This window comes from Macadamia integrifolia, chromosome 5 (genome assembly GCF_013358625.1).
Source record: "Macadamia integrifolia cultivar HAES 741 chromosome 5, SCU_Mint_v3, whole genome shotgun sequence".
Classification (NCBI taxonomy): Eukaryota; Viridiplantae; Streptophyta; class Magnoliopsida; order Proteales; family Proteaceae; genus Macadamia; species Macadamia integrifolia.
The window spans coordinates 15239362-15300309 of NC_056561.1; the positions used below are offsets into that span (position 1 = coordinate 15239362).

The 60948-nt window shown below is 37.6% G+C and overlaps 3 protein-coding genes across 10 annotated transcripts; 2 read left to right on the forward strand and 1 right to left on the reverse strand.

The window, feature by feature from the left end:
- The first annotated feature begins 21184 nt into the window (after positions 1 to 21184).
- LOC122079611 (protein INVOLVED IN DE NOVO 2-like) lies at positions 21185 to 39059 on the forward strand. Of its 5 annotated transcripts, none has more exons than XR_006140473.1 (10): positions 21185 to 21350; positions 21656 to 21702; positions 33814 to 34734; positions 34902 to 35083; positions 35545 to 35634; positions 35741 to 36028; positions 36421 to 36630; positions 37817 to 38062; positions 38360 to 38457; positions 38656 to 39059. XR_006140473.1 is itself a non-coding variant. In XM_042646223.1 (10 exons), the coding sequence occupies exons 4-9, from the start codon at positions 33834 to 33836 to the stop codon at positions 38042 to 38044; spliced, it is 1899 nt and encodes a 632-aa protein (XP_042502157.1). In that variant the 5' UTR covers positions 21185 to 21350; positions 21656 to 21702; positions 33086 to 33142; positions 33814 to 33833; the 3' UTR covers positions 38045 to 38062; positions 38656 to 39059. The 5 variants fall into 5 exon arrangements, 4 of the variants coding, with proteins under 4 accessions (XP_042502157.1, XP_042502158.1, XP_042502156.1 ...); XM_042646223.1 differs by lacking the exon at positions 38360 to 38457 and adding an exon at positions 33086 to 33142; XM_042646224.1 differs by lacking the exon at positions 38360 to 38457 and adding an exon at positions 33093 to 33142.
- Positions 39060 to 41114: 2055 nt separating this feature from the next.
- Positions 41115 to 50116, forward strand: LOC122077958 (violaxanthin de-epoxidase, chloroplastic). 3 transcript variants are annotated; one of them, XM_042643844.1, is made up of 6 exons: positions 41115 to 41511; positions 43017 to 43516; positions 43595 to 43764; positions 46111 to 46207; positions 46307 to 46698; positions 49362 to 50116. In XM_042643844.1, the coding sequence occupies exons 2-6, from the start codon at positions 43226 to 43228 to the stop codon at positions 49852 to 49854; spliced, it is 1443 nt and encodes a 480-aa protein (XP_042499778.1). In that variant the 5' UTR covers positions 41115 to 41511; positions 43017 to 43225; the 3' UTR covers positions 49855 to 50116. The 3 variants fall into 3 exon arrangements, with proteins under 3 accessions (XP_042499778.1, XP_042499777.1, XP_042499776.1); XM_042643843.1 differs by having other exon boundaries at positions 43180 to 43516; XM_042643842.1 differs by having other exon boundaries at positions 41115 to 43516.
- Positions 50117 to 51268: 1152 nt separating this feature from the next.
- Positions 51269 to 57256, reverse strand: LOC122078251 (RPM1-interacting protein 4-like). 2 transcript variants are annotated; one of them, XM_042644156.1, is made up of 5 exons: positions 57090 to 57256; positions 56909 to 57011; positions 52199 to 52723; positions 51698 to 51886; positions 51269 to 51601 (listed from the first exon to the last, which is right to left on the reverse strand). In XM_042644156.1, the coding sequence occupies exons 2-5, from the start codon at positions 56912 to 56914 to the stop codon at positions 51569 to 51571; spliced, it is 753 nt and encodes a 250-aa protein (XP_042500090.1). In that variant the 5' UTR covers positions 56915 to 57011; positions 57090 to 57256; the 3' UTR covers positions 51269 to 51568. The 2 variants fall into 2 exon arrangements, with proteins under 2 accessions (XP_042500090.1, XP_042500091.1); XM_042644157.1 differs by lacking the exon at positions 57090 to 57256 and having other exon boundaries at positions 56909 to 57070.
- Between the last annotated feature and the right edge of the window lie 3692 nt (positions 57257 to 60948).

Below are 60948 nucleotides of genomic sequence, written 5' to 3' on the forward strand. Positions count from 1 at the left end.
TTTGGTCCGGCCGGTTTTATCAGTTCGATTTAGGAATTGACACCCCTACTTCAGCCCATGACAGGTTTCCATCGGTATTGGATTGGCAAGATCGTTTCGGATGCCGATACCGGTTCTTAGGTCTTCTTCTTGTGGATTCCCAACTAACATAACGGAAGATTTCATATTGGAGATTGAATCTGAAACTGGGGCTTTTCGAAATGGGAGAAAAAGAGAATGAAAACGCAGATTCAGGATTTCCAGCGCCCTTTTCTACTTTTCCACTCCTCAAATCTGCAAAAAAAGCAAGGAAGGAAGCATCGTTTTTGAGCTAGAATCATATCTGAGAGGGTTCAATTTGTGAATTCAAATGTCAAAATCCTGCATCCAAGCTTCTTACCAAACCCGCCCAAGTTATGAACACCATTTTTACCTTGTGAAGGTGATTGTAACAGAGAGCGATGGGAACTGGAAAGAGTGTTATATGAATAAATTGTGGTGGCGCTTCCATTTTCCCATGTCCACTCCTCAGCCTTTTCAGTTCCCACCATAATACCTACTTATAAATTCCATTAATACCATATTTAAATGATCAAGATCATTGTTACGGAGAGCAATGGGAACTGGGAAGAGTGTTAAATGAATTAAAAATTAAAAAAATAATAAATTATATATATATATAATAAAAGGGAGAGGGATAGGTATGCCGCCGATATCAAGTATGCTAGCGGATAGCACCAATAGGAACACATGATGGAGTATCATTCAGGAAGGATATGAGGGTCATTTCAGGAAAAGGAAAGAGAAAGATAGACACAATGGGTGCTAGCATACTTGATATCGGCGGCATACCCAACCTTTTCCCATAATAAAAATAAAAACCACCAGTGAAGGGCTTATAAATTCCATTAATAAGCAAGACAGGATCATTTTTTTTTTTTCTTCTGTATTTGAGTCTTCAATTTTATTGGAGGGCTTCTACGACGAGTGTTTTAGAGTGCTGATTCATTTTGGGTATTTCCTTTTCATCGAGTGTAAGAAATTGTGGAATCTTATGTCACCCCTCCAAGGTACGCATCTTTTCATATTTTTCAATCTTAAGTTTACTTCTATTTTCATGGGTTGGTAATGCTGAATGTTTGTTCGTATGTTTTCAATTGTTTATTATTTTGATCGGTTCCTTGTACTTTTGTTGATGATTGTGGAAACATACCAACCTCTCGGTAACCTCAATGGTTTGTCATGTGTTTAACCTTGAGTTCAATTCCTGTAGGGAGTCCGTTGAAAGACTTTTTTGATGAAATAAATACTTTATCGTCTCACAGAATGAAGTTGCATTGATATTCTGTAATCTTAATCCAAGAGGTCCTGCTGCCCAAATGTGCCTTGAGAATTTATAATTAATAAATAAAGGGTAATTTACAGCGCCATCCCCTGGAGAATGCTAGTATTGTAGGAACACCCCCTCTCTTTCACCAAATAAGACTCAAACCCCTTGCCGTCAGTCACTGTTACAGAATATACTAAGAATGTTGACATCAATAGTTCTTTTTTTTTCTAAATACTATTTTACCCTTAAAGATAGTGAAGTATCGAAATTGCCCTCATTACTTGTAGAAATAGGTTATTCAAAGCCCCTTTTTCCCAAAGCATCCTGATTTGATCCGATTAGAGGAGCTCCATCGTCTCTTGTCTCCCAACCTGAAATGAAGAAGGGAGAAGAGATCAGGGGAGAAGGAGCTAGATTCAAATTGAAACACAAATTTCTGTTTATGCTCATCTTGGAGCTCTTGATTTTGGAAGATATAGAAGTATAAAAGTTTATGTAATGCAAAATTAGTTGAGTCTTGAGTTTATATTGGGCCTATGCATTGATTGAGATGTATGTATGCAAAATCTGGGAACATGGATCTCTATGCCTGTTCTGCTGGAATTTACACGAAGAATCCTGGAGTTTGAAGTTTTCATCTGCAAACTTCAATCCATTTCTTTTGCACTGGAAACAGTGAAATCTTCACCCGCTTCAACCATGGCTTCACCTAGAGGTCATCAACCAAGAGTGCATTCCTCTTACAGCGGGTTCCAAGCCCTTCCCCTAAAAGATCAAGCTCAAGCCAAGAGAATGGGTGTAACTAGCTGAGCCAACAGTAGGGAACTTGACATGCTTGTTCTCCAGCTACGTCTTTGCCCATGCCTTCATCACAAAGGGGTCGTTTACTGCAATTCGGAAAAATTAGGATAAAAAAATAATCGTTAAAACCCTCCACCCCTCACAAAAAACTTGGTTTTAGGGGACATGAACTAGAGAAAATTCTGCTTTTTGATCGACATTAGCCTCGTAGTGTCTTTGGAAGTGTCTATGAAAGAGAAAATGCATATCACTCAAGATGAACGTGATTATACCATATGAGGTTGTTTAGGTCTTTAGGCTTTTGAAAAGTGAGATAATCAAGACGGTCATGATTAGATCAGATGAAATTGTTTAGGGCTTCAAGCTTTTGAAAGTGAGATGTTCATTATCGAAACAAGCTCATACTAATAATCCTGAAAGAGAATTGATTGAGGGTTCAAGATCGCATAAAAAAGAAGAAAGTATTCTGTCTTAAAGAATCTAAAAATGAGGAAGAGAAATTGCCATTAATAAGCAGAATTAACCAACGAAAGAACAAAATTCAACTCCATTTTTACAAAATAAAGTAAACAAGACAGAACATAAATGGGAAGAAGCCCCATCGATAGATCGTATATAGGTTCTTTCATCCAATTAGGTTGAGAAATTTGACAAATTGGAGCGTTCGGTGGTCGATAGTCCATAGAATTATGTTCATCAAAGAAATTACCAATACCCAAAGAAGGAAGAGATAAAGAGAGGCAAAGACAGAGAACCATATGCTATTGCAATAATCTCTTCTCATTTCGATTTTCATTTCAAGTTTTTTTCCTCCTCTTTCTTCTCTCCCTCCTTGGTTTCAGGTTGGGAGACGGGATCTAAGAGACGATGGGAACTTCTATCGGGTCAGATCTGGATGGATCCAAATAGTTGTTTGAGTGACAAAAGGGCTCGAATAATCCAAGCATTATAAGGGCTAAAGTGTCATTTCATAGCATCACTTAATAGAGATTGACGGTAGGGGGTCTGAGTCTAATTTGGTGAAAAAGAGGGGGTGTTTCTATAATACTGGCATTTTTCAGGGGATGGCACTGTAAATTACCCATAAATAAATGTAAGGAGGATTCAGTACTCTTATTGCAAAAAACACAAGAACTATTAATTGTTAGCCATTGTCCCAGGATTTCTTTAACTGGTATTCCATTCTATAAGGTTCGCCAAAAAAATATTTTGAATTTGGGGTGGATTTGTAGTTTTCATAAAAACTTCCACCATCTGCTTGATATACCTCTTAGACTCACATGTTGTCCTTGATTTTTTTGGATAAAAACAGCGCCTGCTCGTGTAGAGAAGGAGCCATGGGAGAGAATTTCCATGATTGTAATAAACATATATGGGTTAAGAGGACAACCTTGTCTGATTCCTCTAGAAGGTTTAAAGTAGTCAAAAGAGGATTCTTCCAGTTTAATGGAGTAAGTAACTGTTGAGAGAAGGTAAGAAATTAGATAATTCCAATGCTCCCCGAAGCCTAGAAATTCAAATATGGCTCGTATTATACCCCACTACACTTTGTCATATGCTTTAGACATATCCAATTTGATGGCCACATATCCCAATTTACCTTTGTTTTCTGTTTTTAAATAGTGGAATATTTCATGGGCAATGGTGAGATTTGACGACCTGGAATAAGAGCTGCTTAGAATGGGAATATAAATTTTGGCAAGTACTGTCTGAGTCTGTTGGCCATAATTTTTGCAATGATTTTGTAAGAGACATTGCATAGGCTAATAGGCCTAAAATCTTCCATCTAACAGCATTGTCTTTCTTTGGAATGAGACACAACAGTGTATGGTTCACCTCGAAGGGGAGGTTGCAGTAATAAAAAAAAAAAATGTCTCACCATCTGCCTAACATCCTTTTTGATTAAATCCCATAATTTCTGGTAAAAGCATGCTTGAAAACCATCTGCACCTAGAGCTTTGTATGGACCAATAGAACAAATCACATTATATTTCCACATCCTCAAGGATTGTATGTAGTGATGAACCATCAATTCCCGTGAGGACCTTTGGAAGTAAACATTCTACAAAAGATGGATCAAGAGGATTAGAGGTTGTATGGATCAAGAGGATTAGAGGACCTTTGGAAATCACATTTCTTCTTCTTTCTGCTAGGCTTGTACTAATATGGGGTAGTGGTACATAGTCATGAATTTCTTCAAGGTGCTCATTCCACCAATTTTCACACAACTCCCTAAAATTTTCATTTGCAATTTCTTCCTCCCAAATGAAGTTGTGAAGTGCACACCAAGCATTGATGATGCATGTTTGAATGTTCAATGGAAAACATAGCATTTTGTTGAGAATTGAAAAACGCTTCTTCAAAGAACCAAAGTTGTGATCTATGAATTTCTAACAAAAGAGTGTCTATTATTAAATAGCTCTATTGTTGTCCTGGGGCATCTATTCCTGTAATCATTTAGATGGTATCTTTGTCCTTTGAACGACATCAAGAACCCATCAGTAGATGGATAACTAGAATCAAGTACGTAATATTTACCTAGTATGTATAGTGAAAACTTTGGTCTTTTGCCTTTACAATACATCAAGATCAAGCAACCAAGTAACCAATGGTACTGGGTTGGGTTGGAATCGCTGGATTGGGTTTAGCCTAGCCTAATCAGGGTCCATCAGGGTTGGACTGGGTTGCGCTAAACCCAACAGGGTTTGGCATGGGGTTGATATATCCTAGCCCGACCTAGGGTTGTGCAAGGCTTTGGTTGAGTTAAGAGACCTTAGGGTTTGGGTAGGGTTTTAAAAACCTAGCCCAACCCTGCCCATTGACCCCCTTAACTAGTACTGCATGGACCCTTCTCCCCTTTACCTAAAGTCCTTTGCCCCCTCTTCATCTCCATTAAAACCACTGCGCCTAGTCTTTAGTCTTCCAATCTAATCTTACAAAATTAAAGAGTCACTGGAGAAGATCGCTCTTTAAAACCCAATGGACACTCGTCGGAAGGACAAATTGATCCTATTCGTCCTCACATAGATCTACCAAAGAAAAGAAGAAGAATGAGAGTCACTGAAGAGAAGATTACAAGCTCGTTAAATCCTAACAGGTACTCATCGAAAGGATACTCAATTTGCACGTCCTGGTCACCTTGAAGCCCACTCGTTCCGACATCCACCTACCCTCATCTCTCTAATTTTGTAAGTTCAGGCTCAAGAACTTCCCCTGCAGTCCTTGATCATCCTTTTGATCCCTCTTGAGACTCATAACTTAGTTCTCTGATGCTCAAGCTCAAACCCTAGCTGCCAGTTTCCACCTGAGTGAAGTTGATCTGGAGATTTCATAGCAAGTCCATATTAATCTTCTGTTTAAAAAAAATGTAGTCCTATTTTAAATGTGCTTAATCATCAAAGTCATGCCGAACGAGTTTTTTGCCATTCGTTTGTCAATAGTTTGGGAGTTTGCGTTTAAAACGAGCTTGGAGAGTTCACAGTCCAGGCAAAGAGTATATTACGATCTCATTGGGTTGATCCCACATCGATTTATATTGATATAGTCTTGGGTAGGGGGGTATGAAAAATTTGGCCCTGACAATTTGAATCCGCCCTAACCCGCTTTGATCCGGGTTAGGGTTGGTTCAAGCCCAATTGAGGCCTAGGTCCAGTCCAACCCAACCCTGACTTTTATATATATATATATATATATATAGGAAAATAATTAGGCTGCATTTGGTAACGTTCCATAAAAACATTTCTAGAGTTTATCATTCTGTGGGAACAAAAAAATGAAATAAATTGTTTGGTGCATTTATGGTGTTTTTTTTTTTTCTTAAGTAAAAAAAAGAACGTAGAAACGATAATTGACGGAAAAACAAAAGGTAGTTCTGTCGTTCTAGTTTTGTTAAAAAAAAAAAAAAGGTATTTTGACACAAACTGAAATTTCTGTTTTTGATACAAAACGTCATTTCTGGTCCAAAAATGTTACCAAACACAGCCTTACCCATTTATGATTTATCCAATTAAATTTGATGATTAAAAATTGCATCTCAGTGTATGTATTTTTGTAATTTCACTACCCTTCCAATATATTTACATTAATGAAAGTCATCATAATAACATCACTTGCATGTGAGGCTCATGAGTAATGATCTTCGAAATCCAATCACAAGTGCGGAGAAGGGAGTCTAGGTTTCGAGGAGTCGTATTTTTTATTTTTTACTCCTTTTTAAACCGGATGTAAATTTGAAATCGAAACCATTTACCAAAATTGAACCGAACCATTTACACCAAAACCTTGAAACCATTTATTAAATGGTTCAGTTTTGGAGGAGGCGTGCAGGAGCATCTTCAGCTCGAGGGTATGGAAAAATGGCCTTTTCGCACTTGCTCAGTTTGGGTGTTATCTGTGGTAAACTGGCAAGGATCTTTTTCCCTTAGTTATATTATATTTAGATACATTCATTTAAAACTCAAAAAGTCAACATACTAAGTAGTCAAGTATCCAAGTGTCATTTATATATCTTTAATAAAGGAGAAAAGAACGATTCCTATTCACACAATCCCTATGCCCAGATATAGAGGGGGGAGTGAACTGATGCCCCCTCTCCCTATTGATGCCCATATGCACCTCCTCATTGGTCCCTCATTGGAGTAAAAGCTACAGGACCATTGGAGCATTCTCTTGCCCTTTAAAAGTTGACAAGACTCACCTAGTTCATAGTGGCTTGGGAAAAAGACTAAGTCTTATTTGATTATGACGATTCATAACCAAGTATTTTCATTATTCACCTAATCAAGCCTACATGATTTTTTATCAGGTTTGCCAAAATGTTGATTTGACTTGGGTGACTCACCCAAATCATAACTTGATTTTCCAATTATACCTTAAACGTAATATATGAAACATGATATGCTAAAACATAATTTTTTTCTAACATCCCATAACTCAGTTGTAATTTACCATTTTTGTTTTAAGGTTACAAACATGGTCTTAAGAATTGAGATTGGATTAGCTGTGTTGGGCGATTTGTATCAGTATTAGCCGACATCAATCTTGATACTTGATTGATTCCATATTGATGAAACGATACAGACCATGAGATTAAAAAAAAAAAAAAAAAAAAAAACAACAATAGAGGGCAAAACCATCCGATACATGCTGATATGTATTGCTATCATATGGACTTAGATACTTGATTCCATACTGTGCATTAAATCCATGAATATAAAAAATTAAAAAATATATAAATTTATATATATATATATATATACATATACACTAGCAAACTTGCAAGTGGGGGCATTCGTTAAGTGGCAGATTGAAATTACTTTTAACCCACGAGTTTTATATATTTCTACTATTAGAAAGTACTACTAAGTTTTAACCCATAAATATTTTTTTTCTAATTTTACACAAAGAGAATAATTAGAGTGAGTAGATTGGTGGTTGATAACCTGGTGGAAAACGTGATTCCAAAAAAAAAAAAAAAAAAGAATGTTGTATGGAAGAAACTTTCACGGAATTACTCCCAAAATCACTTATATTTTACTAAAATGCAATTTTTACTTAAATATTTACAAATCAAGTTTTTCAATAAAATTTTAATGAATTTTCCAATGCAAGTTCCTTAACAAAATTTCCATTTGAGTTTGGTGGTAACATTTTAGTGGCTTATGGCAAAACTATAGCGTTGGGGAGCCCTTGATGGGAAATTAATATCCAAAAGCTAGATTTTGACGTTTTCCTTCTTTCAAATAGGTACTGATGTAACCTAATTTTTATAACGAGAGGAATGCACAAACAACTAGCCATCATACCAATTTCTGTTGCCTCAAAATACTATCATAAATTAAAAATCAACAAATCAATAATAAAGAAGAGAAAAAAAAAAAAAAAAAAGATACAAAATGTTATTAAAAAAACTGAAAAAAAAATTCCTCAATCAAATACCCCAATTAAGATGAACCATCACTATCACCTTATTGTCCATTCCCACCATTTAGAGCAGACGAGGGTCAATTCAACTTATACAACTATGAATTAAAGACATGTCCACAGGCAAAAACTCTAGTTCTGATTTCTGATATTCAAGATTCTTATATTGTTTTATAGCTCTGAAATCATACTATATTCAACTAGAAAATAGAGTCAATTCTAAGAATGATGAGAGAAAATGAATAAGAGCATGGTTCTCATGACTCTAATACACATATAACTTGCATTAGAGACAATCATTCCCTGACATATCAGAAGATTTAATGTAAATAATTTTCTCCAGTTAATTGCACCAAACAAATAACATTACAGATTTAGATAAAGCTATGAGCATAGCAAGGGTTCTCGCTAAATCAAATTCCAACATAACTACAAACACACTTATTTCTCAATTAAAAAAATAATAATAATAAATTATAGTTTGGCAACCGTACCTTGTGGATGTGAAGTATCTGAAATTGAGCAGAAAAGGGAAGAACACAGGGAGAGGAATGAGGCCGCTAGGGGTGTCAATTCGTGGCCCGACCCGACTAAATCGACTGGGACTGACCGTTTATAGATCGGCCCGGCCCGGACCATTTATTAAACGTGTTGGGCTTGAGCCCAGCCCATTTATAAAAGGTCGGTCTCGGTTTTGCTACTTGGACCATCGGGCGCCCAATCGAGACAGACCGAATAACGCCCGACCGAGACCGGCCTATTGTGTACCGACTTTTTCCGACCCTTTAATGATTGTAGAATACCTATTTTACCCCCCAAATTAAAGAATAAAAACTAAAAAGTAAAGACATGTTCACATTTAAATAATGGTTATATTTGGTATCATTTATTGATTTATTTTCATTTTTTTGGGCTTGCATGAGTGGGCCGGAATATAAGAGCACATTTTAAAGAGGGTCCGTTTAAAAATCGGTTAAAGCCCGTTTAACATTAAACATGTCCGTAGCCCAGTTAAGGCCCGACTAAAGCCCGATTAAGGCAGCTCGATTATAGCCCGAGGCCGACTGACCGAATATAAAGTGTACCATGCCCTCAATAACTAAGCCCGATTAGTTAAATGAGCGGACACGATGTAGCCTTCGAAAGTCTTCAAGCCAGATTAAGCCCGATCGAAATCGAACCGGCCCGACCGGTTGACACCCCTAGAGACCGCCATGGTGGGGGAGAAATCTGAAATTGAGAAATTATGGGATATTGTAGTTGTTTTTTTATCTTCTTTGTGGTATATATAAGGAAGGATAGTGTATTATAGAGATACTTTAAGAAAAGTAATGATATTATTAGTGAAAGATTTCATGCAGTAAAAATTTTTAAAATCAATGAAAGAGAATTTAGGGAAACCGTGTTTATGCATTAAATCTCAACATAATTATTCACTCCCTCCCCACTCTCCATAATCCTCTCTCTCTCTCTCTCTCTCTCTCTCTCTCTCTCTCTCTCTCTCTCTCCATATTTGTCTTTGTAAATCTCCCTATTTTTATCCCCCACGATTAGGGAAATGAAGTCCATGCCTATTGTGGATTATTATATGCCTATTTTTTTTTTTTATCCTTTTTAATACTTCATAATAATAATTATAATTAGTGATTACTCCCCCCTTTCTCCTTCATGTTTAGAGAGTGAGAAAATTAAAGAGAGTTAATTATTATTATTATTATTTTCATCTTCCATTTTGAGGGGTGAGAGGATGAGTGAGATTTTATTTTTAAAATAATTATAGAGATTTAAAAATGGAGAGAGAGAGAGAGAGAGAGAGAGAGAATTTAAAGAGGAGTAATAGCAAAATTACTAATTATAATTAATGATTACTCACCCTTTCTCCTCCATGTTGAGAGAAAGATAGAGAGTTATAGAGAGTTTATTATTATTTTTTTTCATCTTCCAATTTGAGGGGTGAGAGGATGAGTGGGATGTTTTTTAAAATAATTATAGAGATTTAAATATGGGGAGAGAAAGAGAGAGATTTAAGGAGGAGTAATAGCAAGAATTACTTTCTCATTTCTCCTCCACGTTTTAAATATGGACGGAGAGATTTTATGAGCTATTTTTTTTAGTATATCTCTCTCCATAGATTTAATTCTCTCTCCCCCCCCCCCCCTTTTGTGCTCCACTTTTTTTATATCCCTCTTTTGTTATTTTTTTTTATTAAATAATTATAGAGATTTATATGGGAAAGGGAGAGGGAGAGAGAGAAAGAGATTTAAGGAGTAATAACAAGAATTACTTCCCCCTTTCTCCTCCACGTTTAAAGAGAGAGAGAGAGAGAGAAAGAAATAATTTTTATTTTTTTTATCTTCCATTTTGATGGATTTTTTGGTCATTTGGAATTTTTTTTTGGTAAATGTCACTAGTTTTTTGTCTTTTTGAAAAAGTATACCAAAGACAGAGAGTACATACTTTTTAATACCCCCTTATGCTCCATGTGTTTTTTATATCCCTCTTTTGTTCTTTTTTTATTAAATAATTATAGAGATTTATACAGAGAGAGAGAGAGAGAGAGAGAGAGAGAGAGAAAGTTGTTATTTTTTTTCATCTTCCATTTTGAGGGGTTTTTTGGTCATTTGAAATTTTTTTTGGTTTTTTTGGTCATTTGAATTTTATTTTATTATTATTTTTTTTTTTTTTTGTCTTTTTGAAAAATTTTACCCAAGCCAGTACATATTTTTTTATTATAATATTTAACAAGAAGTAATAGCAAGAATTACTAATTATAATTAATGATTACTCTCCCCTTTCTCCTCCACATTTAGAGAGAGAGAGAGATAGAGAGTTATAGAGAGTTTATTATTGTTATTTTTTTTTTTTCATCTTCCATTTTGAGGGGTGAAAGAATGAGTGAGATTTTTCTAAAAATAATTATAAAGATTTAAATATGTGGAGAGAGGGAGAGAGAGAGAGAGGAGAGAGAGAGATTTAAGGAGAAGTAATAGCAAGAATTACATTATCATTTCTCTTGTATGTTTTAAATATGGAGGGAGAGATTTTAGGAGCTATATTTTTTTTAGGTATATCTCTCTCCGTAGATTTAATTCTCTCCCCCCCCCCTTTGTGCTCCATGTTTTTTTATATCCCTCTTTTGTTATTTTTTATTAAATAATTATAGAGATTTAGATGGGAGAGGGAGAGAGAGAGAGATTTAAGGATGAGTAATAGCAAGAATTACTTCCTCCTTTCTCTTCCATGTTTAAATAGAAAGAAAGAGAGAGAAATAATTTTTTTTTTTTTTATCTTTCATTTTGAGGTGTTTTTTGGTCATTTGAATTTATTTATTTTTTTTAATTTTTTTTTTGTGTTTTTTGGTCATTTGAATTTTTTTTTTTTTTTTGGTAGATGCTAATGGTTTTTTTATCTTTTTGAAAAAGTTTACCAAAGATAGGGAGTGCGTACTTTTTGATAGTAGTATTTAAAGAGGAGTAATAGCAATAATTACTAATTATAATTAATGATTATTCCTCCCATTCTCCTCCATGTTTAGAGAGAGTTATAGAGAGTTTTTTATTATTATTATTATTATTATTATTATTATTATTATTATTATTATTATTATTATTATTATTATTATTATTTTCATCTTCCATTCTGAGGGGTGAGAGGATGAGTGGGATTTTTTTTAAAAATAATTATAGAGATTTAAATATGGAGATGGAGAGAGGGAAAGGGAGAGGGAGAGATTTAAGGAGGAGTAATAACAAGAATTACTTTCTCATTTCTCCTCCACGTTTTAAATATGGAGAGAGAGATTTTAGGAGCTTTTTTGTATATCTCTCTCCATAGATTTAATTCTCTCTCTCCCCCCCCCTTTGTGCTCCACTTTTTTTTATATCCCTCTTTTGTTATTTTTTTATTAAATAATTTTAGAGATTTATATGGGAGAGAGAGAGAGAGAGAGAGAGAGAGAGAGAAAGATTTAAGGAGTAATAGCAAGAATTACTTTCCCCTCTCTTCTCCACGTTTAGAAAGAGAGAGAGATAGAGAAATAATATTTTTTTTTTCATCTTCCATTTTGAGGGGTTTTTTTGTCATTTGAAATTGTTTTTAGTAGATGTCAATGATTTTTTTGTCCTTTTGAAAAAGTATACCAAAGACAGGGAGTACGTATTTTTTGATAGTAGTATGATATATATATATATATATTAGTAAAAGGACACGTGCAAATGCATGTGGTTGAGAGAGAGAAAGATATATTTCTATCATATATGATATCCATTGAAGCAATTAATAATTTAAGATGATTATTAAATTTCAAATAATGATAAACAATTACAACATATTTTTAGATAATCAATGGTAAGAGAGAGGCCTCTCTTTAGTAAAATGTCTCTCTGTCTCTCTCTCTAAGAGATTTAGTTATAAGCTATCGAGGATGGGTTCTTTAGTTTAGGAACCTAGAATGTGGATGAAAACAATCTTGGAGTCTCTGAAGAGGGAACGACATTGACACACTTTCTTTTTAAGCTCTTTCTATAGCCTTGGTTACAACCAGAGAAATCTGGAATTCAGAAGCTTGTTAACGATAATGCAATCACAATCACCAATTTCATCATTGTGTAATCAAAAATGATTTTCTTATAAGGTTCATAAAAACAACAATGTAATGCTTTCATGTAAGAGAGCATATCACAAAAATATAAAATCAATTGAACATGATTGAAAGACTTGTAGAACATATTAATTCTTGGTATTAATGGTTTGCTTGATAGTCTCAACTTTTTCTTTTATAGATTCTTTTACTTTGCAATCACAATCACAATTTCATCATTGTGTAATCAAAAATGATTTTCTTTTTTCAAACAGATCTAGAGGCAATCACATGCATCCAGTATAAAAAGTTTGTCCATTAGAAATTATTAGATCATCTAATATAAGTTCTACGTGCTCAATTGAATCTCCAATTAAGCGGTGGTTGTTGGGAACTTAAGATTCAAAGAGAAGTAAGAGTTGGTCGGATTGCATGAAAATAAAATAAGGGATAGAATTAGAGATATCTCTGAATCTGAGATCCAACCAACTCTAAAGTGAAACCTTAGTAATTGCAACCCTCAAATACTCAAAATATATAATTTAACAGCATCCATAAACCAAATTAATATCGTAGTCACTATTACTTTTTTAAAACCAAAACCCCGCCAATCCCATATAAGAAATAGAACTCACAAGGATCACATTATTGAAGGAATTTCTCAACATCTGCAAAAGAAAAACAACATAAACATCAAAACCTATGAAGCAACAAATCATCAAAATAAGAATGAGAGAAGCAATGAAACAAAACCCAACTAGTGGTGAAAGCCTTGATTGTCCCAGCGTGCCTTCATCTGAAATCCTTAAAGACTTCTTCAACCGATCGAGGATTATGAAGCCCTGAGGTCCTTTCATACCTAAGACAAGTTAGAGGGTTAACCCAACATTAGATACGATAAACCCATAAATGAACGAAGAAAATCGAACATTTAAAAAGTATGGATTAAAAAAAAAATTTTGAGATTTAAAAAAAAAAAAAAAATTTAAAAGATAAGAAGTGCATTATAGGATCAATGAGCGAAGATGAATACCTTAAATTAAACCATTGGATAGGAAAAGAAAAATCTAAAGAACTGTATAAGAAACCTTACAATAGCTTACTTGGAGCCAAAGAAATAACAGAGAAAGGGAGCTCTTGGAGCTCTCTTAAAGTAGATTGTGGGCTTTGGGAGAGAAGACCAAAGAGGAGACAACTCTTTGATTTTGTTACCTAATTAAGGGGAGAGAAGAGGGAAGATTTTATTTACTAATAAATAAGATGAGAGAGGTAATAAATACTTGGGGGGGGGGGAGAGATTCTATTTTCTAATAAAGGAGAGAGAAGAGGGAAGAGTTTCTTTACTAATAAATAGGATAAGAGAAAGATTAGGAACATGTATGTGTGTGTGTGAAAGAGAGAGAGAGAGAGAGAGAGAGAGAAATAACGGATGTTGGGTAGAGATAGGAACGTGTGTGAGAGAGAAAAAAATATTTCTAGTTTTGCTTTCTGATGGGTAGAGATAGGAACATGTGTGAGAGAGAGAAAAAAAGATTTTTGATTTTACTTTCTAATAAAGGGGAGAGAAGAGGGAAGATTTTATTTATTAATAAATAAAATAAGAAACGTATCAAAAAATTAATAAATACATGGGGGAGAGAGATTCTATTTCCTAATGAAGGAGAGTGAAGCGTTTCTTTACTAATAAATAAGATAAGAGAAAGATTGAGTGCAAATATTCTGAGCTATTGTTGTAAGAGACAAAAAATTGAAAAATCATGAGATATTGTAGTTGATTTTTTTGTCTTCTCTGTATATATATAAGAAAGAATTTCATGCAGTAAAAACCTTTAAAGTCGATGAAAGATCATTGAAATATACCGTTTTTATGCAATAAATCTCTCCATAATTTTGTGCCTATTTTTTTTTTATCCCTTTAATATGTAATAATTATAATTAATGACACCTATTTCTCCTCCATGTTTAGAGAGTGAGTGAGAGAAAGAGAATTATAGAGAGAAAATATCCCTTTCTTCCATGCAGTAAAATTTTTAAATAGATGAAAGATTTGAAAGATACCGTTTTTATGCAATAAATCTCTCTATATTTACTTTTTTAATATTTTCATAATTATTTATAATTCTCTCTATGGAGAATCTTCCTCCATTGTGCTCCACGTTTTTTTTTTCAAAGAGGATGAGAGAGAGAGAGATTTAAGGAGGAATATTATATGCCTTTTTTTTAATCCTTTTTAGTATTTAATTAATTAATAATTATAATTAATTATTACTCTCTCCTTTCTCCTACACGTTTAGAGAGAGAGAGAAATAGAGAATTATGGAGAGTTTATTATTATTATTTTTTTTTGTATATCTCTCTCCATAATTGTTCATTCCATCCCCATTCTCCATAGTTCTCTCTATTTCTCTCTCCACTCTCCCCCTTTCTCCTCCACGTTTAGAGAGAGAGTAAGAATTATATAGTTTATTATTATTATTTGTTTTATCTTTCATTTTGAGAGAGAGAGGATGAGTGGGTTTAGGGTTTATAATTATATGTCTTTTTAATACTTAATATTAATTATAATTATATGCCTTTTTAATACTCCACTCTCCCCCTTTCTCCTCCACGTTTAGAGAGGGAGGGAGTGAGAATTATAGAGTTTATTATTATTATTTGATTTTCCTTCTATTTTTAGGGGTGAGAGGATGAGTGGGTTTAGGGTTTATAATTATATGCTTTTTTAATACTTAATAATTATAATTATATGCCTTTTTAATACTCCACTCTCCCCCTTTCTCCTCCACTTTTAGAGAGGGAGAGAGTGAGAATTATAGAAAATTTATTATGATATTTTTTTCACATTCCATTTTGAGGGGTTTTTGGTCATTTGGGGATTTTTTTTCCGGTGTTTTTTGGTCATTTAAGAATTTTTTATGGTAGATGTAAATGGTTTTTTTGTCATTTTGAAAAAGTATACCAAAGACAAGGAGTATGTACTTTTATATAGTAGTATGATATTTGTTTCATATTCCATTTTGAGGGGTTTTTGGTCATTTGGGGATTTTTTCGGGCGTTTTTTTATCATTTAAGATTTTTTTTTTTGTAGATATAAATGGTTTTTTTGTCATTTTGAAAAAGTATATCAAAGACAAGGAGTACGTACTTTTATATAGTAGTATGATGTGGGTTAGTGTTGATTTTTTTCAGATCCTGGTAAGGTTGGGCTAGGCCGGGCCGGGCTCGGGTACAATTAAAGGATACATGCTTGGGCTTAGGTTTTAAGAAACTCGACACTGTTTCACCCCTAGTCTTGAGTCCCTTCACCTTATAAGTTGATTTATGAGGTTGATTTCTTCTAGGACCATAATCTTGGTATCAAAGCATCTGATCCTCAACCCAACTTGGCACCCTAGAGCAGAGTGAGAGCCCTTTAGAAATGGCTACCTAATCCAGAGTGGGTTACATAGACATTAGGTCGGAAATGTGATGGTATGTTACGATCACATAGTAGCTTAGGTTTCCTCACATTGTAAGTTTAGTTTATGAGGTTGAGTTCTTCCAGCACCCCTTGGATGTTAGGTGGTCAAAAGGTTTTGCATTGAGGGTGCTTCAAGGAGTGACATGATGGGATATCCTCATATGCTGGTGATGGTTTGGGAACAATATCTGTACCGTTGTCGGCTGTAAGAGGTGTTTGTATCTGTGGCATCAGGAGCACTGCAGGATGTACGATAGCACATCTTCTTAAAGCACGCCTATTCCAGGCGGGCTTCCTTCTCCGGCGACGGTAAAGCTACCGGGCGGAGCTCCTGGTCTCATTTGGTGCAGAACTCATGCGACAGAAGCAAAGAGACTGATCATCAAAAGGGATTGACTTTATGTAGTTTGATTTCGGTTTCAGTTTTCCAGTTTAAATTGGTTTGGTTAACCAGTTTGAATTTAATTTCAGTTCAAAATCTGATTTGGATGCCATAACGACTATTAAAGATTTCCTATTGCAATGGATTTGGGATTGGTCCAACCAAGTTTTGGTTCAGTTCGATTTCTATTTGGTTTATCATTATATGATTTATTAGGTTTATACTTGGTTTATTGGATTTTTAATTGGTTTGGAGAACCAATAGATATTTCCGGTTCACAATCAAACTGAAGAATAATAGTCATAACCAAAACCAAAATTGGTTAGTTTCAATTTGGTTCAAATGTTTTGTTTTGATTACGGTTCTTGGTTTCGATCCACTTTTGCACTCTTGTCAAGTCATTTGCCTCATAGGTTTCGATTTTCTCTCTCTCATTGGCTGGTTTTAGTTTCAGGTTCAATGTTAACACCCTTAATCTATTTTACCATGTGAAATAATGGATATAATAAAATTTAAGGATCGAGTTTTTCTAAGGCCACAATCAGTGGGAATCCATTCATCATGGCACTTTAGATTGGTGCAAGGGGTATTAAGAGGATATTTTGGAAAAAATATTAAAACCCTATAGGGGGTTTGTGAATTGTCCCTGTACGAGTGTAAGAAAACTTTCTCGAAATTTAATGGTGTACCTCCCGGAGGTGTCGTTGCACACTTGCAACCCTTCTATAGTCCCATGTAACCTAAAATTCAAAGATTTGATTTCAACTTAAAAAGAAATGTTCATTTCATAATTTTGTGAAGACTAACTTATTTTCCCATCTATCTTAGCCGATGATTGACATACTGACATCTACTACTAAGGGTTTAGGACCATATTATTTAGAGTCACATCTTCCTTACCCTCCTCAGTAGAAAGACTTAGAATAAGATGATTACATTTAAATATGCTGATTAAGCCATGAGAGAATGAATTTCAACCCCCCCCCCCTTAATATCGTGTGGTTAGTGTGGAAGTAAACACAATGGACATTAAGTACAAAAAGTAAATTTTTTGCCCTGAAAATTTTTAAAGATAAACAGATGATTACTCAATGAAAACCTATCTATAGTTATAGTTTGTTTTGTGGCAGAATTTTTTTCTTACTTGCAAATTTTTTTTTTTAATGAAAAGAATATACTCTTTAGTGTATTCTTGAAATTTGGTTTCTTTATTTTATATATTGATTTTTTTTTTGGTAATAGTTTTAGATATTGATTGAATTGACTGTGTTATCATCCATAAGGGATGCTGGCCCATATATACCTCACTAAGCCACATGCATCAATTCCATCTTTTCATGTTAGAACTTTTGCCTCTCTAAAGAAAAAGGAGTTGGAATATTAAGCCAGATTAATCATAGACTTGTTGAAATATACATCCCATTATTTGAATAATTAAAGGACCAAGCACTTTAGAGCATATAATTATCATACTATGCAACATGAAGACTAGCTATGGCATTACACCCTGGGTGTAGCTTCTCTCATCCAAAGTCATTGTGAGTTGACAGATGTTTTTAGTTTGAGTCTCCTGTGACTGATTTGTTAGACAAATTAGGTGTGATTGTGTAATCGGTGTTTATCCTTGGGCCTAAAAATTAGGTGTAATTGTGTAATCGGTGTTTATTCTTGGGCCTAAACAATAAAGTTAGGCAGATTTGAGAGGTTTCTCGTTAGCAAAAAAAAATTATGGCGTTGTCGATTTGCCATTTTATTAGGGGTTATACGTGTTAAAATTTAGTTAAAATAAAACCCACATCAGTAGTGTTGGTCTTCCATATTCATTTAAGGGTAAATCTGTTTGTAACTGAGTCGGTAACGTCAAATTTTGCAACCTTATTTTTCTAACGCTTATCTCCCTCTTTTGAGTAATTTGGAATTAGGATAAGATTGAAAATTTTACTTTTGGCTTGATTTAAGGGCTTAGCTAGGATAAAGGACTCAACTCAAAGGTAAGGCCACAAAAATATGGGTGGCTTAAGTCAAAGACATCACCGTGTTCTTCTTGTTACTATGTCTCATTCCTCTCTTTGATCTATTTCTATTAAATCGTGAATCAATTGAGAAAACCTAGCTTAGTAGAATCCAAATGTTTGCAGCCTTCAAAGTTTTGAAGGGATAAAAATAGATGACGATGAATAGATGAGACTAGTGGTGCGAGTTTGGCATAGTGAGCTTGAATTCGCCTTGAGCTCGACAAGGCCTTCTCGGAATGAGCATGTCTCGGCATGGTCCCGTATATATAATTATATAACAGTAAAAAAACATGGTTGGGCTGGCATTGCCTAGCCTTGAAAAGACAAAAATAGGGGTTCTAAGGTGAAGGCCAACCCCGCCTAGCTCTGTAACTCAGGTCAATTTAGGCTGGGTTGGGTTGAGCCCAATAGTGAGCTTGAATTCGCCTTGAGCTAAGGATGGGTTGCGCCTATGTTGAGGAAAGGGGCCTACGGTTGGGCTGAGATTTTCAAAAATCCAAACCAATTAGGTCCGATTGCACCCCTTCTTAAGGCCAGGGCTATGATTTCTATTTCAAACTCAGGTCAATTTCATAAAATAGCAAGCAGATAGATTTTTGATCAACGGATTGAAATTATTTTGATTGCATCAATATGAAATATTTTAAGAATAAAAAATCCATTTTAGTTCAATTTCTAAGAATAAGTTCTCTATATTTCTTTGGGAGAGAGGGTGGTGGGGCGGCGTTAGTGGAGAGGTGGTGGTAGTACGTGGTAGTGGGGGCATGGTAGTGGTGAGACCATCAAGAGAATAAGGGTGGTGTTTTATTTTCTTAAATGAAATTGCAATTTTTTTTGGGGTGGGGTGTAAAGATTGAATTAGTGTTTTGCCCATCAAGTTAACCACGTACTCATTAAAGAGCGAGTCGGACAAAAAATAAATAAATAAAGAGCAAATTTGAAATAAATTTCAATTTAAATTTTAAAATTAAACTAGCTCCTCAACTATTCCAGAATTTCTATTCTAATTGTTCATGAAACTAAGATAGAAATCATATAAAAAATTGGTCGGGTCATCTTTGTGATCGTGTAGAGTTATAAATTATTTGTTACTCAAGAAAAAATAAAAAGAATCATAAATTATTAGATCCGACTCCTCTTCAACAACTTTATCGTCCAACAATTTATCTCTCATTGGTGTTGAAAAGGATATTTTTCTAAAATAATTAACGATATTTGTTTTTTCTAGTGTGCTTACGCGCACTTCGACTAATTCTCGGGGAGACTAGCACAGCAACCCACCGCCATGATCTCCACTTAAATCGCAGATGCACAGATGGAGAATCGAACCTAAGACCGTGCGCCTAATCCACACAATCCCCAGTTCACCTTAACCATCTGGGCAACCCACGAGTGGGTATAAAATAAATAAGAAAATACACACACACACACACACTCACACAATGCGTACGACAGGGTTCGATCCCACGACCTCCTCCCCTGGGTGCCGGCTCCACAAGCCAAAGCTACCACCACTAGGCTATCCTAATGTCTTTAATAATTGAACAATTGATAACAATTGAATGTCTTATTTAGCAAAATCCAAGGGAAATTATATATATATATATATATATATATAAGGAAATTGTGTCTTTAAAATGTAATATAAGTTGCAAGAATTACACTATTTTTAACAATTGAATGTCCCATTTAGAATGTAGATATTTTAGTTCTATATATTCTTTACTCATATTTTCTAGTATTAGTAGTAACATAGGTGTTTAGGCATTTTTGAAGGGGATCGGGTCGGTCGGGCTAAATGAGTCGGTTCTAATGGGTTTCTTAAGTGAGTCGGGTCGGTCGGACACCCGACAGACTAGTGGCCTGCACCATGAATGCCAGTTTAATAAACAGGCCAAGTTGAAGCTCAACACGTTTATAAAATAGGCCGATTCAGATGGAGCCTTAAGTGAGTCGGGCTCGATTAAGCCTACTGATGTGGGCTCATAGTTAGCAAATTCGGATTCGGGAATTATTCGGGTGGAGAATTATTCGGAATAATTCAATTGATTAATTTAAGGATTCGGTAAAAAAAGCGAATATGACGTTTTGTTTTTTGTTTTTTTGTTTTTTTGTTTTTTTTGTTTTTTTGTTTTTTGTTTTTTGTTTTTTTTTTTTAATTTTAAATATTGTTTAAGTGGACCGATTAATTCGGTTTAATTCGGTTCGGCCCGAATTATTCGTGTTTTAAATTTAAATTAGTAAAATTCATGTTTTTTACCGAATTTTATTTTTAATTCGAATTCGATTCAAATTTTTTATTTAATTCAAAAAAATTCGATTCGGCCGAATAATTAGGATTGACACCCCTAGGTGGAAGGTGAATAATTGATGTTGGAGAAGATATTTTTCCGAAATTTTTACCGAATTATTTTCAGATTCAATTAGGACCTAGGTGCCTGGCTTGCATCAGATGATTAAGTGCACTCAAACACGCACCTCAGTATGTAAATACTAGAAAAGGAAAAAATTCTCAACCATCCGATGAGCAGTGAACACCTAGCGCGGCTGAAGAGGATCTCGTACCTTTTCGGTGCCACCATCTATCGGTTGTCAGACCATACCATCTCCCACCGTCAATAGCCTGACACACCTAGACGGTGGGAGATTGGGTGGGGCCGTTACCACTTGCCCGTTCAGCTTTTCCCTTCAAATTGCTTCTCCTGTCATTGTCTCTGCATTTGAGAGCTCCATTTGCTCTCTCTCCGATGATCTCTCTCTGCATTTCTCTGTTTCTCTCTGTGTTCATAAGTTCAATGTTTCAGTGAGAAATTTCGTCGGAGGGCTTCACCGACGAGAGTTGTAGAGTGCTGATTCAGTTGGGGATTTCCTTTTCATCGACTGTAAGAAACTGTAGAATCGTTTCATGATACGCATCTTGCTATATTTGTCAATCTTAAGTTTACTTCTCTCTTCAAATGAGTTTACTTCCTTGTGCATGCGTTGGTGAGACTTGAGTGTTTGGTCATATTATTTCAATCATTTCATTAATTTTGATCCTTTTTTATTTTCTACTTATGTTGATGATTGTGGAAGCAGTGGTGTTCCTTGTGCATGCGTTGCTGAGTGTGAATGTGCTCCTATTATTTTAATTGCTCATTAATTTTTGATCGTTTTCTTCTACTTTTGTTGATGATTGTGGAAACAGTGGCGTTCGAAGAGTTCAATTCCTGTAGGGAGTCTTTGCTTCTCAAGGTAATAATATCTTCATCACCTTCTTCTTCTTATTATTATTACGGGAGGACGTTCTCCGAGCCGACAGGGTTGGGGGAGCCAGCAAATAGGGAGCGCGGGGCACAGTTCGTCGACAGGGGGGGGGGTGTGGAGAGAGAGTGAGAGAGAGAGGAGGGAGAGAGAGAGAGGGTTCTGTGTAGCCTACGGGGCTTAATGTTTTTCATTTTTCCTTGGTTCTTCTGCCTCTTTCTGGTTAGGGGTTTTTGACAGAACAGTGTACTTTTAGCTTCCTGGTGCTATTTATGGTTTATGTTGTTATTACTACATTGATTTTGGTTAGAGTTTCATTTGGTATGGTTTATGTTGGATACGAGTAATACATTTCCGTTTGATGGTGTTAAAAGGACTAGGGGAAGTTCCGGCTTGCTCAGAAATTCTTTTCCCTATATTGTTTTTCATTTTTTCTTTGTTCTTCTGCCTCTTTCTGGTTAGGGTTTTTGACAGAACAGTGAACTTTTAGCTTCTTGATGCTATTTATGGTTTATGCTGTTACTACTACATTAGTTTTGGTTAGAGTTTCATTTGGTATGGTTTATGTTGGATACGAGTAATACATTTCAGTTTGATGGTGTTAAAAGGACTAGGGGAAGCTCCGGCTTGGTCAGAGATTCTTTTCCCTATATTGTTTTTCATTTTTTCTTTCTTCTTCTGCCTCTTTCTGGTTAGGGGTTTTTGACAGAACAGTGAAATTTTAGCTTCCTGGTGTTGTTTATGGTTTATCTTGCTACTACTACATTGATTTTGGCTGGAGTTTCATTTAATATGGTTTATGATGGATTCGAGTGATACATTGCTGTTTGACGGTGTTGAAAGGACTAGGGAAGTCCAGAAAACGGCTTGCGTAGAACACTTGAAGTAAGGAAGACATGAGTGCTTGTGACTTATCAGGATCTCCGGTAGATGAAGAGAATAGCCAGCCTCACGTAGCTGCCAACAATTTTGAGTGTAGTTTTCTTTTACAGTTCGTTATAAAACCTTTTGGAACGTTTATATTTTATACTAGAGCATTTTTCGTTTTGGTGGAACTGATAGTTTTAAATATAAATTCCTCTCACACTCCCTCGCTTCAGTGTCTTACAACTTTCCCAGTCTTTTCTTATAGCGAGCAATTCAGGGAAACAACAACCGAATGGTATTGAAACAGGATACAATGGAGTGAGCTGGAATTGTGGTTGTGAAGTGGAACTCTACCATAGTGACCAATTAGGGACCGGTGGTTGCACATCACCAGCAGCTGTTTCATTACTCCTTTTCTGAAGTTTTTGTTTCTTTTTCCCTACACAGTCTCCCTTTCAGTCTCTGTTTCAGCACAGAATGTTGATTCTCTCTGCAACTCAATGCCATCGCCATCTGATAGGAAACAGAGCATTCTGAGGCTCCCTTATCGAATTCCGTCACTGTAAGGCCGAATTCCGTCAATGTAAGGTAGGTCCCATTGACAAACAATGCTTCCCCAAGCTTGATGCCTTCAAGAACCTTTTTTGCTGCCCAACATGATGTAGATCAGACTTGCACAAGGAAGGGCCAGCCTTGGTTCAGCCAGGCCATTCCAACCCCCATCAATTAGCAGGTTTCAGCACAGATTTGGTTTCATTTTTGGGTCCTTCTGGCCAGCTCAGCAGCAGCATTTCTGTCCATCGACCCAATCTTAAGAAGGGCAGCAACAACTGTTAGAATCTTCAAGAAAATATATACTGATTTCAGTTTGAGTGCTATCTTGCCTTGATATAAAGATACAGCTGGAGGAAAATAAAGGAAGTTACTGTTCACATGAACAGTAACCAGCCCATTATTTTTTCAAGGATTTGTTACCTTTTTGGTGTTTATAATCTTTTGTTAGACAAGTAATTAGTTAAGGAATGTTTTAGTTGTTAGTTTCTTAGTTATTTACTTTTCTCTTCTTGTTTGTTTCCTATTTTGTAACCTTCTATTATGAAGGAGCTGCTGTCCCTATTTAAGAGGCTAATTGATTGTAACTGAGAGAGACTTGATTAATGAATTTATTGAGTGAATACTATTTGGCTGAAAGGCTGTTATTGAGAGGTGAGATGCCTAAACAGTTGAGGGGTGTGATACCCAAAACCTAAGGGGTGAGATACCCATTCCATTATTTTCTTTCACCCTTCTCAACCCTCCATTTGTTCTATTTTCTTTTCTTTATTTTCTTCTTTGTTTCAGTTTGTTAGAGTGTGTGTGAATTTAATTAACCCTATTGGAAGACCTAAACAAGGATCAAAGCCTGTGGAAGATCAGCTCAACCCTCAAAGTCGACTGCAGCTTGTTAGGTTTTGAGTCCAATCGGCTGGGGCCTTTTCTCCTATTCCGTCCAGCAACTTTGAAGGCCCTTTGGAGGGTTCAAAGGTCACTTCGAGGGAGGTACTCAACCAGGGTTTCAGCCCCTGCTACTAGCCAGATCTCAACCACAAGTTTTTGTCCCTGTTCTGGCCGAAACCCAGTTCTGCCTGGGAATTGTTTCTGCTGTTGAGGCTTTCTTGCTGGGTTATTTCATGCTGCTACAAGTAATTTTCTGGGTTATTTCTGGTTCCTTTGGGACAGGTTTGGCCATCCTATTTTCTGGTTTCTGTTAGGACTGACTTAAGGGATCGGATTTGAATTGGTTTGGGCTATTTAAATATTGGGAGTTTGTTTACCCAGTGTAAACCTACTTCTACATTACAACATCTTTGTTGGCATTCAAAGCACTACCATTGATGCCCATTATTTCTTTATTATGATTCTCAGCCCAAACCTCATTCCCTAGATTGGCAGTCTGATCTCCCCCTTGGCCTTTCCCTTCTTCTTGAGCTTCCTTAATACAATTATGACCGGAATCTCTGTTCTTCTACAGAAATCGTAACATCTGTGGCTTGATTCTTCATGGCCAGCCTGGTTCTGGGCTTCCCAATACTAGTCTTAACCCCAGTTTGAACGGTTTCAGCCATCTCAGCAACATAACCTCGTTCACGTCTGCCGACTTTGGTTCTGATGCAATGGCCTACCGAGTTCTTGAAACTCACAAAGAGGGGAGAGAATAGAGGGAGAGCAATGATAGGAACTGAGGAGAGATGAGATGGTGGGCCCGAAAGAGGCTTAGTTACAACTTTACCTCCCCAGCAAATCTCATAATTTAGGGAACGAAAAGAATAACACTGGAAATCCAACTCCCCCATTCCATCTCAATTTAAACAGCCCTATTTTTGTATTACCAGGAAAATTTGTGCAAGCAATTTTCCCACACTATTGCTTCCCACCCCATCAACTCCCTGCTACCCAAATGGGCCAAAAATCTCATAATTTAGGGAACGACAAGAATAACACTGGAAATCCAACTCCCCCATTCCATCTCAATTTAAAGAGCCCTATTTTTGTATTACCAGGAAAATTTTTGCTATTTTCCCACCCTATTGCTTCCCACCCCATCAATTCCCCGCTACCCAAATGGGCCAAAATTCTTTGTGGATTTAACACTTACCTTGATTTGTCTTAGATTACTAGACACTGGCTTTTGGATTGAAGTTCTTATGTCATTGCCATCCTAGGCCAGTTGGTCAATGATGAAATGATATGGTGGATTCTCTATCAAGGGGTGGGATATCCTGATGTAGCATGATTGCTGACTCACGAGTCGTGAACGTTGATCCATGATGATATCCAACTGTAGAAAATCCTTTGGTAAGCGCATTTGCTTGCAGAACAGTGGCCAGTAATGCAGAATCTATCTGCATTAGAAAGCTTTGAACAAAAAACATTGGTGCAGGCGTGAGATAGAAGAGGCTTTTGGTCTGTTGGAATTCCAAAATCACAGTAAGGTTGAAACACAAGCTAAATTTCTAACCATAATCACAACAATAGCAGTAAAGCTAAAAATATGGATTGTAATGACCTAGAATATTTAACAATTGAAAAATGTTACCAAATAATGGAGTTTCTTGAAATCTGAACCCAATTTATTGAAAGAGGATTGAAAGAATAAAACAATTCTGGATTCTGAGAATAACCCGAGAGCATTAATCTGATAGCAGAGTTGAAATTATAAAATGAGTCAGATGGAATTTTGATATCAAGATTTCATCAAAATTTCACTGGCTTCAAGATTAGAAATTGAATATAGAAGTTGTATAAAATCAACAGCAAAGATAAGAATCAATTCAGTGATTCCTAGTGATAAAATCAATTATAAGGGACTTATCTCTAATTGGTAGGACTCAGAGATTGCATGATTGAAAGCAAGATTAGCTTCAAGCAGTTCCCAAAATAGAGGAGTGAGGTTGCCCATTAAATGGTAGCGGAAGGGACTCCCTCTCCCAAAACATGTCAGTAATCATAAACACCTCTTGGACTTGCACCAACTCTTAAAGTTACCTAAACTGAACAGATACTACTACTGTGTGGCTGGACAAAATTACCCTTAATTATTAGCTGAAATTACAACTCGGATCATAGTTGTCATGGCATCTAGGAGACCCTGGCATTGGGGGAGGGAAATAAAATCAAGGTTACACCAAGACGCCTAGGCGTCCTTGCAGCAAAGTGTGCTTGGACACCTAGTAATGCAGAACTAGGATTGACAAACCAACCTAGTCCCAAAACAGCAGGATACTCTCAAAGAACGGCCACAAACCAAGTAGGACAATAGCAGAAATAGATCAGGCAAAATAAATCAGATCTGGACTAATGGAACTATCGATCCCAATATTAAGGTGTCTCTGGTCAGATCAGTAGCACTGATCACAGGGGCTTACAAGTCTTTAAATAGGTTCAATTCAACTTAATAACATGAACCATAGACCAAGAAAACAATAGAAACTGAAACAGGTATATCGATCTCAGTTCTGGACAGCACAGATCGCTAAAAGATGAAAATATGGAGATTTTAATTATCTCACAATTGGCTGGTCAGAATTAGCCAATACCTGGGTTGAGTCTTACTTGGATAAGGGGAAAGAATCGACCAGAAGTATAGCCCAAGACAAGGCTGGATCTGCTTCTGGTAGCAGAGGCCGATTGGGAATTCTGCAGAAATTTCTGGGCAGAAATTAAAGTTTAAATACCTGTTTCAATTGATCAGCAGTAAACCCTTGAAGAGAAGACTTTAAAAGAGGAAAAGAACACTTGAAGGTACCACTTGGGCTTCTCACTGCAGAGCGTTGACCAGACAAACACTAGTCCCATTGGTCTTGATCAAACACAGGATAGTCTCAACAAAGACTTAGCAGCGGCAGCAACAAGTTTTTTTGTTTCATAAAATCGTGGAGACTATGTGAGAGCTGATGTAGCAGCGCTACTATGGATCGACCCAAACCCGGACCAAGAACCCGATCCAATTTGGGTTCAAGGATATTGGAATATACTAGGATTTTATTTTATTTGTAATCTCTTATTTTAGGTTGTTTCCAGATAAGTAAATAGTTTCAAATTTGAGTCCTCCTTTGTTTCTAATTCTGTTAGTCTAGATTTTTAAGAGATTTTATCTTTATTTTAGTCTTTGACTTTAATTAGGAAGCTGTAATTTTAATTTATTATAAATAAGGCATGTAACCCAAGTTAGGAATAATTGAATGAAGAATGAATTGATTTTGGAAAACCCCTGCGTGGCTGCCTTCTTCCCCCCTTCCTTCTTTTTGCCATCACTCTCCCTGCCCCCTCATTTCTTCCTCTTTGCAATCGCTTTACCTCCCCTTCTTCCTGCGATTCTTCTTCTCCTCCTCCTCCTTTGGTTGAAACCACTCTCCCTCTCCCTCTTCCTCTTGCCTTTGGCTGCTTCCCCTTGATCACTCTCCCGGCCCCCTTCTTCCCTGCAAGAAGTGTCCCTCCCCCCCCTTCTACTTCCTCTTCTTCTCCTTCTTCACCTTCTTCACCTTCCTGCTGTATTTTCTCTTTATCTGGTTTCTGACGGCAGTTACAGCTTTACATAAGTTCACTGATCTCCCTTGTGTGTGACCTGCTTAGGCTGAAGATTTGTTCGAAGGTTCCCCTCCCTTCGGTGATTGAAACCCTAGAAGCTTGGCCCCTGTTGAAGCTCCTATAGTGAGATTTGAAGTCAGAACCAGATCTGGTCTGTGAACCATCGCCCAGTTCTGTTCCCAGCAATTAACCTGAACCCATTATCTGATCACAAGGTCTATTGTCGGATGTTTCTAAGAGGCTGAAGGGTTAGGAAACATCGCCTGAAATCTCATTTGGTTTGCGGTTCTATTCATGAAGATATCTTTCCTGAATCGACTTGAGTTCCCTGCCTCTTTCCTTGGCTGAAGGTTGAAGGCGACCTAAATCGTGGGTTACCAATAACCCTTCAACTCTTCTTATCCCATATTAACGACCCTTTCTTTCTCCCCTTTATTACAAAATGCCACTCCAACCTATTTATTGTTTTGCCACTCGATTCTAAACATCAGTATATTTACTGTTTTTGCCACTTAATCTTAGACTTTGAACTACTTAAGTTCTTAAGTGGGGGCCCACAGCCGTACTAGTTGGGTCTTCTGGGGCCCATCGGCTCCCCATTAAGATCCCTCTTTATTTATAACATTGATTGGGGTTTACAATTTAGAAACTAACTTTAGTTACTAAAAACTGAAATTGGAAACTTATAAAATAGCAACTCTTCTAGTTACTAAAACTGGAAATAGAAACTATTGACTACTGAAAATAGAAGCTAATAAAATAGAAATTAATAAAACCCCATCAAAGCAAATCATGTGGCCTAGCTGTCCCTGCCCTGGTCGACTCCCCTTCTCATCCTTTTTGCATATGTCTTTAGTGCTACATCAACTCTCCCTGGCTTAAAAACATTCGTCTCCGACTAATGGGTAAGAGACATATAGTGCTCATACAAGTCTGGATCAAGTCGTTTGAAGTCATCAGCATGGATTTATGTACTGTCACCACGGGGACGGCCCTTCCACTTGACAAGGAATGTGTGATAGCCCGTACCACGACGAGTAGTCTTGTAATTATCATCCAAGACATCTTAAATGACATCAATGGTAGGTGGCTTAAGTTGGGGTAGCCTTACAGTTGCTCCGTGTCTCCATCGTCCGAATGATGCCCAACATAAAGATGAAGATCAGCCACATTAAACACATTGCTTATGGTCATATCATTAGGCAACCCAAGCATATAAGCATTTGGCCCTATATGTTTTAGCACCTTATAGGGACCCATCTTCCGTGGGTGGAGTTTGTTGTTGACACCCATTTGGAACCGTTCAGGATTGACACGTATCATCACCATGTCCCCAGGTTTGAACTCCACATAACGTTGATGACGATCAGTAGAAGCCTTATATACCTCATTGTTCAAGGCAATACGTCGTCGGACGTTGGCATGCACCTCAGTAATATGGCGTAGACTCTCATCTGCCTCAAGGCTAACTCGAGCTTGGGGTGGGAGTGACACAAGATCAATATGCCGCTTAGGCTGAACTCCAAGCAAGATCTCAAAAGGAGTACGACCCGTTTTCCTCTTCACTGAACTATTATAAACTCAGCAATGTCGAGGATGGAAGGCCAGGTCTTGTCATAATCTCGAACCAAACATCTCAATAGATTTCCTAAGATTCTATTCACCACTGTCTATTCGTCAGTCTGTGGATGAAATGCGGTTGAAAACATTAGCTTGGTGTTTGTTTTCAGCCACAATGTCTTCCAAAAGTAGCTCATAAATTTGACATCATGACCAAACATAATACTAATGGGCATCCCATGTAGTCGCATTACTTTCTTGAAGAAGAGCTTTGCAACCTGATAAGCATCAAAAGTCTTACGACATGGTATAAAGTGGGCCATCTTAGAAAAGCGATCCACAACCGCCATAGTGGAATCATATTGCTCTCTAATAGGGGGCAATCCAAGACCAAAGTCTATGCTAACATCAAGCCATGGTGCATGAGGAACAGGTAGTAGAGAGTATAAACCTGTATTCTATTTTCCCTCTTTTGCTAACTGACTAACACAACACCTCTTGAGCACATGATCAACATCTTTTGCAATGTGTGGCTAATAGTATCAATTTGTCTCTTGTGCAAGAGTTTTATCCTTCCCAAAATGTCTTCCCAAACCTCCTCCATGTAACTACCGAATGATGTGGTGACGTAGGGAAGAGTTTGGAATGCATAGCCGTGTGCCAAAGAACAAATACCCATCATGAATTGAGTACTTTAGGTGCTGTCCACCCTGTTTTAACTCCACAAAAACAGTGCTGAAATCGGGATCAGATGCGTACTCTCCTCGTATCTGATCGATGCTAATAACATGTACTCTCCCGAATGATGTGGTGACGTAGGGAAGAGTTTGGAATGCATAGCCGTGTGCCAAAGAACAAATACCCCTCATGAATTGAGTACTTTATGTGCTATCCACCCTGTTGTAACTCTGTAAAAACAGTGCTGAAATTGGGATCAGATGCGTACTCTCCTCGTATCTAATCGGATGCTAATAACATGTGCTAAAAATGTGTTAAGTGTGAGCACATTCTAGCTAAGTGCATCAGCCACTGTGTTCTCCTTTCTCGCCTTATACTTCATGACAAACATGAATCCTACAAGTAAGCTACCCATTTGGCATGCCGATGGCTAATTGACTTTTGAGAATGAAGGTGCTTCAATGCCTCATAATCAGTATATAAAATAAGCTACTTACCAATGAGGTTGTGTCTTCAATGGCGTAGCACTTGGACGACTGCATACAATTCTAAATCATAAATCAAATAGCTTCTTGGCTTCATTTATTCCTCGCTATAGAACGTGATGGGGTGCCCTCCTTGCAGTAACACTCCTCCTAGCTCAATATGTGAAGCATCTGTAGCTACTTCGAACACCCTATCAAAGTCAGGAAGGCGTAAGATCGGAGCCTCGGTCATCTTCTTTTTGACAAGAATGAAGGCTTTGGTCGCTGTAGCTATCCATTCAAACTTCTCTTTACTTGCTTTCATGCATTCGGTAATGGGTGCCATAACTGCACTAAAGTTCCGAATAAATCTCCTGTAGAAAGAAGCCAAACCACGGAAGCTACAGACTTCTATCAGTGTCTTTGGTATAGGTCAATTAATGATACTCTTGATCTTCTCCGGATCAGCTTCAACACCTTTAGAGGACAGTATGAATCCAAGGAATACAACCTTGGGCAGCATAAAGGAGTACTTGAGATTTATGTAGAGCTTTTCTGTGCGGAGTACTCTCAAGACTTGCTTCAAGTGGTCAATGTGCTTTTCTTGGTTCTTATTGTAAATCAAAATATCGTCAAAGTAAACAACCAAAAAGCGACTAATAAAAGGACGAAGTACTTGTGTCATGACACGCATGAAGGTGCTAGGTGCATTCGTCAAACCGAAGGGCATGACTTTCCACTTGTGCAAGCCATCCTTGGTTTTGAAGGTGGTCTTCCATTCGTCCCTTGAACGGATGCGAATATGATGGTAGCCACTCCTAAGATCCAATTTGGAGAAGATCTTAGCCCGGGACAGCATGCCCAACCTGTCATCAAGTCGTGGAGTGGGAAATCTATACTTGACTGTTATCTTGTTGATAGCTCAGCTGTCCACACACATATGCCAAGAACCATCCTTCTTTGGCTTGAGTAAAGCTGGTCCGCACAAGGACTCAAACTCTCCTTAATGAATTTCTTTTGTAATTGCCCATTCACTTGCCGTTTTAGCTCGGCATGCTCAATAGGATTAAGTCTGTAGGCAGATAGGTTTGGTATAACCGAACTGGGTACCAAGTCAATAACATGTTGTATATCAAGCATGGGAGGTAGCTCATCGGGAAGCTCATCCGGTACCAAATCAGAAAAGTCAGATTAAAGCTCTTTGATAGGTGTGCTATAAATTACCTCAGGTTGGAGAGTGACTTCCCAGGTGACAAGAGCCATAACCATCCTTGTTTCTTGACTTGTGTGTATGAATTGATTGTGGGGAATAGCTAGCAACTACTTTATTCTCAATCTCAATGCCCTTTTGATTTGCCCTTAGAGCCCTTCGTTGCCGCATTTCAGCGGGAACATTTACCTGATAGAAGGTTGTAGGAACACCCTTCCATTCAAATGAACACAGATTTTTCTTCCCTCCAGCCATAGCATCATTATCATACATCCTTGGACAACCGAACAATACATCTATGAGCTTCATTGGAATTACATCATACCAAACATTTTCTTCATACCGATAGAGCTTCAAAGGAACTGAGCACCGTTTGTTTACCTCTAAAGTATTTGCATTCAGCAAGGGTACCTTATGTGGTTGAGGATGTGGTTCAGGCTTCAAGTTGGCTTTCTTCACAAAGGCTTCTGAACTGACGACATGGCTACCACTGTCAATTATCACTTGACAAGTACGATCCCCAGATTTCATACGGCTATAAAAGATACAATTTCGTTGCCAGTCCTCTCCTTTGGTTTCAACCACCAAAATGTGAGTAACAATGTGTATGCCATAAGTGTCATCATCATTAGCATCCTCCGGATCATAGTCATCCCCACCAATCTCAGTTTTTAGTAACTAAAGTTAATTTCTAAATTGTAACCCCCCATCAAAGCAAATTGTGTGGCCTAGCTGTCCCTGCCCTGGCCAACTCCCCTTTTCTTCCTTCTTGCATTTGTCTTTAGTGCTGCATCACCTAGGGTTGCCTTTACAACTATGACTCGGATTCCACTGACTAAACCCAACCATCGAGTAACTATTACTCTTATTATCACATGTCTAAATGCCGGGCCACGGACATAATTCAAACCCATCAACTATTTACACATTACAATGACCAACTGACATATACAAGAAAAAAATGAACCATAGTTACTATCCAATGGCCAGTCTCTAGATTGATCCTGCATCATATCCAGGAAACATTGTTTCCCTTGGGTCGGGGGTTCAATCCGTCATTCACTTCCTTCCTGGCCTAGGAAGGGAAACTTTTTTCTTTTGTATTGCTTCAGTTATACATGCTAATATCTATTTGTTTTCAGTAGGGAGATAGGATAAGACAGCTAAGCTGCAGAGAAGCTTACCTTCCAGCATGATCTAGCTGAGCTACAACTCAAGAGCTATGTGGCCATGAGGGTATAACCATCTGCAAAACTTGAAGGGTGAAAATGTTATTTCTAAATTTCGTTGCTTTATCTGATCTATCATTAGTATTAAAGGCAAGCTTTATCCCTGTTAGTATGATGTTACTCGATTTTTCTCGAGCTGGATCGTTTTCGAGGTCTCTTGTCCTATTGGTGATGCATGTGATGGATTCATCTTAGATGAATGTTCTATCATTTGGAAAATTTATGATTTTGCTTATTAAATCTAATTTCAGACTACAAGATATAATCCTTATGCTTGGTCAAAATTGCTGGCATTTAAGTTTTCAGGTGTTTGGCTGCTTGTGTTCTACTCTAATCCACTTATCAAGATTATTCTGGTAAGTACACATTATTTTACTATTTTCTCCTTTTCATTTGTGGAGAATATGCAAGCTACAAGGACTCCAGCAAAGTTTCTTTTTGTCCTACTGTCGCACATGCGATGTACAAGCAAGGCCATCAAGCATAATTTTATTAGTGTCACCTATAGCATCTCACAAGCCAGGTGTGAGATTTCGACAGGATAAGTCATTTCGATCCATGTCGAAATTTAAATATTCCCCACCAAAATGGGAATAAATTGTGGAAATTTGAAATTTGGTAAAATTATGGGAAATTATTAGAATTTTTAAATGAAACTTCAGGGGAGGCTTATTATGTTGCTTAACTAACCATAAATACACATTATGGTAAGTACCTAAAACTTATTACCTGGTTGTTTGAGAAATGTTTGAATGCTTACTACACACTAGCCAAATAAGGTGCAAAACCAAATCTATCACTCTAGATTTTTTTTTTCCACATAGTACCGTTCAGAAGTCCATTACTACTAAGATCACTCAAACCAGGTGGCTTTGATGTAGTTTTCTGGTGTGGACTGAGGATGGGTTGTGAATCTGTGTATAGATGCCACTCATACAGAGTAACATTTTTTACATTCTCTAACTTAGGTGTCCATCCTTGACCGATATGTTGCTTCTGACTTGTGTTGGTTATATTTTATTTGTAGGTTACCTGGCTAAAAGTTCAATGGTTGAGAGTTCAGATGAGGATTCAGACATAAGTGAGTCTGAGATAAATGAATATGGAGACAAGTCTTATGAAAAGCTGAAGTGTGGGGATCCCAAGGTGAAAATCTCAAATGACACTTACAGGTGCCCTTTTTGCTTGGGCAAGAGAAAGAGAGAGTACCTTTACAAGGAACTCCTCCAACATGCTTCTGGGGTGGGTAAAGGTTCGAGTACCAGGAGTGTCAAGCAGAAGGCAAACCATCTGGCATTGGCAAAATTTATGGAAAGAGATATAGCCCCTGAAGGCTCTCTGTCGCAGCATGTGGCCGTATCTGAACCTCCGAGTGGTCGCGACAATGATGTATTTGTTTGGCCTTGGACGGGAATTGTGGTTAATATTCCAACTGATTACAAGGATGGACGATATGTGGGGGAAAGTGGTTCGAAGCTGAGAGAGCAGTTTATACGGAGAGGATATAACCCTGTAAGGGTCCGTCCTTTGTGGAATTATCGGGGTCATTCAGGGACTGCCATAGTGGAGTTCAACAAAGATTGGCCTGGATTTAACAATGCAATGTCATTTGAGAAGGCTTATGAAGCTGATCATTATGGGAAAAGAGATTGGTATGGAAGGAAACACAAAGGGTCTAGTTTATATGCATGGGTTGCTCGTGAAGATGACTATAAATCTGGAGGTATTATAGGGGAGGAACTCCAAAAAATTGGAGATTTGAAAACCATTTCTGATATTGTGGCAGAAGAAGAACGGAAGAAGAAGAAACTTGTTTCAAATCTTACCAATGTTATTGAAATCAAGAATAAGCACTTGAAAGAAATGGAATGCAAATTCACTGAGACTTCTTTGTCTCTTGGCCGTTTGATGGAGGAGAAGGATGAGCTACATCAAGCATATAATGAAAGTATGTATCTCCATGAGGCTGAGGAAACATAGCATCCTGTTGGATGTATATATAATTTTTTTGTTGTCTATTCATGCACTTCATTGCATTCATTTTATCACCTTTTTGATATCATGTGAGCTTTTTAGCTACAAAATCTTACTTAATGTTTATCTTATGTTTAATAGAGATACAAAAAATGCACCAGGATGCACAGAACCATATCCAGAGAATTTTTCAGGAACACCAAAAACTTAAGGGAAATTTAGATTCTCAGATGAAGGAGCTAGAGCGGCGTGGCAAGGAGTTAGAGAAGCGGGAGGCTCAAAATGAAACTGAAAGAAGAAAACTACAGGAAGATAGGGACAAGGTACGTCTTCGAAATTTTCCTTGTTCTTTTTAATATTTAGGGTAAGGGATCTACATGCTGCCGGCTTATATTGGTATCTTACATGGCGAGCCAATAGCCAGCAGCGAAAGAGTGCATTTGGTGGAACAGGGTGCATCATACAGGGGCCCACATATTTAACAAGGAGAGAAAAGAGAGACTGTTAGAGGGAAGTACACCCTGGAGGCATGTACTTCATTTTCTCTAATTTTTACTAAATCCTTATTAGCAGCTACCCAAAAAAAAAAAAAGATCCCATGTGTTTGTGCACGAGTCTAGTAGGCTTTACACTGAACAATCACTGTTCCCCTTTTCTGGTAATATTGCGTATTGAAATTTGTGTGGCTACTATATTGGCAGTTGCAGCAGTCTGTGATGATGTTCTATTGAAGTGTTTGACATTCATATTGATAGCTGATAAAATTATTTATGGGTCCTTTCAGAACGCAATGAGAAACAGTTCCCTTCAAAAGGCAACACTCGAGCAGAAGAAGGCTGATGAAAATGTGCTGAAGCTGGCAGATGATCATCAGGTTTGTCTGGTTTTAGTGGGCATTTAATTTTGTTATCAAGATTGCCACAAGCATGTAATTTTGTGTGAATCCATTCTCATTATTTGGCTGTGACATTTGATATCAGAGGCAAAAAGAAGAACTCCACAAGAGAATAATTCAATTAGAAAAGCAACTGGATGCCAAACAGGCACTAGAGTTGGAAATAGAACGATTGAAGGGGACATTGGAAGTGATGAAACACATGGGGGGTGACGATGATGCAGAAGTCCAGAAAAAGATGGAGTCAATGAAGCAAGAGCTGGAGGACAAGGAAGGAGATTTGGACGACCTTGAATCACTCAACCAAACTCTTATTGTGAAGGAACGCAAAAGCAATGATGAGCTGCAAGATGCTCGTAAGGAATTAATTAATGTAAGTCTTTCTTTCCAAGTTTAATGCTTACAAATTTTATTTTGTTTCTGTGGAATCTTAAGCAAGTTTTAACTGATGCAAGCCTGTTGATATCTGAACATTTGATGTCCTTTAACGGCCCAATAAACTAGCTCATGAGCTTCCATTTTAAATACAGTAGTTGAGATCCCATACTTTTGTAGTTTTGAATTCATAATGATGTAAGCATAGGGAGTTATCAGTGCTTATGCCAACTCAGTCTGTACTTGTGGTAGAGGGTTCATGTTATTAGAACATAAGAGAGTTTCTGTGAAGTATCTCAAAATTTTGATTTTCCAGCCTACTTTTCCTAAAATTTTGAATGTATCTTCCTCCATGTTTTGGGGGTGAGACTAACTTCTTGTGTCTTATAGGGGTTGAAAGAATTGTCAGGTCGTGCTCAAATTGGAGTGAAGAGAATGGGAGATCTCGACAACAAACCATTTATTGATGCCTGCAAGAAGAAATATTCTGCTGAAGAAGCAGAGGAAAAGGCTGTAGGTCTGTGTTCAGAGTGGGATGAGCAAATCAGAATACCAGAATGGCACCCCTTCAAGATCATCATTGCTGATGGGAAACATCAGGTGTGCTTTTTAAATATGAATGTGCTAGTTGGTCCTTCCATTCTGCTTATTTATTTGTTATTTTTTTTCAATCTTTTCTATTAGGAAGGCCAACGATATTCTATAAGCTCCAAAGAGAGGCCATAGAACCTGTCTGGAAACTAGTGACAACTTCCTTTCTCTTTTAATATTTGTGATAGACATCCAAAAACCTTTTACATATAGAAACCCAAAGGACATTTTCTGTTTAGCCTTCAGAGCTCGTATAAGCGAGGTCTGCTTGATACTCAAAATCCCATATTTTTTTTCCCAGTCCTCAAGCTCCAAACTACTACTGGTGGCAAGAGGCCAAGTTTTGGACCATCTGGACTTAACGAGGGTCTTCAGGCTTTGAGAACCATCGGGATCTTCTACTGCTAAGAGAAACATCCATGGCTTTCTTTTATGCAGAATCTCTTTCTTCGTGGTGCTGATGGCTGGTTATCAGACTAGTTTGGAAGATTTAACAAGAAAGGGTACTAGGTTCTTGTCTAGGCATGTTTTATAACAGGGGAGTGGTGGAGTTTTTTGAGCCTTCATAACATGTTGAAGCCAATCCATTTTTGTAGAATCTCAGGAACTTTTTTGGTTGTATCACACCCTTTATTACTAACTAGTTCATTTTATTATCTGAACTTGAAAACATGAATTGAGTATCTTTCAAATATTTCTCTAAAAACCGTTTTGCATGGTCCCATTCAGGAAATGTCTTCCCAAAAGCTCCAGCATTTTGAGCCATGTGGACAAATGATGTGGGTATTCTGATTCAAGAGAGGACAACATATTTGGATTAGTCATGTGCCAAAATTTAGACTCAAATTTAATCAAATACCCCACCATGTATGTTCGTGCATCCCCATATATGACCATGCTTGCCTATGGTACTCTGACCACTACTGTACACTCTCTCATGGTCCTGGATTTTTCAATCCGCTATTTTGCCACTTGGCAAGCTCCCGTTGGGCTGAAATTTTGACATGTGAGTAGGGGACCATGTGTCTACCTGTCTAAAATTTGGACCACATCTGATTTTCCACATGCTGGACGTTTAGGGCCATTCAGGAGGGGGTCTGTTGTAGGAAGGGCTTCCCAAACGGACCATGTAGGAAAAGTGTCCCTGTCATTGCAGTTCTTACATTTTGCCTTTTGGTTTTCCATGTTACTACAGGAAATAATCGATGAAGAGGATGAAAAACTGAAAAGCTTGAAGAATGATTTGGGTGATGAGGTTGTCAAGGCCGTTACGACAGCGCTGAAGGAGGTGAATGAGTACAATCCAAGCGGAGGGTACATCACATCTGAGCTGTGGAATTTCAAAGAAGAAAGGAAAGCTACACTTAAAGAAGGAGTTTCATTTATACTGAAACAGTGGAAGTTCTATAAGCGCAAGAGGTGACCTAAGACTGGATGGAAGGTACTGGAATTCTATGCTACTGCTGCTTTAGCCTTTAATTGTTATCAATTTCCTTAAGATAATATCGCTTTGGTATGGAAAGAAAATTAGGTTCCATTTTAATGACTCTGCCCTCAAGTAGAGTATCTATCTTTTAGACCAATCCTAATCAAAGTTCCTGCTAGGCTGCTTTTTGAACTGGGCCTGCTTGAGCCTGATCTGCCCCAGCCTGGTTTCATCAACTAGCAGGAAGTTTTAATATGCTTGGCTTGCTAAAGCTTATTTTTGAGGCTTGAAGTGATGTTGGGATTTGTACAGGCATATCTTGGCCCAGCCTGCTGATGATTATTTGGGCCTAGTGTGAATAAAATATCTGTGCTACTCTGAAGTTGACCTAACGTATATGGAGATCATATGTAAGCATATAAACATCTCGTCCCTGTAGGTTTCTTTATACTCGATAACAATATATTATAATGTGTGAATGATAATTGATGTTATCATATAGTTCATAGTAAAAACTCAGGGTTTTGATCATAGAAAGCTGGGCCTCTGGGTTAGGGCTACCTTTTCATGGATTCAAGGATTATTTTGACAGTTGGTAATGTTTGCAGGAAATGTATTCTCTGCTGTTGCATGACTTGGCCGGGTACCAGTATGCCACAGAAGAATTTGGTGGCAAGGATTGTTGGACAGGAGGATAAAGAGTAGATAGAGACAGGTGCCTCTATAGTAGCCTTACTGTGACTTGTCAAATTTGGTAGCTTACTCAACTGGCTGCAAATCCTGTGAAGATTCTTTTTATTTTTTATTTTTTATGAGATTCTGTTCTTGGACACCATTATGTGGGTACAGCATATCCCTCTTTTACTTTTTCTCTGAAATCTAGGGTGGAAGATCCTTAGTGTGTTCGAGGTCTGAAGCCAAAAATTACTAGTAGTGTTCTGAATGAAGGATATGTGAAGAAGGTCTATTGGTAAACTTACTCTTTGAATTGAAATACGAAACTTCTCTAACACTGCATATGACCAAGACAAGAAGAGCTTACTAATATAGAACCATTTGGCTCACAGGAAAACTGGGGCCTAACTGGGAAAGGAAAGTTCTAATGCAACTAACAACATCGGGTGTAAAATCTATTCCCCCTCTCCTTTCCTTTCATGCAAATCTTCACAAGAAAGCATTTCAACAGACCCACACTGTTTAGATTCCCCTTGGGCTGCATTGAAGGTAATGTACATGGTACCATCACAAAGGATCGACATCTTGATCTCATGGCTGGTTTTGACCAAGCTCGAAACAGAGATATGGTTTGAAACGGTGGAAACATGGTATTTTATGGGCAAAACTTGACATGTCATGGGTTGGTTAAAATTGATTGAAACTTGCTATTCTTCAGTCAAAACTAGTTGAATCTACTAAAATGTGAGAAATATGGTTGACACTGGTCAAAACTTAATACGGGTCAGTTTCGACTCAAGGTTTATGTCAACTGCAAGTTTCGACTGGGATGATGAACCATGCCCATAACATGGTCTAGTATTTCATGTTCTGAAAAAATAATGTGAGGCTTACCAAAACATAACGAAATATAGTGAGGAGATTACCTTCTGAATCCCATCTTAAGGCTTATGAGGTGACCCACTGGTAAACGGGAGGTGCATGGGGGAAGAGAGATGTGATCTCAAGGAGGTAAAATTATATCAGCTGAGTCTGAAGTCTGAACCCAAACCCCTTTTCTGTCAAGACAGTTATAAATTGGAGCTCACTCTTAGACCGACACCAGTGCTAAGGTGAGGCATTTCTAAGGTCTCAGACTTTGTTGATGGTATGAACTTCTATCATCTATTGAACTTATTATTCGAAGGTGCCAATTAGTGCAGCTGGTAAGAGCGGTTGCCTATTGTTTATCATGTCTTGGGATCAAATCTTACATTTCTTTTTAAAGGCTACTACCCTTATCAACTATGTTAGTTGGCATTTCAATCATTTTGTGTTTATGTTTTTTGTTCCAATTCCAATTGGATAAGAATACAAACAAAATTTGTTGAAAGTTGAAACCCTAGAAATGGAAAGAAAAAAGAAAAAAAAGAAAAAAAAAAGCAAAGATTTCATAAAATCTGTTAAGAGTTTTTGGAGGCTTTGATTAAGTGGAAAAGATTCCCACAACATCAGATCACATATGCACACCCCCTCATATATAATTTTTCATCCATAACAATGAAATTTCTAAAATGGCCCTTCCCCCTCCCTCGGAAGATTCAAAAGGGAGAACCCTCAGACACCCGCATCAGTAAAGGAGTGTTGGAGGGAACCTTCTCCCTTTCAATATATACCAAACTAACCTTCCCCCTTTTAATATATACCAAACTAAGGGATTTCATGACCAAAATTAAAGATCAAATATGACTCACCCTCAATTTAATAGAAGGGTTAAACAATTATCTGAAATCGAGATTGGGTGCTACAGTTCCAATTCAATTTAAATGATTTACCCAATTCTATTCTAATTATCCTTATTCATAGCCTTGATTGTGCCAAGTGCCTAGAGGGCCCAGATCCTCTCTAGCACGCGAATGCGCATCAGATGGCATGTAGCACATACCTAGATCCTCTCAAGTGCACTAGTGCGTCTAGTGTGCATTGGAAGGCTAGCACCACTAAGAACATCCTTGGCCCTAGTTGTTGAATGTTCACTAAATGCACTGTGCCCTTGAGAGGATCTTGCTCCGTGCAGCATCAAGCACATAGACCCCAACCATCGAATGCATATTGAAAAAGATCTGGTCTGTGCCCCTAATATATTTAGCATTAGGCCTTTCTAGTTTCTATATGTATTTTTTGGGAAAGGTTGGGTATACCACTGGTATAACGTAAGCTAGCACCTATTGTGTCTATCTTTCTTTTCCCTTTTATAACTGACCCCATATCCTTCCTAAATGATACCCTATTATACACCCCCATTGGGGTTATCCGCCAACATATCGCACACCGGCAGCATACTTATCCCCCTCCACATATTTTTGTTTCAGTCAAAATTCGGAACTATACGTTACGTTTGAAGCCTTAGCTCCACAAGTTCTCTTATCCGAGTTCACTCGTCGGTCGCTTCCCTTCCCACACGTTCGTTCCTTTATAATCTCACTCTCTCTCGTCTTCTTTTCTTCTTCTCTCTCTTACTCTCTGACTGGTGCCTGCCATGAAAAGCATCGTCTCTATCACTTCACTCTGCTCAGATTTCAATCAGCTCGAAGAGTTTTCCGTTCAAAACCATCTTCTCATTGTTTAGCTTCATATTAAAAGGGACTCTGAAGAATTTTATCTGGGAATCCGTGGTTTTGGCATCTGGGCTTTTCTACTTTTCATTTCTTTCGTCTTTCCTGAATTAGAGTTCTAACTTCCTCCTCCTCTTATGAACTGCTGCTGATGTTGGATGCTTTTCGATTTGTTTCTTAGCTTCCTATAGCAAGGTACAAATGACATAGTTTCCTTGCATTTCATTTGTTTGGTGAATGGGTTTGATGAAACATTATGTTTCCAATAAATACCTAATTCTCGTGTATGTGAAGAAATTAATAAAGAAGGGCCTTATGCTGAGAAACTAGTTTCAGCTATTCTTAATGGGTTTGCCTCATTACCATTAAAAGAAAAAAAAAAAGCAAGGTTTGCTTACATCCTACATAAATGAGTTTTTCAATGAATTTCTGGGGAACTACATATAATTTCTTGTTTGGGATAATGTGGATGATATACTTTGATCACTTGCTTGGTAGCTTGACTTTGGTTGTTTGAAGATTTGGCCCTGGGTATTCTGGAATTGCATGGCTGGATTAGCACACCTGGCCCCTGATTATTGGGGATTAGACATAGAAAACGATGGAAACGAATTGGTGATCATGATTCTTGCCAACTCAACATTCTTTCCTTTTGGCATCCCACCCCGGGCCCCCCTTTTTTCTTTATTTTTTTTTAATGCATCCTATATGAACTGCAAAATAGAAACAACTAAATACTTGAATAAGACACTTCTACAAAAATATAACCTTGGTGACTTCTCTTTTCAATGAATTGACTGCCTAATTAGCCTTTCTAAATGATGAGGAAGTCATTACTTGGACTTGAATTTTACATGATTCTTGTAACCATGAAAAACATATGAAGTTTTCTACATTTTTTTTCCCGGGTAGGTAGAGGGAAGAAACGATTATTTACTTGAATATGCATGATGACACTGTTTATATATTGTGTATCCACGAAAAATACCATGCTACTGAGTCATACAAACTCAAAAGACCATTATAAGTCATGGAATCCATTAAGCCAAACTGATTTACCCAAGAATTGACTCAGAAGGTCTAAGGATAGCTCAGCTCGCTGGATCATGAGCAGCTTTCATGTCCCCAATCAAATAGTTCACTTATGCTCCACAAGCTATTCTCTGATATGGAATAACAATTGTATGTTTCAGAAGTCATTTTATGGTTTGCCTGTGTATTTTCTGCCAAAAAAATTTGAATGCTAGGGACTTCTGTCAGAAAAAAAAGCTAATGTTATTACTTCAATCTTCATATTGTAATGGGCAATCTGTCAACAATCATTAAGTGGACAAAGTTAAAATATACATTGGATAGGTAGGCCTCAAGGAGAGTTGAACTCATGACCTGTTATTATGAGGTATTGGTCTTTGCCAACTAAGCTACCCCCTTGGGTGGACAAAGGTAATATTGATTTGGGTGCAGGAAGAGGGGAAGGATTACAGTTAGAAAGTCATAAGAAGAGCATGTGTAGGAATTTTTTTTTCAATATTTATTGATAAGTTTCTATAGACCTATCTCTCCTTTAATAAGATACTGAAAATATTAGAATAATTCTATTTGCTACTTTTTGAATGAATTTCCATCTTTGTTGCCTGTGTTTAGAAGCAAGGTAACCATGAATTCACTTGCATTCACCAAATTTTTCCTTGGTCTATTAGCTGTTGAGGCGGTTTTTCCTGTTTAAGAGCTCTTGAGGCATAGAATTCAAACATCTTGGATTTCCGTTTGACATAACATTCTGGAGGCAATACGGCAACAGTATTCTTCAGTTATTTTTCATCGAGTTTTTTAGTAACAGAGATTATCTGCGTGTACCTCTAGTTTTAGATAACTCTCAGGTTGCCTTTGGAAGTCAATCCATAGCAACATGGCAGCCACTACAGCTCCAATCTGTTTCTCCCGTGATGAAACTTTTATTCAATGCACTGAATCAGCAGCTTCAAGCACTGAAAGGTTCTTCAGAAGAGGGTCCTGGAATCAGCGTGGTGTGCTTGAGCTGAAACAATGGCCCGGTAAGAGAGACTCAAGAACTTTCCAGTTGGCAACCTCTCGCAGAAATTTCTTCCAGATAGTGTCAAGAACTTTTCCTTCCATCTGTGGTGGAAGATCCAGGACTTCTTCGGTAGTTAGTATTGATACTGCTACATGCTTTTCTGAGGTAGTTGCATATCTTTTTTACTGGTTCGACAGGGTGGCTTCTTTTGTAATAACATTCACAGAGTCGGGATTTTGGCAGATAGAAGAGAATATCAAATCACCTTCAAGGATATTGAATATCGTGAAGAAGTGGAGGACAGTACATGTTATTGCAGTAGCCAGTGTTCTGACATGCATTTTCTTGGTTGTTCCATCAGCAGAAGCTGTTGATGCACTCAAAACATGTGCTTGTTTATTGAAAGAATGCAGGTAATTAATCCACTTGTCCACCCAACAAAATGTTGCAAGAGTGGCAATGAGTTTAGTTGAAATAAAATATTAGAGAACGATTTGGCTTGTTTAATATGACAGAGGCCCCCTTTATTTATGATAACAGATTAAGGAGGAGTCACAGTCCTAGATACATTGAAGCTAGACACTTTAACAATCTCCCTCAAGTTGGTGCATAATAAACAAACGGAATACAAATGGAACCTTGTTCTAGCTTCTCCTTGATGAAATGGTGGTCAATCTCAATATGGTTTGTCCGGTCATGTTGAACCGGGTTATGAGAGATACTGATGGCAACTACATAGGACCAACAATAGTTATCCTAAGATATTGAGTAGAACCTTGAGCCATAGCATGGTATTCAGCCTCAGTATTGGACCTTGAGACCAAAGATTGTTTCTTACTTCTCTAGGTAACAAGGTTACCACCTAGGATAGTGCAATAACCAGAAGTAGAAAATCAATCATCAATAAAACCTCCCCAATCAGTATTTGTAAAGTCCTCAAGTCTAGTATTTTTGTTGTTCGAAAAGAAGAGTCCCTTTCTAGGAGCAGATTTCAAGTATCTCAGGATATGGTACACTGCTTCGAGATGAGTGGACATCGGAGCTTAGAGGAATCGACTCACATTCCCAACGACATTTGCAATGTCAAGATGGGTGTGAGAAAGATAAATCATCTTGATAACAAGTCTCTAGTACCTATCTTGATCAACTGGATCACCACCATCACTGCTAAGATGATGATTAGCCTTAATAGGAGTCTGCAGGTCTACCCCCGAGCATGCCGGCCCCATTAAAAAGATCCAAGACATATTTCTTTATGAGATATAGATGCTCTTGTCAAATCGAGCAACTTCATTACCTAGGAAGTATTTGAGAGGCCCCAGATCCTTAATTTTGAACTTTGTTGCAAGTTGAGCTTTGTTCTTGGAAATTTCAGCATCATTATTTCTTGTGATCACTATATCGTCCACATAAACTATAAGGGCAGTAATTTTACCATCATTATGTTTGACAAATAATGTTTGATCGGCTTGACTTTGCTTGTAACCAAATTGCAGCATAGCTTTGAGGAACCGACCAACATGCCCGTGGAGATTGTTTTAGACCATAGACATTTCTGTAACCGGCATATTTTCCCGGTAGTAGACGATGACTTAAAACCTGGTGGGATGTCCGTATAGACTTCTTCAAATCACTATATAGGAAGGCATTTTTTATGTCTAATGGTTGGAGATTCCATCCAAGGTTGGCAGCGTAGGATAGTAGAGAGCAAACATAGTTCATTTTTGCCACTGGAGTGAAGGCCTCCTAGTAATTTATGCCATAGGCTTGAGTGAAGCCTTTGGCAACTAATCTGGCCTTGTACCTCTCAATAGTGCCATCTTCCGTAGTCTTTACAGTAAAGACCCAATTACAAACCACAAGCTCCCAAGTACCATTTTTCCGAAGAGCCTTCATTTCCTCCATCATAGCATCTTTCCACTTAGGATCAGCCATAGCATCTTTCCAACCCTGCAGAATAGAAATAGAGGACAACGTGGAAAGAAAGGCCTGGTAGGATGGAGAAAGGGACTCATAGGAAGCAAATTTAAAAATAAGATACTGAGTACATGTCCTAACTCCTCTCCTGATAGCAATGGGAATATCTATAGAATTATTATGAGTGGTAGGATCTATATTACCTAATTGAGACATAGGAGGTGGATCAAGGAGCATTGATGGCTGTGGCAGGTCACTTGTGGGTTATTTTCCTGTGAGCATATGTAAGCAAGCCCCCATTTACTACTTTCCTTGAGAGGTGGCTCCCCCTCAAGAAGAACAATGTCAATGACAATGGGATTTAAGGCTGAGACATAGCATTCTCCTCCACAAGAGATGACTGATAATAGGATTCAGACTCATGGAAAGTGACATCCATTGCAATAAAGAGCCAATGAGTAGGGGGATGGTAGCATTTATAGCCCTTCTGGGAAGAAGAGTAGTCTAGGAAGATGCAACTGAAGGCGTGAGCATCAAGCTTACACCGCGCAGGGGCAGAGTTGTGGGCATAATAGACACAACCAAAGACCCGGGGTGGGATATGGGAGGCAAGGGATGGGATCCGAGAGACAACTAACAAGGGTTTTGAAATATAGAATTTATTCTTTCAACATCTACTTGAAATTTTTGCTACCCAACACTGTTAGAATCAAGACATGAGACATAACCTGCAACAGTGGACACATTGTGTCTTATATTATTTACTCTTTAAGTGTCTCTGCTACATAAATGAACCCTTGGTACTTCATTCTAAAGTTGATGGAGCTTTTTCTCTTGTTCAGGGTGGAGTTAGCCAAGTGCGTTGCAAACCCATCTTGTGCAGCCAATATTGCATGTCTACAGACATGTAATAATCGACCTGATGAAACAGAATGCCAGGTTATTTGGGCCTTCTTTGTCTGCATTCATTTGACCATCATTTTATGATGGAGACACTGATTTAGTTTGATCCATTTCTTAGTCCTTCTACACTTGCAGATCAAATGTGGAGACCTGTTTGAGAACAATGTTGTGGATGAGTTCAATGAATGTGCAGTCTCCCGCAAGAAATGTGTACCTCAGAAATCTGATGTTGGTGATTTTCCCATTCCAGATCCTGCTTCTCTTGTTAAAAGCTTCAACATTGGAGATTTCAGTGGGAAATGGTATATAACGAGTGGTTTAAATCCAACATTTGATGCTTTTGATTGTCAATTGCATGAGTTCCATACAGAAGCAAACAAACTTGTGGGAAATTTATCATGGCGGATACGGACTCCGGATAGTGGCTTTATCACTAGATCAGCTGTGCAGAGATTTGTTCAGGACCCATCACAACCTGGGATTCTTTATAATCACGACAATGAGTTTCTTCACTATCAAGATGATTGGTATCTCTCTTTTCTCTCAACCACCTTTTCGCTCCATTCCCTATGCATTCCTGCATTGTGTGGATCTGCATTTTTTTTTAATATATTTTTTTTATTGAGAGTGCATGCATCTCAGCAGTTCAATTTCCTATAATGATGATCTCCTCAGTCAAAGTTTGGCACTATCTTTTGACTTTAGCCATCCCTTCCTAATATGTTTCTGGGACATGAAAGAGAAGCCGATAGGTTGGATAGTTACAATTTGGCTTGCGGACTTGGGTAGACAGGTCTTTTTTTCATTGTTAAACTTAGATGATTGTCCCTGCTACTATCCGTGAGCAAGGTTTAAGATTTCAACTTACTTCTATGAGTGCAATCTTCCTCTTTTCTACTTGTGTTGTATTCCTGAACCATACTTTGTTGTTAAAAGTTGAAGAATTACAAGCCATATCTACACTAAAACAAAATTCAAGGATTTACAAACCATATCTACACTAGAACATAAAATTTTGAGCTTGATAGCTGTTTCATGGATTCTTTGAAATGGTAATGCACCAAGATCTACAGACTCAAAAGAAAGCTTCTTAAGTGTGGAAAACAGAGAGCGGATCATCTGCTCATACGAGAAGATGAGTTAAACTGGTCTTATGGTGAATAGGTGCCATGTGTCCAACCTCCTTACGGAGGTAACCTTCCGTTAATTTATTTATCCGGATTTTTATATCTTTTTTTTATTTTCCCTATTTTTAAGGAATTTGAAATTATTCAGATTTTATTAATCTTTTTTTTTTCTCTCCATTTTGTGGGGAGTTTCAGATCGTGAATATCTTTCACGACTCTCTCTCTCTCTCTCTCTCTCTCTCTCTCTCTCATATTAGGATTCCCGACCATCACTTTGTTGATCATGTGTGAGTACATGCATGGCTGAAAACCATTACAAGCAATGTTATAGTAATCGGACTTTCAGATCGTGAATATCTTCCAAAAATCTCTCTCTCGTATTAGGATTTTATATATATACCTAATTATCACTTTGTTAATCATGTGTGAGTACATGTGTGGCTGAAAACCATTATAAAGCATGGTTATAATAGTCGGACTCGTCAATCGATCTGGTTCTAATTTCGATAAGGATCAGTTTTTTTTTCGGTAGAAGATAAGGGTCAGCTGGATTGGCTTGAAGTGTGACGATTGCCTCTTGTTTAGAATTAAATCTATTCTTAGTGGTTCATCACAATCAGAATGTCAGAAGACATGCAGAGATTGTGTTGGCCTAGGACATCCATCTCTGTCAAGCATCCTAAGATTCTGATTCTGTACATTTGTAGTTACCTATTTAATTATTTCTACTAGTAATTCTTATCATTGGTAATATAATAAGGAAAAATTATTGATTCGGATTCCAGCAAGAAGAGAAGATGGGCATGTTGTTTTGGTTTTGTCTAATTTATTGGGTCCAACTGAACCTACAATTTTGAGTGATTGAGAAACTTGGCTTTTGCCTCTTTGGGCAGTGGTGATGCAGCTCCAGCCTCATTGTGTTGAAGTAGTAGATTGGGATTGGTGGTGATGCCCTTTTCCGCAGCCTAGTAGTGATTCTGGGTCATGTCCCTTTTATTTATCATATATATATGTATATATATATATATATATATATAAAGTTAGAAAATTTTGTTACCAATATTGCTTTGTCCCTACATGCGATCCTGTTGCAATTGGTCTCTCGCTGAATTTACTGGTTCGAGATTGATTATGAATTACTTATGATTGAATACATTATACAACAAGAATGCTCAATATGTGGCAAAATATGCATCTGTAGATAGTGGAATGGTACACCAAGATTCATGTAACTAAGCCTAAGTCGGTGGTTTGTGGAGATGATGAGTTGGGTGCCAGCTTGCAGATTTTATTCATCTTCAATCAGCCTTTAGCCCCTTATGAACTGCCCAATTAAAAGGCCCTCTTTTGGAATATGCATATTGAACCAAAAGAGCTTACCTAATTACCAGGCCTTCCTATGCATTAAATTTTAGCTCCAATGATTAACCCTTTGTACTTCTTCCACCCCCACCCCCCTCTTGTTTTCTTCAAACTGGCTGTTCAAATTATAGCTTTGACTCCAGACTTCCTTTCCTTTTTCTTTTTCTTTTTTTGATACTAAGTGATAGCTATATATAGCCTAGATCATAGGATAAAACTATGGATCCATATTGCTGAGTAGGAAATTGTTGGCCTTTTGGTATTTTTATGACTGTCTTGAAAATTGTGAATTTTTTATTCATATAATTGGTTCTGAACAATTAAAGATAAGATCTATCTGAATTAATGAAAATTTTCTACTTGAAATGTGGCTTGTGTCTAGACATTCCCTAGGAGAGGTCAGACTGATGATCAGTTGAACGAATTTGGTTCTGTGGAGCATGCTCAGAAAGAGTTAATATATATGATAATAAACTCCGTACCATTAGCCTATGCAATTACTAGTTTAAGAAACCAATTAATATGATGCAGAAGCTATTGAATCTGTTATGATGCTGGGTACCAAAACTGCAACTGCACCTGCACCTGCACCTGCACCTGCACCTCTATATACTGTTTTTATTTTCACTTCTGTAAGCACTACTCATCTTTGTACATGTGCTACAGAGAACTTTACAGATCATTTTCTATGACCTTTTCAGGTACATTCTGTCATCCAAGATCGAGAATAAACCAGAGGATTATGTATTTGTATACTACCGAGGGAAAAATGATGCTTGGGATGGATATGGTGGTGCTGTAGTGTACACCAGAAGTGCAGTTTTACCTGACAGTATAATCCCTGAACTAGAAAAAGCAGCTAAAAATGTAGGACGGGACTTCAACAAGTTCATTAGGACAGATAACACTTGTGGGCCTGAACCCCCTCTTGTAGAAAGATTGGAGAAGACAGTCGAGGAAGGAGAGAGGACAATTGTAAGGGAGGTAGAAGAGATTGAAGAAGAGGTGGAGAAAACTGAGATGACATTGTTTCAGAGATTGGTAGAAGGGCTTAAGGAGCTTAAGCAGGATGAAGAGTACTTTTTGAAAGAGCTGAGTGAGGAAGAGAAGGAGATTTTGGGTGGACTGAAAATGGAAGCAAGCGAAGCAGAGAAATTATTTCGACGTGCATTACCATTGAGGAAGCTGAGGTAGGCTGACTAATTGTATCAGGTTACAAGCATTGGATGGTCATGTGACAACACCAAGCATGTAAAGTATCAAAATGCTTGAATTACTATTGCATATTCTCTTATTTATTTATTTTTTCTGTGGAAAAATAGTGACAGGATCAGGATTAATGAGTTGGGATAGGATTTGGATTTATAACTTCCTGTCAATTCATGTTAATGACCTGAAAAAGGGCTGTAAATTCACTGGCTATATGAGGGACATTAAATCATCATGTCTTTGCCAACCTTCTCTTGTAGATGCTTTGTTGTGTTGTTCTGAGGGTATTACAGGCATTAACATGAAATAGAGAAAGACTTGTTCCTTTCATAAACTAAACAGTCTCAGCATATTGGTTGGTCTACAGACTGATTAGAATCCAGTTGACAAGAAGTTGAACCTTCACCAACTTCACCAATCCAAGTCTCCAGAGGGGGGGGGGGTCCTTAAATTACAGTTAGTCTTTTCAGATCAACAATTTTACTGAACTTGCTTATTCAAATATTTAATCCCTGTTTATCTTTTCTGAGAATTGTGGAGTTTTCATATTTGTGCTCTTGGTTCACCAATCCGAAACTGAATGTGAGCACTGGGGATGATGGCTAATAGATTATGGCTCTAAGGTCACAGCCGTCTTAAGTGCTCTCAGATTTGAGCTAACGGGGGGAAGAGCCTAAAAAATTAATTAGATTCCAAACAGAACAAGATTGCCTTGTTACATTTTATGAGACCTACACCTGAACCAAATCCGGACTCTGTAGTCCCTTCAACCCACTACACCCACTGGCATGTTATCTCTCCTAGTTTTAACAGCATCCCGTGTCTAGGCATAGAAAACACAGAAGGGTTTATGGCTTCATTTTACATCGAAATGAAGCCATAGGAGAATGACAGTGTACCCATAGCAAAGGCGTGTTTATGCGTGGGGCTCCTTCATGGGGTGGCAGTGTGTGGCACACACCAGACGGCCAAGAAAACCTTGGGGTGCGCACACTTGTGCTGGGGTGTGTATCCAGGTACTCTCTGCTGTGCCGGATCCTATATTTCTCCCCCATCATGTAGCTCCATATCTGGTGATAGTCATTGGTATGGTCAAAGTCTCAAAGATAATACAACTGAAACATTTCTGATTAAATATGCTGGAAAGATGGTTGGGATGGACTGTTGGCATCTCTAGAGCCCTAATTGTGAAGAAATTTGTCGAACTTGCATGATTCATTTCAAATCATTCTCTTATCACCTAGTTGCCGCATGCCCCCACTGCCCCCCGCCCCCCCCCAAAAAAACAATAAATAAATAAAAGGAAAAAAATAAAAAAAAGGAGAGAATATCTTGAAAAGGTGAAACTATGGAAGTAAAGAATAATAAAGAACGTAAGAATTAGTGTAACATAAATAAATTTGGAAGAGAATAAACAAATTTTTATATGTGGTCTCTTACCAAATTTAATTGGCAAATTAGAAGGTGAAGAAGGCATTGAGGTACACAGGAAGAAGTGAGAAATATAAAAAAGAGTAGGAAAAACAGGGGTAAAAAGAAGTACAGATAAGGAAATGCTTTCCCCAGATAACTCTCATGTTTATCATCACAGTAAGCTCACTAGTATGGTGAAAGAATGCACTGTCTAAACTCTATAGACACCCTTCGGAGCTATTCACAGTTCCAAACATGCTATATTCAACCACTGACAAAGAAAACATCATTTTCTGCACCACCCAAAGCAGCAAGCAGCCTGAAAACAGGTAAAAGTCAAGAATCAAGTTCAGATGATTCGCAATTCAGCAGCTACAACTAAAATAGAAACATCGATACAAAAAGAATAACGTACAGTAGAATCATTATTGTTGTCCTGCCGATAACCATTGGAAGAACTTGGCACTACTGGTACCTTTCCTGACCCACCACCACCCAGCCTCTCCTCCCTCACTATATTGAAGATGTGAGTATACCCATCAGCCGATGCTGGATCTTTCTCATCCCATTCACCAAATTTTGGTACAGCAGCCCCTTTATCAAGCTGCCACAAAAGAGATTATATTAATACTGTAAAAGAAGCTTCAAGAAAGTCTGCAAATACTGGTGTTATCAACAGTGCAGAAATAGTGAATGAAACAGAGTGTATTCCCCCTTTCAGCAATTCTATGAGTGAGACGAGTGATGGCTTTCTGATCACATCATGCAACCTCCTCCCCCCCAACCCCCCAAAAAAGAAAAAGAAAAAAAGAAGATAAATATATTAATCACACACACACATACTTTTGTTATTACGAATCCATGCATCAAGTCTATTTAAGCATATGCAGTCAATGAGAACTATGGTAGAAATTACAGTTTCATCTCCTCGGGTAGCCGTTCTCAGTCGCGATCTCACAGGGGTTGAGGGAGCTAAGCCATGGTTATGTTCAGATGAACCCTTTCTTTCCCAGGAGGGTGAAGATACCCCAGTCCCTTTGCCTGAAACTCTTGCTTGCTGGGGATGGATGGGTGACTGTTCAATGCTTGAACCACCACTTTTCCTGCCAGTCCTGGAGTCGCCAGTTTTTCGTACTACATTATCATAGCGAGCTGGAGAATCACTTGATCGCCTAAGGTCACCATCTTCCCTGCTTGATCGGCGCTCATGATTTGGCCGTACTCCTGGTATCACTGCTGCCTCAGGTTCAGCTCCAGTCTTTAATACAGGAGCTCGAGCTGGAGACTTGTCACCAGAAATTGCATTTGCATATTCTTGAGGGTCATTTGGATTTGTCATTGGCGACCCACTCCTGCCCTTCCTTGCCTTGTCAAAATAGGCCGTATATGGGACATTCTCTTCACTTTCCCAATTTCCAAACTTAGGTACATGTGAACGTTGCTGCCAAAAGAATTTGAGCCTTGTTATGTCTACCAAAAGACAATAAAATGATCATTACACAAATTCAGGCTTAAACTCTCTCTCATTCATATACAGAATAGTCAGTAGAAAATATGCAATGCAAGGCACGGGTGGTGTGGTCATTTGTCAATAATGATATAATAATCTTAGGTCAATTTAAAAAAAAAAAAAATGTGACAAAAAATACATTGAGGAAGGATATTTTAGTCAGCAAAATCTTACCAATGCAACCCAAAAAAAAAAAAAGGTTCATATTTTATGTGTACATAGGGGCAAGTGTTAAGTTGCACTATTGCAATATGTTGGTCACAGGTTTGAAACTTGGAAACAGCCCCTCCTACGAAGTAGGGGGGTAAGGCTGCGTGCATTAGCCCCTCCCAAACCCTGCAGTATCAGGACTCTTGTGCACTGGGTTGCTCTTTTAATAGGGGCACATGTGTGAGCAAAAAGAAGCCACATCATAAGAGAAAAATAAAAATCACTGTTGACTCTATTTTCATTTGCATTCTTAAGTATTAATGGTTATAATAGCAGACCATGAGTATTACCCCCGTCCTTGACTAGGGATTCTTTGAATATATCTTTTCCATTCACAACTTCACAATCAAGTAGGCACAAAATATAAATGGCCCTTCTCCACTCAATATCATTTTGTTTCATTTATTTCAACCCTTCCAAGTGGATACATAACAGAATTATAGGGCCTAAAAGTAACATCCAAAAGAAAGGAGGACAGAAACAGGCAAATGAGGAAACCAGTGTCCATCTGGCAGAGGCTGCACAAATATAGATTCTATGAAATAGATTGCAACAGATTGTTTTACTATAACTATAAGATTGAATTAAATGTCCACATTACATTAGGTGATTTTAGGTAAAAAAAGATCCATCTGGTGGCACCTATCATTAGAAATGCTGTGATGCCACAAAGGCTGGTAAATTTTGACATCTTAAAAGGATATTTAGTCCAGTATGTATGGAAACACTGTGTAATTAATAGCAGATAAATATAAACTGAGTTCAATGCAAATAAAGAAAATGAGTTTAGACTTGAGATAAGTTTCTGAGGGTACATAATAGGAAAGAACATGATCAATAAGAATGTCCCACTTCATTAACTGCTTTCATAAAGCATACAATAGTCACCTATAAACTTACCAAGAAGTAGTTCAACTATTGTGTCCATAGAGGTTCTATGTGAACTGAATATGGCGTCCCTTGTTTACTACCCAAATGAAATGTAACTTCAGGGAACCCAATTCACACACGCACACACACCCAGCGTTATACTCAGGGAGAAATTCTATTGCTGGACAGGGACTTTATAAATATAAACCTCATAATTACAAAAATAGAATGAAAAGGAATCAAATATAAAACGGTAAACTAACTCCTAATACAAATAGTAAATAAAATTAACTACTAACAAACCCCTCTCACGCCATAACAAGAAATTTATTAGATATCTAAATAACTGAAAGTCTTATTAGGTAACTCTGAACAGCTGGCCTGACATGTGAATTGGACTCTCTCCATTATAACCTAAAGGGTTTTGGTATCCTCCCTAGTTACCTACTGAACTACAAGAGGTCAGCCTGCACTTTTATGCCTATTGTCTTGCTTCAATTAGCACTTTTTGCTTTACCTTCTGTCTCATGAAACATTCTATAAGAGATACATAGTCATGGAATAAGGACAACAGAACCAAGGAGCTTCACGAAGGAAAATCTAATAAAGCAGTCACTACTGTTGCATTTACCAGCAGTAAATTCAGTTATACATTCACTAAGCAGTTCTGAGCTCTGGTATTCTCTAACAGAATCTTCTGTATTTTTTTTTTTTTTTTTTTAAGGGTTAACTAGTGGACTCTTTTATTCATCAAGCCAAACAACTCGAACAGACCAATGCTATCACTTGAAACCAGTTGTGTTGAAAATGGACTGACAATAGTAAAGATATTTATTTGTACCATATCACATTTATGGTATCAAAAGACAAAAACCCTCATAAAAACATGAATGGGATTACAAAGAGGGCTTGGGCCCCACCTCTAATGGATTGTCCTCATGCATTACAATCATTTATCAATTCCCTTAGCTGTCGAGTATGTGAAGCAATTAAAGCCTTGTGGAACTACACTATCAACCAACATCGCATAGATTGTTTCCATTTCCATCATCATTCATTGTCATCCTATATAAAGAAGGAAACTTTTTCTGGTCCCACATTGCATGTCATTCCAAATTTCACCCGATTCTCTTTCACCACTACAAAAGAAACTGAATTCTTCTATTATCTTGAGAATTTCCCACCAGACATTCTTACATAATGTTACTTTCAAGGATTCTGGATCTTGGTCATGGATTTTTCTGCCAATTTTTTTCAGACAAAAAGTCAGGTTCCTCACCACCTAACCGATACTCTTAATCATCATTTGTTTTGTACCCTATCAAGTCTCATTCAATCTTTTCTATCCACTCCACTGTCTTTGTTATCAATTCTCCATAGTGATTCCACAGGATTTTCTCGTTCCCCAAAGAAATTCGACATGAAGGATGTTTTGAACGAACTTGAAGAGCAGAGTGCTGACCACTTCTGCTTCAAAACCCTCTTAAGAAATTGTTTCTCTCACTTGAGAGGGATAACAGGGAAAGTACTCAAGCCAGGGAAAGAGAATATTCATTTAATTTTCCTTCATGAAAACCTATTGAAAGAACTCAAAGAAGGCAATGGTCCACATAATAGTTACAAAACATGAGGTTGTCTCTGGACTCAAAACCCAACTGCTGATAGGGAACATTGAATTAATCGTTTAAGAAAAAGTCCAAAAAAATTGAACACATTAGTTCATGCGTGTATATAGGAGTGTCTCCCTAAGACTGGGCTGCAAACAGGACCAGCATGTCACCTGGACACTATTGCAACCAAGAGCCCGGAAATCAAGCCTACTAATACCTAAGAAAGGTCAAAGAACTCAAATATAAACAGACAACCCCACAGATCAATCACCTGCAGATCTAGTTACTCTATGTCAAAGAGACAACAGGAGTAGTTGTTCAATCAGGTGCATAGAGACCCATATGGCCATTCTTACACCAAGGTCCATCCAAGCGGAGAAAAGTAAGAATATAGGATTTGTCAATAATTATAAGTCCTCATTTATTTTCTTGATAGATTACAATTCCTCGTCTTTTGGTGGCGAGCACTAAGGAATTTACATGTTACTTCGAACAAAAGGCCATCTTTACTCATTGATGACAACTAAGTTAGGGGAATAAGGTATAAACTTATGGAGCTGTCAACTTCTGATCATCAAAGAAATAAAAATTCCCAGATTAAATCATAGTTAGGTGAATTTACTAGCAGAAACCCATGTAGAGAAGATCACATTAATGCAAATTTATTCAGTTCCAAAAAATGAAGACTCAATCAACCAATGAAAATCCCATTTCCATGCTCCAACCAAGAAACTAATCCACAAAACATCTATCATACAGACAAAGAATCGAACTTTCTATCATGATAAAGCCCAAAAATTCAAACAGCAAGTAAACAAATATCTCTACCGGGCAGCATCAAATGGAAAGTCTTAACCCAATAAAATACCAACTGATCTTAACAACGACAAACCCAGACTACACTGAGAAATACAACACCACTAATATCTTGAACGTTTTCCAGCTGAGCTTCCCTCCACCACCCACCCCTCCCAATCCCCCACCCTTCCCCCACCCCCAAAAAAAAAAAAAAAAACTCCAAAGTTCCAACTTTATTTTCTTCCAGTCACAAGGAACACCTAAGAATCCAATATCCCCCTTTCTCTTCAGATGAAAAGGCATATGGATTGTGCAATAAGCAATTATCAGTCTAGATTCCCTTCTAACCCTCAAATCCAATAAATACATTAACCAAGATGACCAAACCTCAAATACTGTTTTAATCCAGAGATGATATAACCCAAATCACTCAGTCAAAATAAACCATGGGAAACGCATCCTTAGCTTTAACAGAACCCAAGAAGAGAAAGACTATAGAATCCAATCAAACCATTCAGTTTCATTTTCAGAGTCATCAAACAGAAAAAAATCCAAGAAAACCACATAAGAGAGACTCAATTATTAGTTTAACCAAACAAATCAAATAAAGTAAACAAAGTAAACTCACCGCCATTTTCCTTGCACCAAAAGCTCAGAAGAAAAGCTAGAAATGGCAATCCGCACAAATCCTTCAAAAGATTCTCACTGTTCCTCTGGGACAACTTCAAAACCTGCAAAGATTCAGAAAATCTAAAAATCTTTCTTTGTGCAGCAGCTTGGAATTGGAAGACCCAACAAAAGAAACATACCCCATCACAACCATAGACCGGCGCCACCGGTTATGTTTTTTGTTTGACCTTTGGAGCCCTAAACAGGCTCACACTTCTTTCTCCTCTGTTTCACCTCATCCTACGCCGTATACGTAATTCTTGTATCTCTCTCTCTCTCTCTCTTTTTAAGCTTCTAAGTATTGACTGGACTGCAAATACAAACGGTTCTTGCTGTTTTAATGGCGGCTGTCTTAAAACTAATTTTCTTCCCTATTTTTATTTATTTAATTTAATTTAATTTCTGTGTCACTTTGCTCCACGTTTTCATGGAGCCCACTCGCTCTACTGGGAGCCTCTAATTACGTTATTATCCTTTTAAATATTTATTTAACAGACGCATCATTCTATGAAAAATAAAAATCTCACCTTTATTGATGTTTTTATGAGTATTTTCATTGCCTCCTATGTTAAGTATAAATGTGGCTTCAGACAAAAAACTTTCTTCTTAAAAGTAATTATGTACATTAATTAGATTTATCAAACAAGATTCGCGTGAAAACAACTACTTGCATAGTTAGTTCATCCCCTCTAGAATTAGTGGGGTTTATTATAGATCGAATCTAAATTGAGACAAATTCAGCTTGGATATATGATCCCCTATGCAATCAAGTTTTAAGGGAATATCATGGTTTGAGGAATCGGAATTGAATTTAGTGAATCACCCACTTCAAATAGGTTGAGCAATCCATTTTTTTGTAACTTTTCTTTTAAGTTACCCAGTTTAGTTTCATTTGTTGATCAATATTGTCTTAGAAATCCAACCGGTTTAGCTCATCTGAATCAACCATGGGTATTTATTTGGTTCAACTTGCAAACATAGTCCCAAGTTTAATAAAATGACAACTATAAAAATTCAGACGGTTGAGAAAATCCTTGCGTCTACTTTCCAATTCATTTTCAAAGATTTCAACCTAGTCCAATTTTGGTCCAACCGGAATCAAAATCGATGGAGACCAACCCAATATATTTGAACCATGAAAGGGACCACCCCTTGAAAGAGCTTCCTCAAGAACCTGCTTTGTTTTCATATCAAATTAACCTTAAACAGTTACAGCTGGCAATGGTTCTATGAGGACCACCAACGTGGTCCCCTTAGCATTTCCATAGAAATATCAAGGTAACCAACAGAAGCCAGAACCAGTGTTGGGCCGTTGGCCAGGCCAACCTCCATATGAATCAGCCAATAATCCGGTCCAATTATTTCTCAAAACCATTCTTAAATATATGGATTACCCTTTTCACCTAGTCCAGTCAATCGATTGGTCAATTCCAGAATTCCAATCAATGGCCTTCAATCTTGCTCCTTACACATATCTTATGCCGAAAAAAGTTGAGTCTTCTATGCTGGACCAGTCCCTGGTTCATTGGTCAACTGGTCGATCCAACCGGATCATTATTGTAACATAAGCGAAGTCGCCTTCTTCCCTTGGCACCACATGTGTTAATACGTAACTAGAATGACGTAATAAAATGAACGGCTAAGATTAGTCCTGATGTAATTAACCAAACATCCCGTCACCTCACGTACTTCGAAGACCTTAATTTTTCAACTAATCTCAAATACATATTTTAAATTAAGGTAATGACTAGTGGCTGACAGACATGTTTGGAACCAATATTGATTTGTTTTTGTATTAAGGTATCAAAATCACCATTTCCAAAACTTAGGAATTTGTGTTTGTTCCTTAAACTTGATTATCAAAAGAGAAATATTTAGATTATTATTTGTCCAATTCCAACCAGGATTAGTTTATTCTAATTTTTTTTAATTGAAAAAAGAACTAATTTTAAAGAATAGTTATCAACAAGACGGGACGAGCAACAATTTGAATATCAATTGTCAAAAACAGAGACACAAGGGGGGGGGGGGGGAAGGAATTCTTAAACAACAGAAATACCAGAATTACGGCCATAAGAATGAAGCTAAACAGTCTGACAACAAAATTAGCTTCACGATAGACGTGTGAAAGCAAGATGCCGAAACCGAGATTTAAGCTTAATACAATCATAATTGATTAGTTTTTCAATTGTTGTGGTTAATTCTTAAACCACAATTTTATATAATAATTAATGGGAGGATGAACTTTGCTCGTCTAGTGTACAAAAACACCCAGACACAATTGAATCCAGATCCTCATCTAATTGATGCGAGGACCTGAGGATGTGCTACATGCCATGGTCGTCCTAACCATTAGATGTGTGCTGGGCCTCAATGACACTAGAGAAAATACGATTCCAACACAATCCCTATTTTCAAGATCAGAAAAATATTTTTCATTGTTCCTTGAAAACAAAGGTTGTGTCTGGGCCACCACCATGCCAAGAGGTACTACCCTTTGTATCCACCAATTGGTGTGTAAAAGTGTGATGCCTTGTCATAATGATGGGGGCAATGTACGATGTATAATAGATTAGACTAATAAATATGATATAATATTATAATCATAAATTTGTTATCTATAAAAAAATCTTAAATTTGTATAGTAAATAATAGATTATTCTACTTAATATAGTATTCTTAATTTTTTTTATTCTTATTAGAAAGAGTCTCTATCAACTCGTAGTTAAATTGCAAATTGCCGATTGCCGATTGCCGATTGCCGATTGCCAAAATGTAAATGGATTCAAAGTGTGAACTTCCACAACTTGCTATTTGAAGAGAACTATTAAAGGTTTTGGATGGTTCGTTGGATCTCTTTTCTTTTAAGTCCCTAATTTAAGAGTGTTAGATCAAACACCAAGAAACACGAATAATAAAGAGACAATAGATCCGTTCGATAGAGATTTAACGAGGTTCACACACCAGGGTGGTGTGCTACGTCCTCGGGCGAAGAAGAAGATGATTCACTATGCAGAAGAGAAATTACACCCTAGTAGCGGCTAGGAAAAACTCGCCCTGAAACCCTAGCTGCGTGAAAACCCTGGAATACAATGACTTTCTCAACAAGCAACAGTACATTATATATACTCCAAATTATGGGTCGACCCATCGGGTCACGGTCGATCCAATCGAACCATACCGCAGGGGCGTATCCCCCGCACCCCCATACGAGATCAGTGATGGGCTCCGGACTTGGGCCTCTGCTTCCATCACAGATCTTAGAAAACCTTCCTATTCGGGTCGCCACCAAAATATGTTGGATCATGTCAATCTTCAAAACGGGTCAAGCATTCGAGACAAACTTAACAAAGAGATTTAATTATTCTCATAAGAGAGAGAGAGAGAGAGAGAGAGAGAGAGAGAGAGAGAGAATACAACAATTACAGTTAATCCACATACAGATTATGAGTTTTAGAAATGAGAGGAAGACTATGCCAACAACATGCAATCATGATACACTTCCTTCAAATCTGTCCTCGAATCTTATTGCATTAACAACCAATCCCTACAAGGATAAAGTAGGAAGAAAAATTAATTTCAATGCCGGCAATGTATTGATTCTTTTTTACTTTTTCTTATTACTTAATTACGTGGGACTCACATTGACATTCTCTCATTTTTTTCATATTATAAAATCTGCATATTCGTCGCTCAGATAAAACCACTTCTCACACCATGAAATGATTGATGTGATATCCTTCCACACAAGTGGCTGGTGGCATGGAAAACGTCCTTCTCACTGATTATACACGTACTTCTCTCTTGATCATATAGCATTACAATCCAAGAAAATATTTCACGTACCCCACTAGTCTATATCAAAATTAATGTTGATGGTGCGTTACCTAATTCAGTTGGGGATCATAAAAAATAGTTATGACATCTGGTTGGCTGTACTTGTTTCAATCCAATGAAGAGGTTAAATCTTATAAATAATTATTTTTTTGAATAAACAAT

Excerpts from the sequence above, each read along its gene's own strand:
- LOC122077958 (XM_042643842.1), top strand. The coding sequence starts at position 43,226 with ATGGCAGCCACTACAGCTCCAATCTGTTTCTCCCGTGATGAAACTTTT. Across the intron at positions 43,517-43,594 it reads CTGCTACATGCTTTTCTGAG|ATAGAAGAGAATATCAAATC; the intron begins GTAGTTGCATAT and ends GGATTTTGGCAG. Across the intron at positions 43,765-46,110 it reads TGTTTATTGAAAGAATGCAG|GGTGGAGTTAGCCAAGTGCG; the intron begins GTAATTAATCCA and ends TCTCTTGTTCAG.
- LOC122078251 (XM_042644156.1), bottom strand. Across the intron at positions 51,887-52,198 it reads CTACCCGAGGAGATGAAACT|CTTGATAAAGGGGCTGCTGT; the intron begins GTAATTTCTACC and ends CTTTTGTGGCAG. Across the intron at positions 51,602-51,697 it reads ACAACAATAATGATTCTACT|GCTGCTTGCTGCTTTGGGTG; the intron begins GTACGTTATTCT and ends ACCTGTTTTCAG.
- LOC122079611 (XM_042646223.1), top strand. The coding sequence starts at position 33,834 with ATGGTTGAGAGTTCAGATGAGGATTCAGACATAAGTGAGTCTGAGATA. Across the intron at positions 35,084-35,544 it reads TACAGGAAGATAGGGACAAG|AACGCAATGAGAAACAGTTC; the intron begins GTACGTCTTCGA and ends GGGTCCTTTCAG. Across the intron at positions 36,631-37,816 it reads TTGCTGATGGGAAACATCAG|GAAATAATCGATGAAGAGGA; the intron begins GTGTGCTTTTTA and ends ATGTTACTACAG.